This window comes from Trachypithecus francoisi, unplaced genomic scaffold (assembly GCF_009764315.1).
Source record: "Trachypithecus francoisi isolate TF-2019V2 unplaced genomic scaffold, Tfra_2.0 Lachesis_group4, whole genome shotgun sequence".
NCBI lineage: Eukaryota > Metazoa > Chordata > Mammalia > Primates > Cercopithecidae > Trachypithecus > Trachypithecus francoisi.
In genome coordinates, this window is record NW_022681469.1 from 9,997,492 (window position 1) to 10,068,278 (window position 70,787).

At 48.4% G+C, this 70,787-nt stretch overlaps 1 protein-coding gene across 2 annotated transcripts; it reads left to right on the forward strand.

The window, feature by feature from the left end:
* The first annotated feature begins 7,377 nt into the window (after positions 1–7,377).
* On the forward strand, positions 7,378–34,665 carry PDIA4 (protein disulfide isomerase family A member 4). 2 transcript variants are annotated; one of them, XM_033191878.1, is made up of 10 exons: positions 7,378–7,744; positions 15,753–15,927; positions 18,717–18,922; positions 22,783–22,921; positions 25,453–25,589; positions 25,827–25,985; positions 29,479–29,630; positions 31,625–31,781; positions 32,302–32,535; positions 33,508–34,665. In XM_033191878.1, the coding sequence occupies exons 1-10, from the start codon at positions 7,657–7,659 to the stop codon at positions 33,921–33,923; spliced, it is 1,863 nt and encodes a 620-aa protein (XP_033047769.1). In that variant the 5' UTR covers positions 7,378–7,656; the 3' UTR covers positions 33,924–34,665. The 2 variants fall into 2 exon arrangements, with proteins under 2 accessions (XP_033047769.1, XP_033047768.1); XM_033191877.1 differs by having other exon boundaries at positions 25,467–25,672; positions 33,508–34,662.
* The last annotated feature ends 36,122 nt before the right edge of the window (positions 34,666–70,787 follow it).

Here is a 70,787-nt window from a genome sequence, read left to right on the forward strand (position 1 = left end):
TCTTCTCATCTTAGGCCACAGATGTGTGCCACCATGCAAGGCTAATTTTTAAAAGTTTGTTTGTAAAATAGAGTTTATGTAGGGTGGAGGGTAGGGTTGATGTTGCTTTGTTGCTCCATGTGGTCTCAAACTCCTGGCCTCAGGTGATCCTCCCACATCGGCCTCCCATCAGCTTGTCCTCATCACCCAGTGACCCCAAGACTTGCCTTCACTGAAAATGATTGTATCCTCAAATGGGTTTCATTTCCTATCAGTAGATAGTTCCATCAGATATGTCACCATACTTATGAGATTAAGGGCATGGGTCTAATCTCTCAGCTGGACCAATTTAGTATGCCAAGTCTATAGCTAGCTCTGGTTTCTTTATATTGAGTTTTTTTTTTTTTTTTTTTTTGAGACAGAGTCTCACTCTGTCACCTAGGCTGCACTGCAGTGGTGCGATCTCAGTTCACTACAGTCTCTGCCTCCTGGGTTCAAGTGATTCTCCTGCCTCTGCCAGTCGAGTAGCTAGCATTATAGGCGCCCACCACTGCGCCTGGCTAATTTTTGTATTTTTATTTATTTATTATTTTTTTGAGACGGAGTCTCGCTCTGTCACCCAGGCTGGAGTGCAGTGGTGTAATCTCGGCCCACTGCAGCCTCCGCCTCTCGGGTTCAAGCAATTCTCTGCCTCAGCCTCCAGAGTTGCTGGGATTACAGGCGCCCACCACCGTGCCCAGCTACTGTTTTTTTTTTTTTTTTTTTTTTTTTGAGACAGAGTCTCGCTTTGTCACCCAGGCTGGAGTGAAGTGGCGCGATCTTGGCTCACTGCAAGCTCCGCCTCCCAGGTTCACGCCATTCTCCTGCCTCAGCCTCCCAAGTAGCTGGGACTACAGGCGCCCACCACCATGCCTGGCTGATTTTTTTGTATTTTCAGTAAAGACAGGGTTTCACTGTGTTAGCCAGGATGGTCTCGATCTCCTGACCTCGTGATCCACCTGCCTCAGCCTCCCAAAGTGCTGGCATTACAGGCGTGAGCCACCGCATCTGGCTACTTTTTTGTATTTTTAATAGAGTTGGGGTTTCACCATCTTGGCCAGGCTGGTCTTGAACCCCTGACCTTGTGATCCACTCGCCTTGGCCTCCCAAAGTGCTGGGATTACAGGCATGAGCCACCGCGCCCGGCCAATTTTTGTCTTTTCAGTAGAGATGGGGTTTCGCCATGTTGGCCAGGCTGGTCTCAAATTCCTGACCTCAAGTGATCCACCCGCCTCAGCCTCCCAAAGTATTGGGATTATAGGCGTGAGCTACCACACCCAGCCTAAATTGAATTCTTTATGGGTTATGTCATCTATAGAATGTCTATTAGGTTTGAGAACTAAATTGCAAAATTGTAAAAAGTTTCTCCCTGGGTTTATATCCTGGATGAGTCCTGCCCCCCCACTGCCCCATCAAAAAATGTCTTTAATGGACCGTCTTGGTTTTCCACTTTCCTTCAAGAAATGCAGGGTGATGGCACTGTTCCGCTGCGAGGAGTGCCATTCACACCGTATTCTCTGTGGCTGTGATCCAGGGCTGGCCATTCACTGAGATTCCAACGTGAATGGTGCTTCCTGGAGCTGGGCAACACAGTGGCCCTGTTTCTTCATGACATCTTTATACACTTTCAAGAAAAGTAAATAAGGTGTATGTATTTACAAAGTGTCAGAGTTCATAGATTAAAAACAAGCATGCTGGAGTCAGACAGAAGGTTCCTGTCCCAGCTCTGACGATTAACAGCTGCACAACCCAGGACAAGATCATCAGGCTTGCCAAGTCTCCGTCTGATTTCTGTAAAATGAAGGCAGAGGTAATACTCAGGTTATAGGATTACTGTGGGGTTTCAATAGAAAAAAAATTAGGTTTAAATGCTTACCACAACGCCTGTCAAATCATGTTCTGGGGTCACTAATTTCCCAATATTACAAATTTCACAAGCGAAACGACAGTAACTGATGGTCAACACTATGTCCCTGGGCCTAATTCCACCCCTGCCCCTACAGGTGGTATCCAATCAACATTTGTCTTAGTGTGCTTCTCCCCATATCCTCTATCAAGAACATATGTGGCTCTGATACTATCAGTGTCAACTAATGAATTGTACACAACCAGTTACCAGGTTCAAATGGTTCAAATCTAGCTTTGCCAGTGCCTAAGTCTTCATTTCCTTGAAGATGCGTGTGCTCTCATATGGTTTTCCTTTTTGTCCCGTCAGTGACTGCTTAACTCAGCTAGATATTCGCCACAGTAATGAGGATGAAGTGCACCTCTCATTTCTGAGTAAGTGTTACCTTTAAAAGGATTGTTTTTTCTATTTTTCTTTAAAATAGGTTTTCTGTCTTAAAAAAAATCATATTTTGTCCTTATTTTTCCACTATATATAATTACTTAATTTATTTATTTTGAGATGGAGTTTCACTCTTGTTGCCCAGGCTGGAGTCCAGTGGTGCGATCTCAGCTCACTGCAACCTCTGCCTCCCGGGTTCAAGCGATTCTTCTGCCTCAGCCTCCTGAGTAGCTGGGATTACAGGTGTCCACCACCACTCCTGGTTAATTTTTTTTTTTTTTTTTTTTTTTTGTATTTTTAGTAGAGACGGGGTTTCGTCACGTTGGCCAGGCTGGTCTCGAACTCCTGACCTCAGGTGATCCACCTGCTTCAGCCTCCCAAATTGCTGGGATTACAGGCATGAGCCACTGTGCCTGGCCTATATATAATTATTTAAAAATACTCACAAAGTAGGCTGGGTTCAGTGGCTCATGCCTGTAATCCCTGCACTTTGGGAGGCTGAGGCAGGAGCATCACTTGAGCCCAGGAGTTTGAGACCAGCCTGGGCCACATAGCGAGATCTTGTCTCTATTCTCTAAATAAAATGCTTATAAAGTAGAAAAATATTTTTGATATAATGAAAGTGGGAATTAAAAAAAAAAAATACCCAGCACAGCACCAAAGACTGTGTACATAGTATTTCAATTTTGTGAAAGAAAATTGTCTCAGCATATTGCCCATGGGGTAGCCCTGCTGAGCAGGTGCAGTCAAAAAAATAGTAATAATTAATAAAACAGAAAACTGTGGGTTGGGCTTGGTGGCTTATGCCCATAATCTCAGCACTTTGGGAGGCCGAGAGGAGTGGATCGCTTGAGTCCAGGAGTTCAAGACCGGCCTGGGCAACATGGCAAAACCCCGTCTCAAAAAAAAAAAACCACACATACACACACAAAATTAGCCGGATGTGGTAGTGCGCACCTGTGGTCCCAGCTACTTGGGAGGCTGAAGTGGGAGGATCACTTAAGCCTGGGAGGCAGAGGTTGCAGTGAGCTGACATGGTGCCACTGCCCTCTAGCCTGGGAGACAGAACCGGACCCTGTCTCAAAAAATTATGTATGTGAATGTGTGTATTGTGTATGCATGCTGATAAGAATAAAAAAAAGGGCAGAAGGAGAGAAGGCACAACATTCACAGTAGTAATCTTTGGGTAGTGGGACTATAGATTTCTTTCCTTCTTTATCTTTTTCTTCCTCTGTTTGTTTTTTTTTTTGAGACAGAGTCTCGCTGTGTCACCCAGGCTGGAGTGCAGTGGTGCCATGCAGCTCACTGCAACCTCTGCCTCCCAGGATCAAGAGGCTAAGGTAGGAGAATTGCTTGAACCCAGGAAACAGAGATTGCAGTGAGCCAACACGGTGCCACTGCACTCCAGCCTGGGTAACAGAGTGAGACTCCATCTCAAAAAAAAAAAAAAAGATGAGTGTGAGACCACCTTCTATTTGGTCTTTCTGACTCTAGTCACATTGGCTCCCATACGGCCCCCAGAGTGATCTTTATAAAATGCAGATATTATCATGCCACACTCACCTGCTTCACTGACACTTTACTGCCCTCAGGCTAAAGCCTTTTATCACCTGGCTCCTTCTTTCTCCATCTTTATTATCCCATGCTGCACCTCCTTTCACTATATGTCAGCTATGCCAAATAACCTACTTTTCTTCAAATTCTCCTCATTCTAATTCTTTACACAGACTCCCCTATAGCCACCATCTCCACCCACCTAATTTAAGGTCTGAAGCAGTAATCAGGAATAATTTTGTAGCACAAAATGCCCATATTAAAAGAGAAGAAAAGATCACGAATCAATGATGTCAGCTTTCACTTTAAGAAACTCCGGAGAAAAGAGTAAATACAACCTAAAATAAGCAGAAGATAATATAAATTAAAATGGAAACCAGTGAAATAGAAAATAGAAAACAACAAGGAAAATCAGTGAAGCCAAAAGCTGGTTCTTTGAGAAGACCAATATAATTTATAAACCATTAGCCTGACTCATCATTAAAAAAGAGAGAAGACAAAAATTATCGATACCAGTAATTAGAGGTGACCTCACTACTGACTCTAAAGTGATTTAAAGCATGAGAAAAGAATACCCTCTTGGCACATTCTTGCTGCTATAACAACATAGACTGGGTCATTTACAAAGAACAGAAATTTATTTCTTACAGTTCTGGAGACTGGGAAGTCCAAGATTAAGGTGCTGGCATTTAGTGTCTGGTAATGTCCTTCTTGTCATTAATGTATCTCCACATGGTAGAAGATGGAACATGGAAAGGCAGAGGGGGATGAACACTGTGTGCTCACATGCTGGATGAGAATGAACCCATTCCCTCAAGCCCTTTATAAGGGTCCCAGTTCCATCCATAATGGCTCTACCCTTATGACTTTATCACCTCCTAAAAGCCCCATCTCTTATTACTATCACATTGGCAATTAAGTTTCAACATACAAATTTTGGGAGATATATTCAGACCATAGCAAATACCACCAAAAACTGTATGTGAATAAATTTGACAACTTATATGAAATGGACAAATTCCCACCAACTACTGAAACTCACTGAAGAAGAAATAACCTGAATAGCCCTATATGTATTAAAGAGATTGAATTGATAGTTAAGATTGATCTTTGATTTTTTTTTTTTTTGAGAGAAGGTCTCACTTTGTCACCCAGGATGAATGCAGTGATGTGATCACTTCTCTAGGGAGTCTGTGCAGAAGCAGAGGAAAATGCATGTTCAAATTGGTCTGTAAAGCCAGCACAATAATGTTAAATCACAGCTCTGGGGATAAGCCAGGGAGAAGTTCATTTACATGAATAAATTTCCAAACTAGGGTCCATTTCTATGATTCTTTTTTTTTTTTTTTTTGGAGATGGAGTCTCACTCTTGTCGCCTAGGCTGGAGTGCAGTGGCACAATCCCAGCTCACTACAACCTCCTCTTCCTGGGTTTAAGTGATTCTCCAGCCTCCTCAGCCTCCCAAGTGGCTGGGATTACAGGTGGGCACCACCACGCCCAGCTAATTTTGTATTTTTAGTAGAGATGGGATTTCACCATGTTGGTCAGGCCAATCTGGAACTCCCCACCTCAGGTGATCTGCCTGCCTCAGTCTCCCAAAGTGCTGGGATTACAGGAGTGAGCCACTGTGCCCCGCCTCATATCTATGATTTGATAGCCAGCCTATCTACACTTACAACAACCAATTATGGAGATCTTGGATATATTCATGAAAGTATCATCTCTCACCTCTCTCTGTTCTGACCCTCAACACAGTGGTCTCCCAGCCTGTTTGTATCCGTAACACAATTGAGTGAAAAATTTAGGGATAAAGAGAAAGGAGTTTTCCAACTTGATAAAGTTCTGTTTTGTTGAATGAACTTCTCTATAGCTATACCCTAAATACTTTCAAAAAGAACATTGTTATTTTAATTTCACAAGATAATGTGTGTTTATGTTCATATACAGACAGCACTTCAAGAGCCTGCTTCCTATCTTTGTATGGACAAATGGCCAGTGAAATTGTTTCTCCCACCACTGAGCAAATGGGGTCTTCATTCCTCTCAGTTTAACAGAGTCATAGGAAGCAAGAAGAAAGATGAGAACTCTGACTCGTCTTTTTGAATAACATGGTTATCTTTTAAAATGATATTAAGGCTGGGCACGGTGGCTCACACCTGTAATCCCAGGACTTTGGGAGGCCGAGATGGGTGGGTCACTTGAGGTCGGTTATGAGTTTGAGACCAGCCTGGCCAACATGGTGAAACCCTGTCTCTACTAAAAATATAAAAATTAGCAGGGAGTGGTGGCCGGCACCTGTAGTCCCACCTACCTGGGAGGCTGAGACAGGAGAATCACTTGAACCCAGGAGGCAGAGGTTGCAGTGAGTGGAGATGGCGCCACTGCACTCCAGCCTGGGCGAGAGAGCGAGATTCTTGTCTCAAAAAATAACACGATACCAAACTGTCTGGTAGCCAGCATTCATAGCACAATAATAATGTGTGTACTGTAGAGTTAGTTGCATAATGTTCTGCCCTACAAAATTGACCAGGAACCATCAGATTAATAAACATTCAACAAAAAAATTAAATCTTTTTAATTGCTAAGGTCTGTGAGTTACCCTTTTTTCCTTCCTCACGTAATAATCTGCACACACGAGAAAATACTCCTGAACTTCAGTTTAGGTTTTTCTTTTCCCTATTTGCCTTCTAAAACTCCCAGGTGTCAAAAAAAGTCTCAGACTTAATGCACATTACGGGCTTCTTTTCTGACATACAAAAATAGTCATCGTAACCTAGTTTTCTTCTCCAAAGTGGTCAAGAGGGAAAACCTCAAGCTTATATTCAGATCTATGTAAACCACTAGATTGCCTATCTGGTATTTCCTTTTGCAGAAAATCACTAGAGGACTAAATAAGACGAGGCAAAGTTTAGACAAGAATCTGATGGCTTGTTTCCCCGAGATGAAACCTTGGAGAGAGGCTTCCCCAGATTCTAGTCCGGATTCACTTTACTGCATGCTCTTCCCCGCTTTCTAGCTCAATACTCCGGAGAGAAATGAAACTTTGATTTGCTAGAGCAGAAAAATCAAGAAGCCCACGAACATGTAGCGGACTTGGAAACCCCTTTCTCCCCTCTTTCTAGCAACAGACAGGCTCGTGCTCCTCTGCCTGCGTTGGTCTCCAACCTCCCAGAGCCCCGGCGGGTTGCGAGGACCGCCCCGCTCGCCACTGCTCCCCACCGCTCCGGTACCGACACGTGTTCTTATTGCCAAGCTCGGTCACAGAATGCTGAGCCGAATCCCGCCCCGCTCCCTATTTCCCAGGCTCCGCCTCTCCTACCCCGCCCCCGACACCGACGGCCAATAGCGCCCCGAGGCGTAGCCAGGGCCCGCCCTCCCCGTGCCCGGCCCGCCGCCTTTGTTCTCCCCGGCTCCCTCTCTTGGCCTGTGCGCTCCCAGCAAACCGAGTGGCAACCGCTGATTGGTGGTCGTGGTGCAGCCAATCAGAAGGGGGCACCTCACGTTAGGGCTCGGAGTTTTAAACGCGCAGCCGAGGGCCGCGCGCAGGAGTGAGGAGGGCCTAGGGCCGCGGAGCCAACTCTAGTCGGCCGAGGCGCACGCGGTCCGCGCCGGCGTCACTCTGGGATTGGCCGGCCCACGGGTTCCTCCGCCCCCTGCCAATCGCCGCGGCTGACTTCCCGTGGGCTTTTCCGGCTCTCCCGCGTCGCTAAGGAGCGACGGGCGGTCGGCCAGACCCGGAGTTCTCGGTGCGCGCAGCGGCCGCCGACGCGAGGAGGCCGCGCTCCGCCCCCGTTACCATGAGGCCCCGGAAAGCCTACCTGTTCCTGCTGCTCCTTGGGCTGGCGCAGCTGCTGGCCGTGGCGGGTGCCGAGGGCCCGGACGAAGGTGAGCGGCAAGCGCGCCGCGGGTCGGGCCGTGGTTGCGGGGTTGCAGAGATGTGCGGGGGCCCGGGCGCTGCGACCCCGGCGGGCTGGCTTCCGCGCGGTCCGCTCCAGAACTAGCGATGGGCGCCGAGCCCGGATAAACTTGGCGGAGTTGAAGGGGCGGGGGCGGGGGCGGTGGCAGAATCGATTTGGGCCCCCTGGGAGAGGAAGGTGGCCAGGGTCTCTTGGGCTCCGATTCCCTGGAAGCCTCCTGTCACCCGAGGCTTGGAGAGGGCTGCAGAGCGCCTTTTTTGCAGCTGGGTCCTTCGCGCTAATTTGCAGATTTTTCTCAGGTCCAGGCTGACTCCAGGTGAATGCGCCCAGGCAGTGGGAAGGGAGAGGGAGCCCTTGTGGAGAAGGGGCGAGGCGTGAAGAACCAAGTGCCAGTTCTTTGGAACAGCAAGCATTCCTTCTTAAAATGTGTGTGGATTTGGAAATGATTAATCCAAAGATTCCGGTTCAAGGGAGAAAAGGGTGGCTTGGTTTGCAACTTTGAGAAACTAGAGATACCATTGCTTCTGCATTTATTCAGCGTTTACTGTGTGCCAGTCCCTGCACTGGGTTCTGGGAGGAAACCAGTGTGGTCCCTGCCCATGAAGCGCGCACTCCAGTAGGAATACTAACAACTTCTTCATGGTTCCTGCATTTTTCTTCGAAATGAGCTAACTGCAAACATTAAGAACTCTGAAGATTAGGAAGTACTAGTTAAGAAAAGATTGTTATTCCTAGAAAATAAGGCATCCAGGTACTGGTCTTAACTTTCTTCCTCTCTGCCCTTATTTTCAATCACTAGTTTTTTTTTTTTTTTTTTGAGACGGAGTCTCGCTCTGTCACCCAGGCTGGAGTGCAGTGGCCAGATCTCTGCTCACTGCAAGCTCCGCCTCCCGGGTTCACGCCATTCTCCTGCCTCAGCCTCCCAAGTAGCTGGGACTACAGGCGCCCGCCACCACGCCCGGCTAATTTTTTGTATTTTTTAGTAGAGACGGGGTTTCACCAGGTTAGCCAGGATGGTCTCGATCTCCTGACCTCGTGATCCGCCCGTCTCGGCCTCCCAAAGTGCTGGGATTACAGGCTTGAGCCACCGCGCCCGGCTTCAATCACTAGCTTTTTAACCTTCTAAGTTTGTTCCAATATAAATATACACTCTTTTATAACGTTAGTGTGTAGGGAAATTGTGAACTTTATACTGTTTCAAACAGATTGAGTAACTTTGTGTGGGTCACTGATTCAAAGAGTCTTTGCCCAAATAGAAAAGGAAGTAAAAACCCACACTCGGCGAGAAAAACACCTGCGGAAAGGAACCAGCTAGCGGGGCTGCTTACAAATTGTGTCTTGAGACGTTTACCCAAATCACCTGAGTGTTTATTTAAATACAGATGCCCAAAATACACTGAAGCAGAATGCAGAGGTGGGCCCCGGAATCTGCGTTTTAAGTCACTACTCCCTTGAGACGTAGAATTAACTTGTGGAGGCACAGTGAAGTTTGAGGACCAGTGTGGGTGGAAGGTGCTTTTTGGAACATAGCGGAAAAGCACTATAGCACTGCCTTGGTTTTGATCCAGTGATTCTGTTTTTGGGAGGACTCTTGAGAGGCCTGGGAGAGTGGCTTTAGGAGGTATTATAGGACCAGCACGTTTATCCTTTGGATCAGAGGTCTTCAACACAGTCGAGTCCCTGGGAAGCAGTTGCTCCTGGGGTGAGCGTAGGAATCCCAGGGATCATCATGGCCAAGGGCAGGCCTCCTGGGGCTTCTAGCTCCGGTCTTTTTTTTTTTCCGAGACAAGATAACACAGTTGCCCAGGCTTGAGTGCACTGTCGCGATCATGGCTTGCTTAAGCCTCAAACTCCTGGGCTCATGGGATCCTCCTGCCTCAGCCTCCCAAGGATCTGGGACTGTAGGTGCTTGCCACCACGCCTGGCTAATTTTTTTTCTCGTTCTGTCGCCCAGGCTGGAGTGCAGTGGCGTGATCTCAGCTCACCACAACCTCTGCTTCCCGGGTTCAAGTGATTCTTCTGCTTCTGCCTCCAGAGTAGCTGGGACTACAGGCACGTGCTACCATGCCCAGCCAATTTTTTGCATTTTTTGGTAGAGACGGGATTTCACCGTCTTAGCCAGGATGGTCTCAATCTCCTGATTACAAGAGTGAGCCACCACACTCGGCTGCCTGGCTAATTTTTTTTTTTTGGTAGAGATGGGGTCTCACTATGTTGCCCAGGCTGGCCTCAAGCAGTTCTCCACCCTTAAACTCCCAGTGTTTGGGATTACAGGTGTGAGCCCCGATGTGGGCTTACTTTGACCCTTTCTCATCCCTGAGGGCATCCCTCGGCCTTTCGTTGTCAAAACCTGTCATAGATTCACTGATAACTTGTCCAACAGATTTATTTCAAGTCTACACTACCTCACCCCTCAAGTGTTTCAAGTCTCGAGGCTTTTTTTTTCTTTTTGCTTCCGTTACATTTTAGATTTAGACAGCACAGTTGTGTCTAGGAACTTAAATGCCCCAACATGGTTACTAAATACACTGTTAAGCTCTGATGGCTTAAGCCTCGGGTTGCACGACTTTCCAGTCTCAGAAGGTGCCTGCGCTCTACGCATCCTTCCTGCTAAAATAGGGAAGGAAAATACTCTGATCCTGTTTGTTGCCTGCTTTTATGTGGTATTGGTTTGTTTAGATTTAAAAGTAAATGGAAAGTCACTTATGTTTCATGCGAAGGAAGCGTTAAACTGCACTCTTCTTTTGATTCCTGAGACATAGTTATTTTTGGAGCCATAAAAATGTGGAAAATCTAAATGATTCCACCAAAAACTTTGGGCCTATTGGGAAGAAAATCTAAGGTGACAATATAACATAGCAGTTAAGTGGTCAGGACCCTCCACTAAAGTAGCTTTGTGATCCTTGGACAGGTGACTGAAGTTCCTGCATGTCAGTTTCTTCATCTGTAACATGTAATATAACCTGTAATACAATCTCCCTTAAGGGGTGAAGGGGTGTGTTTGAGAACCCAGCACAGTGCCTGGTACATAAATAAATATCAGCTATAATGGTTACATAGCTGATAACACAGTTCTTGCTTCTGTGTTTAATACAAACTCTTCAGTATTGGCTGGATGGTAGAGTTTATGCAGCTGTTTCAGGCACTTCTCTGGTGGAGATGAGAGTGATCAGCTGAGGATGGAGAGTGAGGACATCCTGAAAGGAGCTGCGTGCGTCTGGGCAGGGACCCAGTGTTGTCATCAGGTGTGCCCCGTGGGAGTGGACAGGGACTGCGGGAGCCTGCTTAGGTGAGGGTCCCACGTTTCAGGAGAGGCCTTAGCACATGGACTGAGCAATGTGGAGATGAACGTGGGAATTCATTTGTCTCATGCTGAGGAAGGTTGCATCTTTTCAGAAGGTACTGAAAGGCTCTGGACATATATATGTGTGTGTGTGTGTATATATATATATATATATATATTTTGAGTCGGAGTCTTGCTCTGTCACTGGAGTGCAGTGGCGCGATGTCGGCTCACTGCAAGCTCCACCTCCCGGGTTCACGCCATTCTCCTGCCTCAGTCTCCCGAGTAGCTGGGACTACAGGCGCCCGCCACTGCGTCAGGGTAATATTTTTGTATTTTCTTTTTTTTAAGTAGAGACGGGGTTTCACTGTGTTAACCAGGATGGTCTCAATCTCCTGACGTCGTGATCTGTCCGCCTTGGCCTCCCAAAGTGCTGGGATTGTAGGCGTGAGCCACTGCACCCGGCCATATATTTTTTTTTTTTTTTTTTTTAGACGGAGTTTCACTCTTGTTGCCCAGGCCAGAGTGCAGTGGCGTCATCTGAGTAGCTGAGATTACACCTGGCTAATTTTTTTTTTTAGTAGAGATGGGGTTTCTCCATGTTGGTCAGGCTGATCTCGAACTCCTGACCTCAGGTGATCCGCCTGCCTTGGCCTCCCAAAGCGTTGGGATTACAGGTGTGAGCCACCATGCCTGGCCTTTTTTTTTTTTTTTTTTTTTGGTGACAGAGTCTTGCTTGTTGTCAGGCTGGAGTGCTATGGTGCGATCTCGGCTCACTGCAACCTCCACCTCCCAGGTTCAAGCAATTCCCCTGACTCAGCCTTCTGAGTGTCTGGTATTACAGGTGTGCGCCACCATGCCTGGCTAACTTTTTTTTTGTATTTTAGTAGAGATGGGGTTTCACGATGTTGGCCAGGATGGTCTTGATCTTCTGACCTCATGATCTGCCCGTCTCGGCTTCCCAGAGGAGCACTTGGATTACCGGCGTGAGCCACTGCGCCCACCCTGGATATCTTTTCTATCCTAGAATGTCCACCTTTAAAAATGAAGCCCGGCCGGGCGCGGTGGCTCACGCCTGTAATCCCAGCACTTTGGGAGGCCGAGGCGGGCGGATCACAAGGTCAGGAGATCGAGACCATGGTGAAACCCCGTCTCTACTAAAAATACAAAAAATTAGCCGGGCGCGGTGGCGGGCGCCTGTAGTCCCAGCTACTCAGGAGGCTGAGGCAGGAGAATGGCGTGAACCCGGGAGGCGGAGCTTGCAGTGAGCCGAGATCGCGCCACTGCACTCCTGCCTGGGCGACAGAGCGAGACTCCGTCTCAAAAAAAAAAAAAAAAAAAAATGAAGCCCAGAGAAAAATGTTCTCCCACTAAAACGTGGACTCTCTTGCTTGCAGGGATGTGTGGGTTTCTGGTAGATAGGAATCTAGAGCTAGCACCTTCCCAAATTGCAGAAGAATCAATCCTGGGCTTGTCTGTGAGCTGGGGAGGAATGGAAAGGTAGGGTCCATGCAGTTGAGAGTCCTTAATTACATAGGGAATGTCCTATTTTTTGTTTATCCTTTAAAAAGATAATAGAATTCTTTTTTCTTTTGTTAGTCTCACTCTGTTGCCCAAGCTGGGGTGCAGTGGCATGATCTTGGCTCACTGCATCCTCTGCCTCCTGGGTTCAAGCGATTCTCCTGCCTCAGCCTCCTCAGTAGCTAAGATTACAGGGATGCGCCACCACGCCCAGCTAATTTTTGTATTTTTAGTAGAGATGGGGTTTTGCCATGTTGGCCAGGCTGGTCTCAAACTCCTGACCTCAGGTGATCCGCCCTCCTTGGCCACCCAAAGTGCTGGGATTACAGGCGTGATCCACCGTGTCTCACAAAAATTTATTTTTTAAAAGGGTCAAGAAATGAGTTGCCTCTTAGGAATGCTATGTCCGATGGTGACTAGTCAGCTCCCACTTAATCATGAGAGCTCTATCACACTGTAGTGTTGAGAGCCCATTTCAAGCCGACCATAGGTAAGAACACATCTTTATTTCTTTTTTGTAAAATTCACCCTGGAAAGGAATTGCCTATGTGGTCATGTTTTAGGCCTCTTTACTGCAAACGTCAGTCTTCCGCTGTGCCCTGAGCCAATTATTGAGTTTCCCTTCCTCTCCTAGCTGTGATTCCTCGCTGGAAGAGTCGATTAAGTTCCCCAGTGCATTATTTCCAACCTTCCTCCAATCTTCCCATCTGCTTGCAAGTAACTTTGACTCGTACTGGGCAGAGCAGCTAGGTAGTGAGAGGAGAGTGGATATAGATGGCCCAAAAGCACTACCTAACTGCCAGCCGGGGGGGCCCTGGCGGTCTCCCCTAGGGACCACCCAGGATTTAAAAAAAAAATTGCAAAAATCTCAATTACTTTCACCAACCTAGTATTTCGGCTTGGTCTTAGTTAATGACATCAGAGCAAGATGTGCATTTCAACCTCACACGGTTCTTTCAAAGACACAGGTAAATAGAGTGGGCAAGATTTTCTAAATCGCACAGAGCAGAGGATCTTTTCTTTTTTCTCCCTCTTAGGGGTCTAGAATGATCTGAAAAGGGAGACCAGAAAACCTTGGGAACATTGGATTTCCCTCTTCTCCTTGGGGAGATGTCAGCCTGGCTCCTGCCTGTACTGTCAGACACACACAGTCCCGAGACCCCAGGGGAGGTGGACCTGCACCCAGGCTGTCTTTCTCTGTGCCCTGCCCTCCGTGAACTTCTGACCGTGCCTAGGAAGTTCCCGGTGTGGAGGGAAGGGTGGCAGGCAGGAGGCTCATCTCAGATGGGTGAGTTTGCTTTTGGCGTTTTAGAGCTGTTTCTCCCTCCGCCGACAAAGGAGGAGCCTAGGCCTTAAGTTGGAACAGGAATGTGCAAGTCAGGAAAAGTTGTGGGATGCTTAAAAGGAAAAGGACTGAGTGCGGGTAACCAGTGTGCCGGTGGGCTTTCTTGTTGGCTTTTTTGTAAAGTTTGCAGATCGGTAAATGTTGACGGTAATGAACAAAGCCGCCCCCTTCTCCCTGCTCCGTGCAGACCCAAGGAGTAGGCTGGAGGAGCAGAGGGCAGGCACGGCCATGTGGGGTGGGTGCAGGCTGCCTCCGTGGCCAAACAGCCGCAGAGTCCACGCAGTGTTCCTTCATTAGAGTTGGTGAGCCCCAGGAGTTCTGGGATCCTGGGGGCAGGTTTTCAGATCCTGACCTCACCCACAGCCCCAAACAGTAACTAGCAGTGTTCATTTACCTCCTGGGACACATCTCCAGAAAAGGATATTTGGCCCCTGGAAACATTCTGGCTTTAGCGTTAATGAAATTACCATGCTTACTGTGCCCAGTTCTGTTGGCTGGTGTGACAGTAGCCAGAGAACCTGGTTAATAAAAACGGCAACTCCATGTTCTTTGTATCTGTGGTTTGGCAAAAAAAAAAAAATAATAATAATAATAAATTGAACCTTGAAAATAAAATATACACAATTTCTCGCATTCTAGGAAGAAAACTTAGCTTCCAAATAAAGGTGTGATTTTTGATGCATGTTGACCCTATCAGTTTCTGTATTTGTCATCCTGGAAATTACTCAGGGGTGCCTTTATAAGTGAAATGTGATTTCCCACCCTCTTTCCCTTCACACTTCAGCCTTTTCCTAAAGGATTGTAAAACTCAAAGGGCTATTTTTTATGGGTATAAGGTAAAATGCCACCCCCTTTCAGAAATGGAATTAGTATTCCATCCTCTGCAGTAAAAAGTCAAGATTGAGTACTTGCTTCCTGTTGGTATTCTTTTGGGGCCAGGCAGATAATTTGTTCATGGGAGGTGTTACTGGGGCCCTGCCTGTGGAAACATACAGGGTGAGGAGGAGGCACATCAGTGAGCAATAACCTTGAACACAAACAAGCTAGGGGGAGATCATGAAATGCAGTGCCCCTAAAACGCAGAGTGTGGGATGTGGGTAGGGGAGCCAGAGCTACAGGAGCGAGGCCGGGGAAGACTGCAGAAGGGGGTACAAGGGAGTAGGGAGGAGGTGGCCAATGCAGAGGCGGTCTGGGTTCAGGGCAAGGTTTGCAGAGCAAGGCAGGGGGCCGAAACTCTGAAAGGGTAGCCTGTGCTGCCCTCCAACTTATGCTGTGACATTTGGACTTTATGTTCTAGAGCTGTGGTTTTCAAATATTATTTAGCCATGACCTCCCTCTGAATGACATTTTAAGTAGCAAACTTAGAACATAATTGCTGGCGTGAGGGAGGCCTGATGTCACCAGCCAGTCGCGTGGTGGGCCCCCCAGGGACCACCCAGGACTCGACACTTTGAAGTGTATGAGTTTTAGGAGTTTTTTTTTTTTTTGAGATGGAGTGTCACTCTGTCACCCAGGGTGGAGTGCAGTGGCACAATCTCTGCTCACTGCAACCTCTGCTTCCCGGGTTCAAGCGTTTCTTCTGCCTCAGCCTCCCAAGTAGCTAGACTATAGGCGCGTGCCACCATGCCTGGCTAGTTTTTGTATTTTTAATAGAGATTGGGTTTCACCATATTGGCCAGGCTGGTCTTGAACTCCTGACCTAGTGATCCGCCCACCTCAGCCGCCCAAAGTGCTGGAATTACAGGTGTGAGCCACCACACCCGGCCAGGAAAGTTTTAAGGAGAGTCACCACCAGGTTTGTAACCAGTCTGGGTGTTTTCCACTCAGATTCTTCTAACCGAGAAAATGCCATTGAGGATGAAGAGGAGGAGGAGGAAGATGATGAGGAAGAAGACGACTTGGAAGTTAAGGAAGAAAATGGTGTCTTGGTCCTAAATGATGCAAACTTTGATAATTTTGTGGCTGACAAAGACACAGTGCTGCTGGAGTTTTATGCTCCATGGTAAGGACTGCGTTCTGATTCCTGCGGGTGGACGAGCACTGTGCTCTATGCGCTCAGCCCTTCACCTGGTCATCCAGACCCTGGGGCGGGGTGGGAGTGTCTGGGTGCAGGAACTTGCACTCTAGCTTTAAGAATGCTGGGAGCTCACTCGTTCTACCACTTTGCATTGGAACTGCCAGTGAGCCAGCCCTCATGGAAGGCAATGTCCTCGTCTCAGTCCAGTGGGTTAAAGATGAATAAGTCCTCTGATGGTCACAGCTGGGGGACGGGCATTTAACAAGCAGCAGTGACACAGCCCCGTGTTGGTAACAGACATGTCCTTGTTACAGATTCTGCCCCGACCTGTCTGAGGCCACCCCTCCTTCCTCTTCCCTCAAAGGCTGATGCTCAGGCAGCTGCCCCAAGTGCAGGCTGTTGGCCTGTGTGGTGGATTTTTTACTACACACATCGGCCCTGTGAGGGGAGCAGTCAGGCGTCCCCACTTCTTTTACTGTCTTTACCCCTCCTAATGCAGTCTGTTAGAGCTCTCGGGCCCGTCTCCTCCGTTACTTCTCCTCTACTGTTTTGCATCTCATGACCCCTGCTTTGCTTTTCTATCTCATGCCCTCCCTCTTTCACTTCTGAGACCAAATAGGATACACTCACTTTTGTGCAGTGTCTGAGGGTCAAGCATAGCACAAGTGTTTTATTTAAAACATCTAAATAGGCTGGGCATGGTGGCTCACACCTATAATCTCAGCACTTTGGGAGGCCAAGGCAGGCAGATCACTTGAGATCAGGAGTTTGAGACCAGCCTGGCCAACATGGTGAAACCCCATCTCTACTAAAAATAAAAAAATTAGGTGTGGTGATGTGCACCTGTAGTCCCTGCTGTTCGGGAGGCTGAGGCAGGAGAGTTGCTTGAACCTGGGAGGCGGAGGCTGCAACTATCTGAAATCGTGCCACTGCACTCCAGCCTGGGCAACAGAGCAAGACTCTTTGAGGTTATATTATTCCTCTTACATAAATTATCAAGTTTTCGTACTTTTTAGTTCAAAGAGCCCTTAACATTCTTAAGAAGTGAGAACCTCAGAGGGGGTCATGTTTATCAATATTTACCGTATTTGAAGTTAAAACAGAAATTTAAAAAAAATTTTTTTGGGGACAGATTTTTCACTCTTTTGCCCAGGCTGGAATGCAATGGCATGATCTCTGATCACTGCAACATCCACCTTCTGGGTTCAAGCGATTCTCGTACCTCAGCCTCCCGAGTAACTGGGATTACAGGCGCCTGCCACCACACCCAACTAATTTTTGTATTTTCAGTGCAGACAGGTTTCACTATGTTGGCCAGGCTGGTCTTGAACTCCTGGTCTCAAGTGATCTGCCCGCCTTGGCCTCCCAAAGTACTTTTTGTAACGATGGAGTTTCGTCATATTGCCCAGGCTGGTCTCAAACTCCTGGGCTCAAGTGATTTGCCCACCTCAGACCCCCAAAGTGTTGAGATTACAGGCGTGAGGTACCATGCCCAGCCACAGACTGAGGTTTAGATATTGAAAGTATTTGCCCTAGGGCAGAGCTGGAATTTAAACCTAGACCTGTTTGACTTTGAAGCCCCTTTGGTCTTCGCCTTTATGTTTTGTTGTGTCTCTTCTCTTAAACCACAGGTATTTCCAAAAGGTCCCTTTTTTTTTTTTTTTTTTTTTTTTTTGAGGTGGTGTCTCGCTCTCGCCCAGGCTGGAGTGCAGTGGCGCTATCTCGGCTCACTGCAAGCTCCGCCTCCCGAGTTCACGCCATTTTCCTGCCTCAGCCTCCCGAGTAGCTGGGACTACAGGTGCCTGCCACCACGCCCGGCTACTTTTTGTATTTTTAGTAGAGATGGGGTTTCACCGTGTTAGCCAGGATGGTCTTGATCTCCTGACCTCGTGGTCCACCCACCTTGGCCTCCCAAAGTGCTGGGATTACAGGTTTGAGCCACCGCGCCCGGCTAAAAGTTCCCATTTTTGTGTGTGTGTGTTGGTTTGTTTTGTGTTGCTATAACAGAGTACCTGAGGCTGGGTAATTTATAAAGGAAAGAGATTTATTTCTGTCACAGTTCTGCGGACTGGGAAGTACAAGAGCATGGTGCTGGCATCTGCTCAACTTTTTGGTGAGGGCCTCATGCTGCTTCACTCCTGGCAGGAAGTGGAAGAAGAGTGGGCACGTACAGAGATAACATGGCGAGGAGGAAGCCAAGCTTACTCTTTTCTTTTTGAGATGGAGTTTGGCTCTTGTCGTCCAGGCTGGAATGTAGTGGCTCAAATTTTGGCTCACGGCAACCTCCACCTCCAGGTTCAAGCAATTGTCCTGCCTCAGTCTCCTGAGTAACTGGAATTACAGGCGCCCGCCACCACACCCAGCTAATTTTTTGTATTTTTCATAGAGATGGGGTTTCACCATGTTGACCAGGCTGGTCTCAAACTCCTGACCTCAGGTGATCCACCTACCTCAGCCTCCCAAAGTGCTGGGATTACAGGCTTGAGCCACTGCACCTGGCCACACCAAGCTCTTTTAAACTACATTCCTGAAAGTGCATTTACCTGTTCATGAGGGTTCCACCCTTCAGACGTAAACCCTTCCCACTAGGTCCCACCTCCCAACACTGCCACATTGGGGATCAGATTTCAACATTTTGGTGTGGACAAACCACATCCAGACCATAGCAGTATGTATTACTGGTTTTAAATCTCCATAGATACAGTATGTATTGTTGCATTTAAATCTCCATAGGTACAGTTAATGTTTTTCGCCCTCCCTAATCTGATTGTTAGGTGTGGACATTGCAAGCAGTTTGCTCCAGAATATGAAAAAATTGCCAACGTATTAAAGGATAATGATCCTCCCATTCCTGTTGCCAAGATCGATGCAACCTCAGCATCTATGCTGGCCAGCAGGTTTGATGTGAGTGGCTACCCCACCATCAAGATCCTTAAGAAGGGGCAGGCTGTAGACTACGAAGGCTCCAGAACCCAAGAAGGTGAGCTGGTACCTGAGCTGGTAGAGGAAGAACTCCTTCCTGCAGGAACAGAAAGTTAAGAGAATGGGAATTTGGATAATAGAGGAAGAAAAGCTGAGGGTACCAGGGACTGACTTAGGAGCCTTAGGCCTCTGGAATGTTTACTTGTTCTTGGGGTGGGGGGTGGGGGTGGGGGGGCACGCAGGCTGGGTGGGTTGGGGCATGGCCTCTTTACGTTTCAGGCTCTGAAACTGAAAACATGGGCAGGAGTGTTAGGAAATGGGCCAGACACGGTGGCTCACACCTGTAACCCCAGCACTTTGGGAGGCCAAGGCGACTGGATCACTTCAGGTCAGGAGTTCAAGACCAGCCTGACCAACATGGTGAAACCTTGTCTCTAGTAAAAATACAACAATTAGCTACTTGTAGTGGCTCATGTGTGTAATCCCAGCTACGTGGGAGGCTGAGGCAGGAGAATTGCTTGAACCTAGGAAGCAGAGGTTGTGATGAGCTGAGATTGTGCCACTTCAGTCCAGCCTGGGTGACAGAGTGAGACTCTGTCTCAAAAATAAGTGAATAAATAAAAACAGGAGTGTTAGGAAATGACATCAGAGGTTAGGGGTCTTGGTGGTGGTCTAGAGCAGTGGTTCTTAATGCTTAGCAAGCGTCAGTCACCTGGAGGGCTTGTTCAGATTGCTGGGCCCTAGCCCCACAGTTTCTGATTGAGTACATTTCAGTCTAGATAGATTACAAGTCAGGCCAGATAATTTGCATTTCTTTTTTCTTTTTTTTTGGAGACAGAGTGTCACTCTGTTGCCCAGGCTGGAGTGCAGTGGCGTGATCATGGCTCACTGCAGCCTCTACCTCCTGGGTTCAAGTGATTCTCCTGCCTCAGACTCCCGAGAAGCTAGTACTGCAGGTGTGTGCCACCATGCCTGGCTAATTTTTTGTATTTTTAGTAGAGACGGGGTTTCACCATGTTAGCCAGGATGGTCTTGATCTCCTGACCTCGTGATCCACCTGCCTTGGCCTCCTTTTTTTTTTTTTTTTTTTTTTTTTTAATTTTTGAGACAGAGTCTTGCTCTGTCGCCCAGGCTGGAGTGCAGTGGCATGATCTCACCTCACTGTAAGCTCCGCCTCCCAGGTTCTCACCATTCTCCTGCCTCAGCCTCCCTAGTAGCTGGGACTACAGGCACCCGCCACCACGCCTGGCTAACTTTTTGTATTTTTTTTTAGTAGAGACAGGATTTCACTGTGTTAGCCAGAATGGTCTCGATCTCCTGACCTCGTGATCCGCCTACCTCGGCCTCCTAAAGTGCTGGGATTACAGGCGTGAACCCCAGGCCCAGCTAATAATTTGTATTTCTTACAAGGGTGCAGGGCTCGCCATTGCTGCTAGCTCGAAGCCATGTGCTGAGAACCACAGGTGCAGAGAGCCACATCCAGGGATTCTCTGAGGATGTCTGCAATCTGGCCTGATGGATCCCCTGCCTGGCTCACATTAGGCACTACATACGTTTTATTAAATGAATGAACAAATACATGATTTAATTTTTATTTAATTTTATTTTAATAAAGTTTATTTAATTTTATTAACATTTATTTATTTATTTTTGAGACGGGGTTTTGCTTGTGTGGCCCAAGCTGGAGTACAATGGCACAATCTCAGCTCACTGCAACCTCTGCCTCCTGGGTTCAAGCGATTCTCCTGCCTCAGCCTCCCGAGTAGCTGGGATTACAGGCACACGCCACCACGCCTGGCTAATTTTGTAGTTTTAGTAGAGACAGGGTGTCTCCATGTTGGTCAGGCTGGTCTCGAACTCCCAACTTCAGGTGATCCGCCCACCATGGCCTCCCAAAGTGCTGGGATTATAGGCATGAGTCACTGTGCCTGGCCTCTTAATTTTATTTTAATACAGTTTATTTAATTTTATTAAATGAATGCACGTGGTATCCTTTAGCAAGGGCAAGTCTCTCTTAATCACTGGCGGAAAAGAAAAGAAAAAAAAAAGATGCTGCATTTTCCATTCCCAGTGTGGAGTAGAGGAAAGAGCATTGAATAGGTTTCCAGTCCTTGTAGACATAAGAGAGGCCTGTGTTCTGGACGAGCGCCTCCCCCTCGCCAGGCCTTGGCATCTCATCTGTGGAGTGTGGTGTCAGTTGGATGTGATCGGAGATCACATCTCTGAGATGGTGTAAGAGTCTCTCCTCTACTCTTGAGATCGTATCTCTGAGACGGTGTGAGAGGCTATCCTCTGCTCCTTTAAGCAATGGTACTCATTATGGGATATACAAAGAAAATGGAGTCACTTCTGTTGATATTTAGTGTCACAGTTTGTCTGTTGACTAGGTAATACGTTTATAAACTTAGTAATTCAGAGAGGTAGATTAATGAATAGTCTTTCCTCCCTGAACCTGGGTGATCCAGCTCCCCTCTAAGAAGGTACTAGTGTAACAAATTTCTTCTGTGTTGTTTGGAGATATTTTGTATACATAAAAGCAAGTGTGTGTGTGTGAGATTTTTTCTCATTTTTACAGTTATTAGTATATCTCAAATACTATCCTGTATCTTCATGTTTTTATTTAACAAATATGTCTTAACCATATCAGTACATAAGGAACTTAATCTAAAACAAGTTGAAAGTTGAGTACTTCTTTTTTTTTTTTTTTTTTTTTTTTTTTAAGATGGAGTCTTCCTTTGTCCCCCAGGCTGGAGTGCAGTGGTGCAATCTTGGCTCACTGCAACCTCCGCCTCCAGGGTTCAAGTGGGTTCTCCTGCCTCAGCCTCCTGAGTAGCTGGGGTTATAAGCACGTGCCACCACGCAAGGCTAATTTTTGTATTTTTAGTAGAGGCAGGGTTTCACCATGTCGGCCAGGCTGGTCTTGAACTCCTGACCACCCATGATCCACCCACCTCGGCCTCCCAAAGTTCTGGGATTACAGGCAAGGCACCATTCCTGGCCTGAAAGTTGAGTACTTCTATTGTTGCAAAATAAACAGGCATATGTGTTTGGGGGTCTGCGGCCAACATTTGACTGCGAGAGAGACATGGCCGTTTTGGAAACTTTAGAGCAGCGTATACTGTGTTTTCATAAACAGGCCTCCTACGTGTTAAGTGCCTCAGGACCCCTGGGTGTGGGCTGGGGGGCAGGGGACAGATACTTCATGCTGTGAATGCACAGAGGAGGTGCTTGTGCACCTTTCAGTTTGAAGACTGCAGCTTTGCAGGAGTGGTTCTAAATTTGGCTCGTTGGTAGATTCTACAGTAGGGAAAAAGAGTGACAGTTTGCAACCACTCGTCCTAAGAACTGCCTGGCACATTTTTGTACGAATTTGTTGTTCCCCTCCAGCCCTGGAATCCATTTCTGGGGAATGAGGCTTACAGATGGGCATTTATTAAAAGCTTTCTCAGGTAATGCCACTGCATCTTGAGCAATGGGAGCTCCTCTTGAAAATTTTTCCTTTTTTTTTTTTTTTTTTTGCATACATCTTATGATGTATGTAATACAGTAACATTAGATGGGAACGAGATGCCCCAAAATGATATCCATAAGCATATATAATCAAAAGTTTGCATGAAGTTAGTACCATAGCGTGATGGTAGAGGAAGTCTCAATCATCAGTAAGTCTTAGGCCTCATCTGGAGAAGTCTGCAGGCTGTGGAAATGCGATGGACAATTGTTGGGAAACAGCGAACCTTCTGACTCTTGGCTGTGTCCCCAAAACTGCAGAGATGCAGCCAGGTTTCAGGAAATCAGACCCCTCCGGTTCTTGTGGGCCCCGACGCTTGCTTGCTTCTCCCTCCCCGTCTGCTTCTGGAGGGAGGTGAAGTGCCTGCCAGTTTGGGCCTTGTTTGCTCAGTCTTCCTTGGTTTCTTTCAGAAATTGTTGCCAAGGTCAGAGAAGTCTCCCAGCCCGACTGGACGCCTCCACCAGAAGTCACACTTGTGTTGACCAAAGAGAACTTTGATGAAGTTGTGAATGATGCAGATATCATTCTGGTGGAGTTTTATGCCCCATGGTAAGGTGGTGTCAGGCCCTTCCCATATTCGGAACCGTGCTGTGCACTAGGTGCAGGATGGCGGGCGCAGACGGCAGGCCCCTGCCCGTGAGGCAGGAACAGCAGAGGAGCAAGGTGGGCACAAGTTGTAGGCCAGGGTTGAGGTCCAGGTGTTCTGGAAGAAGCGTGGATATAAGGGAGCTGTCGGGAGTGGATGTGGAAGGAGCTGCCAAGTAGTCCATTCTTGGGTGGGAGAAGGGGCCCAAAGGAAAGAAGATAACAGAAAGAAAGGTGGTTGGAGTAGGAGCAAGTACAGTGGCTGGTCTGAGCTGCCCAGCTTGGGGAACTGAGGTGGCTGCTCCGCGGGGAGGGGAGAGGAGGGATGCACAGCCAGGTGCATGGATAAGCCGGGAGCAGTCAGTACAGAGCAGAGCAGAAGAAAGATGGCTATCAAGGCAGAGGGGAGCCTAGCTCCAGGAGAGACCATCTGCCTTCCCAGGAGACGGCCCAGAGTACCGTCTGTCTTGATGATTTTGTGGTGGGTCAGCTGTGATTCTGATGCTTGAGCAGTGCTGGTATGTCCGACTATCAGGCCAGCAAGAACCGCCTCAGATGGTGTGTTCTGTAGTGAGTCCTGGAGAGTCAATAAGCAGAGGAAGCTTTTGGGCCTAGAACCAGCAAGTGGAGGCCATGGCTGATGCACAGGCAGGGGGCAGGTCACACCTTCTGCACAGTGGGCTCAGGTTTGGGACCAGGACACCCTTGTTCCAGGCAATGCCTGGATAAGCCCAACCCCGAGGCCACGGATTCTGCAGCAGAAACCTGGGAGTTGTTGGATGTGCAGATGAAAAGTGAAGTCAGGTGGGTGGTTAGAGAAGGAAATGATCTGCGAGAGAAGGAGGGAAGCGTCTGGGACACGTGGGGCACCCTCCTAACCCTCCTGCGATGCTGGAGAGACACAGACCCTTATTTTGCTACACATGAGGCCCTGACCAACCTGATGGGTGGGAGGTATAAGAGGGAGAGTGGCAGCTGCCCATGTAACTTGCGGGTTGTTTTGTGGCTCGCTCAGGAGCCAGGTTGAGCCGACTGCTGCACAGCTCACACTCAGCGAGTGTAGTGCGATCTCCCTGATCTGGGTGATGATGCTTCAGAAGATAATTATCCGTTTATTCACAAACAGTTTTTTGGTCTTTTGATGTGTTTTTGTGTTTGTGGTGGGAGGTTGTTTGTTTTTTGTTTTGTTTTCTGAGGTTTCTTTTGGGATAAGGCCTTGCTTTGTCACCCGGGCTGGAGTACAGTGGCGCCATCATAGTTCGCTACAGCCTTGAACTCCTGGGCTCAGTTGTCTTGCCTCAGCCTCCCTAGTAGCTGGGACCACAGGTGCGTGCCACCATGCCTGGCTAATATACAAAATATTTTTAGAGATGAAGTCTCGCTATGTTGCCCCAGCTGGTCTTGAACTCCTGGCCTCAAGCAGCCCTCACGCCTCATCTTCGGAAGCACTGGAATTACAGGAGTGAGCCACTGTGCCGGCCAGCAAATGGTTTTGAAGTTGCAGGATGCACCGTTTAATTCATTTGGGTGTCCTAAGGACTTCGATAGGATAGTGTTTTATCTTAACTCAGGACTGAGAGCCTCCTGAGTGCCAGGCCCCAGCCAGGTGTGGGATGCTGGTTCTTTTTTGAGACGGAGTCTTACTCTGTCGCTCAGGCTGGAGTGCAGTAGTGCGATCTTGGCTCACTGCAACCTCCGCCTCCTGGGTTCAAGTGGTACTCCTATCTCAGCCTCCCGAGTAGCTGGGGTTACAGGTGTCCACCACCACGCCCGGCTAATTTCTGTATTTTTAGTAGCGATGGGGTTTTGCCATGTTGGCCAGGCTGGTCTCGACCTCCTGACTTCAGGTGATCCGCCCGCCTCGGCCTCCCAAAGTGCTGGATTTACAGGAGTGAGCCTCTGTGCCTGGCCAGTTCTTGTGGGCAATGGGCTAGGTGACACAATACTGACTCCAGGGGACTCTCCTTCATCTCCTCCCTGGGTGGTCTGTGTCAGTGAGAGTTTGTGACGCTCTTCTGTCCTCCATGCCTCTGTTCCTGTTACCTGGACCTGCCGACCCTCTCTTTGCCCCACCTCCCGTGGACTCCTGGCTAATTCCTCGCTGTCCCTTGGATCCCAGCTCCACTGCTACTCCTTCTCTGAAGCCATCTGTGACTTACGGCTTTGCTGACACCCAACTCCCCAGCCAAGAAAGTCCTCTTCCTCAGGACAGTGTTACTCTTGGCCTTTCCCATGTTTTCCCCTGTGCCGCAGTTCCTAACATCCTGTCTGAGTGTGTCCTGTGCGTGTGTGTGCGCGTGCCCCACCCCCGTGTGTGAATGCCGTGGGATGAAGTTTGTGTCTGTCTGTCGGTAGCGCCTGAGGGGCCCGAGGGTCTAGGAGGCACTCGGAGGCTTACTGGGTGTGGCCGCTTTACTAGGGAGCACAGAATGGGTTTCTGCAGCTCAGTTAGCTAGAAAGTGAGTCCACACTAGAATGAGCCCCTGACAAACCAGTTTCCTGTTGGTAGGTGTGGACACTGCAAGAAACTTGCTCCTGAATATGAGAAGGCCGCCAAGGAGCTCAACAAGCGTTCTCCTCCAATTCCGCTGGCAAAGGTCGATGCCACCGCCGAAACAGACCTGGCCAAGAGGTTTGATGTCTCTGGATATCCCACTCTGAAAATTTTCCGCAAAGGAAGGCCTTTTGACTACAACGGCCCACGAGAAAAATACGGTATGGCCACTCCCTTCTCTCCCACTACAGTGGGGAAGGGAAACTCCCTAACAGGAAGCTGCCCTTGAAGGTGCTGGGAGCTGGCAGGCATGGGCCATGCATGGGAGGTGGGCAGTTCTGAGGGCCCCTGCTCAGGTGTGTGCCCTGCTCCCAGGAATCATTGACTACATGATCGAGCAGTCCGGGCCTCCCTCCAAGGAGATTCTGACCCTGAAGCAAGTCCAGGAGTTCCTGAAGGATGGAGACGATGTCATCATCATTGGGGTCTTTAAGGGAGAGAGTGACCCAGCCTACCAGCAGTACCAGGATGCTGGTGAGTTGTGGCCCTTTGGGCTGAACAAAATGTGTGTGTCCTGGGTGGTCTGCGGTTGGCCTAATTTTTCAGAAAGCTCCTGGGACATCCGTTAGGGGGTGGTTTGATGAGCCATCTCTGGGAATAAGCTTTCCATTCTGGGGTTGGAGATGGGTGCCCTGTGGCCCTCCTGGCCTCGGTGCAGGGGAGGGGCACAGTCAGACCGGTCCCAGCTCCATGTCTGCCTTCCAGAGCCCGAGCCCTTCTGCTGGAGGGAAGGTCTTTGGGCCATAAAGTGCCAGACTCTGAATCAAACCAGCTTTCAAGGCCTGGCTCTTGCAGTTATTATCACTGTGACCACAGGCTTAGCCTAGTGATCTCTTGGCCAAGGTGGTAGTCTTTTCTGAGAGGTTATTAAATTGAGGTAATGTAGATGAAGTGCTTAGCAACGTGCCTGATAATGCTAAGTGCATAACAAATGCTCGTCTTACTAGCCTGAGGAGTGAAATGCCTGGGAACAGCTGTCGGCAATAGTGTTCTGTGGGGGGGGGGGGGGGGGGTAGGTGGCAGTTGCCCTATCCTGAAATCCATCATCTGCCTTGGTCTGGCTCCTGATGCCTGGGGACAGGTATACTCAGGGTCCTTACCATCCTCATCAGTGTCTTCTGAGTGCCACCCTCTTCCCCCTCCACCAAAACCAGCTTGGCTAAGTGCTAATTATAATTTTTCAAACGCACAGCTTGCTACTCAGTGCTAATTCTGTGCTGCACAATAACAATTGTGCATACGTCAAAGCAGATTAATGTATAAAACCAGTAGAGCTCAATTCCCTTCGTCTGTTAATTAGGTGGCCTTGTTATTCGCGCCTAACTAGTCAGGAAGAAACTTCCAGAAGGAAACCCCAATCCACCCAGGGTGATGGGCAGCAGGGGAGTCCCTAGCCCCAAGTCTGACTGTAAGTTGTATGCATTGATGTGCACTCACATCTCCAGGGAATTTGTTAAAATGCAGGTTCCGGTGCAGTGGGCCCCAGGCGGGCACCACATTCCTAGGAGTCAGCGTCTGTGATTTGGCCTGGGCAGGGTTAGGGCTGCAGATGGGGCAAGAGTCACTGGGCCTGCTATGTCTGCCTGCTTATGAGAGAGAGGGTAGCCCCAGGGACACAAGATGTTCTACAGACAGGTTGGCAGGGCTGGAGCAGTGAGGGGCGGCTATGGGATGAAAGGGTCTGTGGTCCTGGGGTGGGCAGGAAGTGAAGTTCTTGATGCGGGTCTGTGTCTGCCTGAAGCCAACTGACAACAAATCCCTGGGACACCTGGAGGCTTAGAACAGACGCCATCTAGATATTTATTTATTCATTTTGAGACCGGGGTCTGTCTCTGGTTGCCCAGGCTGGACTGCAGTGGTGTGATCTCAGCTCACTGCAGGCTTGACCTCCCCAGGCTCAGGTGATTTTCCCACCTCAGCCTCCCAAGTAGCTGGGACTACTGGTGAGCGCCACCACATCCAGCTAATTTTTTTTTTTTGTGGAGACAAGGTTTTGCCATGTTGCCCAGCTGCTCTCGAACTCCTGGGCTCAAGTGATCCTCCTGCCTTGGCCTCCTACAGTGTTGGGATTACAGATGTGAACCACAGCACCCAGCCCATGTGGCCTTATTTAGTGGATTTTAATGCCCCTGTTTTACAGAGAAGGACCTGTGGCTCAGAAGGCTAATAACTAACAAGCCTAAAGCTACACAGTTCGTAGGTCACAAAACTATCATTATCTAAGTCCATCTGACTCTTGAAAGCCACAAGCTTATCCAGGCTGCTCCCATCCGCTGCCCTCCCAAAAACATGGTTTACCATCTCAGCCACGTGTGTCTTACAACCCAGTTGGGAGTCACAAACCTCTAGAGCAAGAGCTCTTCAAGGGTAGGGTGACACCCAATGTTTAAATCTCAAAATCAGTTCAGGATGAGTTTGGATGCCTTGGGGAGGAGAATGGGGAGGGACTGAAGGTACGTTTACCTGTAGGATCTAGGGTAGGGGTTGACACTGTGGCCCACACACCCATTCTGGCCATGGCCTGTCTTTGCAGGTGACATCTCATTGGAACACTGCTGTGTTCAAACCCTGTCTGGCTGCTTTCAGCGACCAGCAGCGGAGTTAAGCAGTTGGGACAGGCCATGTGGTCCTTAGAGCTGAAACTACTCACTCGAGTCCTTCTCAGAAAGTTTGCCCAGATCTGTGGAAGGGTGCCCTCAGACCGTGGGGTTTCGTCATGCATTTTCACAGATTTAAGTAAAAGTATCTTTAGCCAAAGAACTTCATTCGGAGCTCCAGCCCACAAACAGGCCGCCCACCAACTCGAGGAAGGGAGATTTAAACCTCCATGAAGGGTGCTGGAGGTGAAAACTCAGCATAGGGATATAGGACTGTGTGCTGCTTATGTAGGCTCCAGAACATTCCGCCTGCCAAAGAATCCGTGCTGCTTACGGACATCAGTCAACAGCAGCTCCTGGCAAATTAGCTGTTTTTCAGTGAACTTTACCGGCTTTTGTTGTTGTTGTTATTTTATCTTTATAGAGATGGGGTCTCACCATGTTGCCCAGACTGGTCTTAAACTCTTGGGCTTGGCCGAGCACGGTGGCTCATGCCTATAATCCCAGCAGTTTGGGAGGCCAAGACAGGCGGATCAATTGAGGTCAGGAGTTCGAGATCAGCCTGGCCAACATGGCGAAACCCTGTCTCTACTAAAATTACATAACATAGCCAGGCATGGTGGCATATGACTGTAGTCCCAGCTACCCTGGAGTCTGAGGCAGGAAGGAGAATTGGCTTGAACCTGGGAGACAGAGATTGCAGTGAACTGAAATCACGCCACTTCACTCCAACCTGGGCGACAGAGCAAGACCCTGTCTCAGATTAATAAATGAACTAATTCCTGGGCTTAAGCAGTCCTCCTGCCTCAACCTCACAAAGTGCTGAGATTACAGGCATGAGCCACCGTGCCCAGCCAGGATTTAGACATTATACCTGTACCGAGTTTTTAAAAACAAACCTCCTTTCAAGTGTTTAAGTTATAGGAATCCACACAATTTTTGGTGGTGATTTTTTTTTTCTTTTCTTTTTTTTTTTTTTGAGACAGTCTCGCTCTGTCACCCAGGCTAAAAGTACAGTGGCGTGATCTCAGCTCACTACAACCTCCACCTCACCAGTTCAAGCAATTCTTGTGCCTCAGCCTCCCAAGTAGTTGGGACTACAGGCTTGCATCACCACACCTGGCTAATGTTTGTATTTTTGGTAGAGACAGGGTGTCACCATGTTGGCCAGGCTGGTCTTGAACTGCTAACTTCAAATGGTCCACCTGCCTGGGCCTCCCAAAGTGTGCTAGGATTACAGGTGTGAGCCACCACGCCCAGCCTCCAGTGGTCATTTTCAGAACATTTGCTTTGGCTGACGTGGGTAACGAATTAAAACTCAGACATTTAGGCAATTTTCAAAATTACATCTTACTCTGTTAACGTTTCAGCTAACAACCTGAGAGAAGATTACAAATTTCACCATGCTTTCAGCACAGAAATTGCAAAGTTCTTGAAAGTCTCCCAGGGGCAGTTGGTTGTAATGCAGCCTGAGAAATTCCAGTCCAAGTATGAGCCCCGGAGCCACGTGATGGACGTCCAGGTAAGCAGACCCCTCTACCATGCCAGCCCCAGGCACCCAGCAGGCGTGAGGACTCTGCTTTGAGCCGCCTCTGAGGTTTCAATTGTGGAGGTTTCGCTCTTGTCTGCAGGGTCTGGAACTCCTTTTTCAGCCCCTTCTCCCCACCCCACAGGTTTTCTGCAGGCAGCCTGTGGTCTGCGTTTGCCGGAGGGACAGGGCTGGGGCTCCCGCACACCTGGCAGGTCCTGGGGCCTGGCAGAACTGCTCTTGGTTTTGCCAGAACAGTTGCTGCCACCCTTCGTCCCTCCTGGCAGGCAATCACCAGTCTCCCTCCAGCGCCTGTTCCACTGTGGGTTTGGCCTGGGCCAGCAGGTGGTGCTCTGTTGAGGCCAAGTCGTGTTTTTTGGGGCTGCTCAGGTTGGGGGCTACAAAGGGACAGCAGCCCTTTCTGTTCACCAGAGGGAGCTGTTGAGCTTGGCGGGTGGATTTTGCCTTTTTTTCCCATTACTGCACCCCTGCACTTCAGTGAGTAGATCTCAGATTTGGAAGGATCCTAGATGTCGAGTTTGAAGCTTTTGTTTAAGAGAGATTGGGCTGCAGAGAAGTGAGCTCTGTCCCCCACTCTGGACCTCACAGCTCCTGGTGGGAAGCAGAGCTGAGATTAGGGTACAGGGGCCTTTCCAGGTCCTACTGGCCCATAGTGTCAGGACCCTGGCTGTTTGGGCTGTGGGCTGTCATGGGACCTGGAGGAAGGGGCGTGACAGGACAGGAATCCCAGGGACCTGCACCAGAACCTGGCAGTACCTTGGAGAGAACCACCCTGAATCTTTCTGGTCCCCACATCCTCTGTCTCCTTCTTCAGTCTTTAGTCCTGTCGCTCCTTCTCAAGGTCTATGTGTCCATCCCATCTGTTTCTCTACCAACTTGAAGCTCAGGACAGCTCCTCTTCCCTGGACTCACTGTGGCATCTGTGACCCCTCCCCCCCAGCTTCACTTCCTTCCATCTGGAGATAAGATCCGGGGCCCAAAGAGGGGTCCTGATGAGCTTGTGGGGCCATGGATCCTGAGAATCAGACACAGCTCTGTGTGTGAGTGCATGTTCCAGGAAAGGGGTCTGTGACTTTCAGTAGACGCTTCAAGATCTGTGCCGTCTTGTCTGTCGGGCACGTTGCTGCTGCTCCCAGTTCCTCTGGCGTTTCCCTGCAGAGTGAAGTGCATGCAGCGCAGTGTCAATGGTTAAAGACTCCACGGCCTCCTGCCACTTGGGAGACAGTCGGATTATCTGTGCTTTAGCATGGCGTCCCAGGCCCTCCTTGCCCACCTTTTCAGTACATCCCACCCTCCAGCGTTGTCACGCCAGACCCTCTTTGTGCCTCGTGCCCTGCCTCAGTCTCTGCCGCCTCCTCCCTGGGTGCCTTCTGCTCCCTTCTCACCAGCGGGGCCCTCCTGCCCTTCAGTGCCACACAAGGCCCCCTCCCTGAGTGCCCCATCCCCACGGGAGCCCTTGGGCTCACAGGTCCACCCACCACTTGCTGCCTGTACAGCCTCTGGCGGGTGGCTGACCTTGCTGTGCCCACCCCTGGAGGGCGATGTCTGTGAGGGACTCAAGTCCTCGTGAAGTGTGAGCCCTCAGGACACCCTGCATGAAGATCACACAAGCTGAAGGTGGAAAGTTCCACACAGCCCAGTCTGTGATAACCCTTCCTGTCCACCAAGAGCCAGGCCTGCCTTGAGTGGTCTCTTTTTGGGGTTAGTGAGCCCACACGCCCAAGGAAAGGGCCAAGGTGTTTGCCTTTTCCTAAGAAGCCACCTACTGTTCAGTGGAGGGAAGGGAGCCCCAAAAGACAGTAGGGAATGACTGGGCTGCGCTTGAGTGGGGTCAAGCCTTCTGGTGTTTTGCCTCCTGAGACTCATCCCTTCAAAGTTTCCATTCCCCCAAAGTCACTCAAACTTTATACTCAAGAACAATGGCAGAGAGATGGTGGGCCCTCTCACCTGTTCCCTCTTTGAATCAGGGCTCCACCCAGGACTCGGCCATCAAGGACTTCGTGCTGAAGTACGCCCTGCCCCTGGTTGGCCACCGCAAGGCATCGAACGAGGCTAAGCGCTACACCAGGCGCCCCCTGGTGGTTGTCTACTACAGTGTGGACTTCAGCTTTGATTACAGAGCTGGTGAGGGACCCCAGGACCTGCGGGGCTGGGGGATGGGGGGGGACTCGTTCTTTCAGGCAAGATGGAGTGTTGAGGGAGGTGTGGCTGTATGTACATGGCTCACTCAGAAATCCCAGCCTGGGGCCCTTGCACATTGGTGGCTCAGGAGTATTTTTTAATTGATGGCTTCCCTTTTAAGCAAGATGGGAGCTTAGATTCAGGTCAAGAACCTTCTTAGAGTTGAGGTAGCTGAGACTTGGAGGAGTTCAGAGGCTGCAGAGCTGGGACTAGACCAGCCCCTGACCCAGGCAGGCGTGGCCATGCCACCTGGGCACAGGTCTACGGGCCTGTTGGGCTTGCAGCCGTGGCCCCCCGTTATAAGTGGGGCTCTTCCAGAAATGCGTTTCCCTCCAATTGAGGTAAATCCAGAGCTTGAGCAATGTCAGAATATTAGTGACAGGACCTGAAGCCTGACCTCAGAGTCTGAGCTGAGACTTGATCTGTGTTGGCCGCCTGGCTTACGGCCTTTGGTCCCTTTCAGCAACTCAGTTTTGGCGGAGCAAAGTCCTAGAGGTGGCCAAGGACTTCCCTGAGTACACCTTTGCCATTGCGGACGAGGAGGACTATGCTGGGGAGGTGAAGGACCTGGGGCTCAGCGAGAGCGGGGAGGATGTCAACGCCGCCATCCTGGACGAGAGCGGGAAGAAGTTCGCCATGGAGCCGGAGGAGTTTGACTCCGACACCCTCCGCGAGTTTGTCACTGCTTTCAAAAAAGGTGAGCCTGTGGCTGGGGTCTCCCATCAGCTGCTGTGCTCGTCATATAGAATGCAGACAGGTCATGGGGCGTCTGGTGCTCTGGCCACGGGCATGACATCCCCCTAAGTCAGCCAGCAGCCCCCTCTCACCCCCGAGGGACCCTCTGACTTCTCGTCCAGAGAAAGGTCGACTGTAACCCCAAACTCCAAGGCACCAGAACAGCTTAGAAGAAGGAACATTTGCAAGTATTATTTTCTTCTCGGCAGTTCTCCCAGTGTTTACTTTGAAAGTAAAAGCAAGATTTGGGGTCCATCTCAGGGCTTATCTAGCATCACTCAGCAGCCTTACCACATTTTCGGCGCCAATGTGCTAGAATTCCGGACTAAGGCCGGGGTGTGCAGAGAGGGCATCTGAACATGGAGTCTAGACAGGGCAAAGTCTGGGTGCGCTGAACACCCCTTGTGGCTTCAGAGCCTGACTCAGAGCCTCTTCACCCTCAGCCACCTTGCTGTGCGGCTTTAAATAGAGCCTATTGATCTTGGCTGAGCACATGGCCCCGGGTCCCCAGCGCTGGCCACGTTGTGGGCAGACCGTGCTGGTCCGATGTCTGTGAGTTGTCCTGGCGCTTCTCCACCATGGCTCCTGGGCCCTCAGTGGCAGTGCTCACAGGAACCCTCTGCCTGGGCAGCGACTCTTGTGATGGTCTCCCGACAGGACCCAGTGGCCCATTAGGCCTGGGCTGGAGCCACCTGCAGCCTCTCTGGCCTTTGCAGGGACAGAGAGAGTAGAGGAGTAGAGAGTAGAACGTAGTGGCTCGCCAGAGAAATAAACTGCCCTTTGGGGGATGGGGCATTTGGAGACGAGGCTCTTGTTGTGTGACTGGCCCCTCTGGTGGCCACACGAGCCTCACTTCCGCGTCCAGAGAGAGCCCCCAGAATCTTTGGCCTTTTCAGCACTGACGCCCCCTCCCCGCCTTGCTTTTCCTTGTCAGGAAAACTGAAGCCAGTCATCAAATCCCAGCCAGTGCCCAAGAACAACAAGGGACCCGTCAAGGTTGTTGTGGGAAAGACTTTCGACTCTATTGTGATGGACCCCAAGAAGGACGTCCTCATCGAGTTCTACGCGCCATGGTGCGGGCATTGCAAGCAGCTGGAGCCCGTGTACAGCAGCCTGGCCAAGAAGTACAAGGGCCAGAAGGGCCTGGTCATTGCCAAGATGGACGCCACTGCCAACGACGTCCCCAGCGACCGCTATAAGGTGGAGGGCTTCCCCACCATCTACTTTGCCCCCAGTGGGGACAAAAAGAACCCAGTTAAATTTGAGGGTGGAGACAGAGATCTGGAGCATTTGAGCAAGTTTATAGAAGAACATGCCACAAAACTGAGCAGGACCAAGGAAGAGCTTTGAAGGCCTGAGGTCTGCGGAGGGTGGGAGGAAGCAGGGGCCCTGCGTGGCCCATGGTCAGGGCGCCCACGCCGAGGCTGGCAACAAACGGCAGTATGTCGGATTCCTTTTTTTGTCTTTAGTTTTTTATACTTTGGTATTTCACCTCATGCTCTGAATACTGAATAACCATGAATGACTGAATAGTTTAGTCCAGATTTTTATAGAGGATACATCTATTTTTATCATTATTTGGGGTTTGAAATTTTTTTTTACACCTTCTAATTTCTTTATTTCTCAAAGCAGATAATTCTGTGTGAAAATGTTTTCTTTTTTAATTTAAGGTTTAAAATTCCTTTGTCAAATCATGTTGATTTTGCTCTTTGCTTTTTCGTTGTCTGAGAAATTGTCAGCGTCGGAGATTTGACTTCCGGTATGTGTTTCTGATCGCTTCCTGTTTTGGCACAAAGTGAGAGCTGCCACTGAGCGACCGTGCCAGGGGTGCCATTTCAGGCTGGGCATCGCCAGGTGGCCTCCCTGCAAACCAATTGCCGGGGGCAAAGGGGCATGGTCCAGGGTCCCCCAGGGTGGGCTCAGCTCCAGGGGGGAGGCCTCCCATGTGGCAGCTCCACCTCTTGAGAGCCGCAGTGCCGGAGCAGAAAGGACCCCAGACCCAAACGCAGATACGGTGGCGGGGGTAGAAAGGATAGAGTAGTCTGTCGCAATGGAATAAAACATGATTAAAAATGAACATTAAGAACCACGTAAGAAAACATCTGGTCTCTGCTGGGAGCCTCGGGGTGGGGCACGAGCCGGGTGTAGCTAAAACTGGGCAGAGGCCTGGCAGGTAGGTCCCCGATCCTGCCGGATACAGATGGGTCTGGATTGTCCTGATCGAGGCTGAGGGGCTTCAGAGGCCTCCCTTGAGCACTTCTGCTGGGGTGGGTGCTCCTCTGGACTGGCCCTTGTGTAGAGGTGGCTCTGTGCCGTAAGGGTTGCAGGGCGTTGGACTGAGACCTGAGCTTCATTTCATTGCGGGGGCTTGTTTGAGATTAGCCATCACCGTCCTCACCCCACACCTCCCCCGTCACTCAGCTGCTCCTAATTGTGGCTGAAAAGTGGCAAGGGTGAAAATCCTTGTGCTGATGGCAGCTTCTGTAGCAATGACAAGTGTGTGTTGCTGAGGTTGGTGGGGGCAGGAAGCGTTGGGTCTCCCAGGAAGGGGCAGCCTTGGTGAACTTACCCAATTATCTGCTGTCAAGTTAAGCCTGGCCAGGGTAGGCTGGGAGTTGTGGACGGGCCGTGCTCTAAGTCCTCAGGGTGCTCTGTGTGATGAGAAGTCTGCACGCAGCCCCACCCCGCCCCCATGGCCTCCCTCCCATCAGGAGAACAGGTGGCCCTCAGTCCTGGGGCCTGACGATGGGCTTGCTCTTCAAGGCCCTTCCCTCAACACTGGCAAAAAGCTTGGAGTTGTGACCTGGGGTGGGGCAGCGGTTAGGGCTGTTTCCTGAAGCAGAAGTCCCATTCCTTCAGCGCTGTACCATGAAAACAAAGTGGTTCCTGTGCTGGTAGGGCTCCCAGGGGTTCCAAGCGCCCTGAGAAAGACAGGCCCTCTCCGGGGAGGCGCAGCAGTGTGGCCTCCCTTCTGTGTAGGTGTCAGGGAAGCCCTGCTCTGAAGTGACATCTAAGCCAAGACCCTCAAGAGGAGTTGGCTTGAGCCGGGCAAAGTATAGCAGTGTCCAGGGACCTGCAGCTTTGGTATCACTGGCATGTTTGTCAGAAATGCAGAGTCTTAGGCAGGGCCCCGGTCCTACTAAATTACTCTGTTTAAGCAGATGCCAGGAGGGTCAGGCATATTGAAGTCTGGGAAATACCAGGAGTAAATGTTCCAGGCTTGGGGCCAGCATGTGCAAAGGCCCTGAGGCAGAAATCAAAATGTTTCCTCTTTGGAAATACAGCCTGGAAGTCAGGTAGCCCAAGAGTGTCTTAACTGAGTCAACTCCCTCTATATTGCCTGCAAAAGGCAGGATCTTGGAAGGAATTTACCCTGGACCCGTGAGGGACCTCAGAAAGGAGATGGCAAGCAGGTTGATGACAGCCCAGCATGATCAGTGCCACAGTGAAGGTATGTACGGGGCCTTGGGAACCCAAGAGGGGACACTGTCCCTGGTGCAGACCTGGAGCTGGGAGGAGGAGGAGGTGGCGAACTTCCCTCCTTCCCCTTCACCAGCGACGCAGAGTGCTGTGCAAGGAGGCTGGGTAGCTGAGGTTGGGGAGGCAGGGCCAGGTTGGGGGCCTGCATTCAGGAGCTTGACCTTTATCTTAGTTTACAGGGAACCGTTGATGGTTTTAAGCAGGGAGGTGATGTGATGAGATTGAGATCGATAACAAGTCATAGTTAACATTTATTTCACCTTGAGCAAAAGCCAGAACCTGTGTTGAGCATTGCCAGATTGTGTCATTTAAGTGACCTGTGAGGTAGGTTCTTGCGGTCATTTTACAGCTAGAAAGGAGGGGGTTGTGGGGCTGAGTAGCAAACAGAGCCGGGATGTGAGCGCAGGCCACCCACTGCTGTGGCACCTTCCGCTCAGGAGCAAGGGAGTGAGGGCGGGCTCCGGCGTGGGTGGCCAGTGGGTCTCAGGGATAAGGGGGCAGGATCTCCTGAGATATCTGAGACTGATGAGATGCTGAGGGTGGGTGAGTGCACCTGAGAAGACAGATAAGACACCCAGGTTTCTGAATGAAGGGTTTTGTCACTTACGAAACTTCAGCATATGCAAAAGAGACTTGGATAACACACCCTTTATTCATCACCCACCTAAAAGAAAATGTTGCTGCATATTTAAACATGCTTATCCCACCCCACCCCACCTTTTTTTTTTTTTTGACGACGTAATGGAGGCAGGACAGGTCTTGCCTGCCTAGGTCGTATCACCTCTGCCTCATAGAAAAGGAAGCAGAGGTCAGATATTAAAGAATTTCCCCCAGAGCCACAGGGTGGGTAAACCGGGAAGCCGGAACAGAACTCAACACGGGTGTCCTTCATGGCACCAGCAGCTCCTAGAACATGTTGAAGCCTTCTCAAGGAGGTTAATATGCACTCCACTAAAGTAGAATCTGAGTTACTTGGCTTGGGAAATAATGGAGCTCAAACAAAACTTCCGTGGGGTTCTCGGGTGAAGCAGCTCTCAGAGCCTGTAGCCCTGGCAGGCCGGGCCTCCCTCCAAGAGATGGATAGGACCTTTAACTTCAAGGCCTCTGACTTTGACTACACATCCCACGGATCCACGAGCTCCTGACTGACCAGCTCTCCTAGCACTAAGTCTCATCAGCTGACTCTGTCTTCTGAGCACACACCTGCCCTTGGAAGGACCAAGGCATCCCCTGTCAAGGTGGGCCAGCCCTAGGGTGAGGGCTGTGAGCTAGGAAGGGCTCCAGGAGCCCCACGGACAAATCTGACCCTCGAGGCCACCGGGTGCACAACCTCAGACCCTACCAGGTGCAGCAAAGGGATTGAACCCAGGTGGACATGACTGATTCTTTGATTCTTACTATAATGAACTGAAGAGTTATATTCATGCACTGAGAATGACATTTCTGTCAGTGAGGGACCACATTTATGACAGTGGTCCCATAAAATTGTAGTGGAATTGAAAAATTTCTTTCACTTAGTGGTGATGTAGCCTTCATAATGTCATAGCAAAATTACCGTATTTTATTTAATGTATATTTATTTTTCTTTGAGACGGAGACTCCCTCTGTCCCCTAGGCTGTAGTGCAGTGGTACATTCTCAGCTCACTGCACCTTCTGCCTCCCAGGTTCAAGCAATTATTCTGCCTCAGCCTCCTGAGTAGCTGGGACTACAGGTGCATGCCACCATGCCCGGCTAATTTTTGTTTTTATTAGAGACGGGGTTTCACCAAATTGGCCAGGCTGGTCTTGAACTCTTGACCTCAGGTGATCCTCCCGCTTCAGCCTCCCAAAGTGCTGGGATTACAGGCGTGAACCACCGCACCTGGCCGCTACCATATTTTAAAAATAAATTTAGTGTGGCCTAAGCTTGCGGTGTTTATCAAGTCTACAGTAGTGGATGGTAAAGTCCCGGGCCTTCACATTCACTCACCACTCACTGACTCACCCAGAGCAACTTCCAGTCTTACAAGCTCCATTCATAGAAAGTACTCTTTACAGGCATGCTGTTTTAATCTTTTATACCGTGTTCTTATTGTACATTTTCTATGCATAGATACACAAATGCTTACAGTAGCGCAGGAGCATGCTGTACAGGTTTGTAGCCTAGGAGTGATACACTATACCGTACAGCCAGGGTGTGCAGCGGGCTGTACCATCAGAGTCTGTGGAAGTGCGCTCTGATGTTCACACAATGCCAGAGTCGCCTCACAATGCATTTCTCAGTACATGTTCCTGTTATTAAGTGACATGGCTGTATTTAATATTTATTCAGCATTCAGCATAGTTTTTAGTACTTAGTATTTTTAAATCTTGCAGAAGGCTTGGGAAGCAAAAGTGAGAGGTGGGACTAGTCGTGGTGGTTCATGCCTTTAATCCCAGCACTTTGGGGGGCTGAGGTAGGCGGATCACCTCAGGTCAGTAGTTCGAGACCAGCCTGGCTAACGTGGTGAAACCCTGTCTCTATTAAAAATACAAAAGTTAGCCAGGTGAGGTGACGGGCACCTGTAATCTCAGCTACCCAGGAGGCTGAGGCAGGAGAATCACTGGAACCTGGGAGGCAGAGGCTGCAGTGAGCCAAGATTGACCCATTGCACTCCAGCCTGGGTGATAGAGTGAGGTTCCGTCTCAAAAAAAAAAAAAAAAAAAAAAAAATAGAGGTAGAACTGGGAGGCCGCCCAGGACCAGCGCATAGTAACAGTAACTGAACACCTTTTGAATGAGTAAATGGAGAACTGGAGATTCTTGGGAAACCCAGGCTTAAGGGGCCAGACAGGGAAGGGGCTCTCTTGCCTAAGTCAGAGCCTCCCCTCAGCCACACCACTCGCTCCACACTCTTTTTCACTCGGCTCAGCACAAGGCAAGATGAGCACAGCTCTTGAATTCAACGTGTCCCCATCTTAGATTACAGAGAGACTGTGGAAGAGTGAGGAGGACAAAGGACCTCTAGTTCAAAAGTAAAAACTGAGCAGTTTTTGTTTTGTTTTTTTTTTTGTTTTTTGAGACGGAGTCTAGCTGTGTCGCCCAGGCTGGAGTGCAGTGGCCGGATCTCAGCTCACTGCAAGCTCCGCCTCCCGGGTTCACACCATTCTCCCGCCTCAGCCTCCGAGTAGCTGGGACTACAGGCGCCCGCCACCGCGCCCGGCTAGTTTTTTGTATTTTTAGTAGAGACGGGGTTTCACCGTGTTAGCCAGGATGGTCTCGATCTCCTGACCTCGTGATCCGCCCGTCTCGGCCTCCCAAAGTGCTGGGATTACAGGCTTGAGCCACCGCGCCCGGCCTGAGCAGTTTTTTTTAAGACAGAGTCTCGCTCTGTTATCTAGGCTGGAGTGTAGTGACATGATTTCGGGTCACTGCAACTTCCGTTTTCCCAGGTTAAAGCAATTCTCGTGCCTCAGAGGAGCCGGGATTATAGGCATGTACCACCACGCCTGACCCATTTTTTTTGTATTTTTAGTAGAGAGTGGGTTTCACTATGTTGGCCAGGCTGGTCTCGAACTCCTGACCTCAAATGATCCGCCTGCCTCGGCCTCCCAAAGTGCTGGGGTTACAGGCATGAGCCAGAAGGGGTTTTTTTTAGAAAGCAGCTTGGAGAAGAAATCGTGGGAAAGGAGTTCATTTATTATTATTATTTTTAAATTTCTTGAGACAGGGTCTCACTCCGTCCCCCTGGCTGGAGTGCAGTGGCACAGTCACGGCTCACTGCAGCCTCTGCCTCTCAGGCTCAGGTAATCCTCCCACTTCAGCCTCCCAAGTAAGCTGGGACTACAGGTGTGCACTACCACACCCGGCTAAATTTTTGTGGGTTTTTTGTAGAGATGAAATCTCACTATGTTTCCCAGACTGGTCTCAAACACCTGGGCTCAAGTGATCCGCCTGCCTTGGCCTCCCAAAGTGCTGAGGTTACAAATGGGAGCCACCATGCCCATTCCTGTCTGTCTGTTCTTTCTGGCTTTTCTTATCTATTAACATCAAGTATAGGCTCAGGTCAGGTTGGATTGAAAACATGCCTTTGAATCCTCCCTCCCCAATCTGCTACAAAAGTCTCCTACTTGGAACTCATGGACAGTTGGGTTCGCTGGAGGCCAGAGGTTGAAAACTCCAGTGTTCAAGGGACCTGGCAGGCAAGGTTAAGTGCGGCAAGGAGTGATGGGGAGTGGTGGCGACCAGGGTGCACTTGAGATCCTTTGTCCTGCCTGAAGTGGGTGCTGCCGCTTGGCCCCAGGCACTTGTTGCTGGTGGGATTCTGAGCCTCCTGTTACTCTTCTGGTTTTTCAAGAAAAGCCAGACATTTTTATGTGAAATCACCCATTTTTTAAGTGTCAAATCTAATTCAAACGGTCTTATCAACACTGGATAGGCCAAAGAAAGGCCCTTCAGGGCTGCATTTAGTTAGAAACGTCTGATCTAAGTCAACATCCCCCTTTTTCCCCTCATGGTATTATAACCCCAGGAAACACACCAGCACGCAGGATGCCCCGATTGTAACAACGGTTTAAAAATGGAGTAGTTCCCTTAGAAAGGCTGAAGATTCCAGTCTGGAGCTGCAGTTGAGGCTGCAGTCAGGGTTGTTTGGATTACTGAGTGCACGGCATCAATGCTTCAATCGCACTGGAACACAAGAATGGTCCCTTGCCCAGGGTTCAGGGCTCACGCCATGGGTCGCCTTGACACAGTGCCTGGAGGAGCTGTCCTCAGAAGCCTCCCCATTCTCTGACCTCTTAGTAGCATACCCCATAGAGTGCTTGGTGGCCACTTTTTTTTTTTTTTTTTTAAGATGAAGTCTCACTCTGTCGCCCAGGCTGGAGTACAGTGGTGTGATCTTGGCTCACTGCAACCTCTGCCTCCCAGGTTCAAACGATTCTACTACCTCAGCCTCCTGAGTAGCTGGGATTACAGTGCCCACCACCATGCCCAGCTAATCTTTGTATTTTTAGTAGAGACAGGATTTTGCCATGTTGGCCAGGCTGGTCTCGAACTCCTGACCTCAGGTAATCCACCCATCTTGGCCTTCCAAAGTGCTGGGATGACAGGTGTAAGCCACCACACCCGGCCAGTGGCCACTTTTTAATCACTGCCTTTTGGTCACCCCAAGACTAATTTGGGTCATCGAAGCAGCAGCAGTCCTCTGGTGGCAGGCAGGGCTGGTTAGGCTCAAGCCCACCAGAATCTGCTGTTCCTTCCAAAGCCTTGACATGTCAAACTTCCTCTTTTTTTTTTTTTTTTTTTTTTTTTGAGACAGAGTCTCACTCTGTCTCCTAGATTGGAGTGCACTGGCGCGATCTCAGCTCACTGCAACCTCTGGCTCAAGCAATTCTCGTGCCTCAGCCTCCAGAGTAGCTGGGACTGCAGGCACCGGCCACCACGCCCAGCTAATTTTTGTATTTTTAGTAGAGATGGGGTTTTGCCATGTTGACCAGGCTGGTCTTGAACTCCTGGCCTCAAGTGATCCACCCACCTTGGCCTCCCAAAGTGCTGGGATTAAAGGCATGAGCCACCGCACCTGGCCAAACTCTCTCCTTTTAAGGAAACTGAGAATTGGAGAAGAGATGGCCTTGCCCAAAGCCACAGAGCTGGCCAGGATACTTCCAAGTATTCAAAACTGCATGAGAGGTCAGGTGCAGTGGCTTATGCCTGTAATCCCAGAACTTTGGTTGGCTGAGGCAGGAGGATCACTTGAGCCCAGGAGTTTGAGTCCAGCATGGGCAACATAGCAAGACCCCAGTCTCTAATAATAAAACCAATTAAAAAACCCAAACTGCACAGGGTTGAATGCTTGCCGAGTATGTTCCATTTCGACGCCTTGAGAGTTCAAGGCTCTCTGCTGAGTTAGAACAAGGCGTAGACTCTACCTGTTCCCTTTGCTGCTACCAGCCCAGGTGCCTAAATGCGGTGACCTTGTGGCTGCCAGGCTCCTGCCCCTAGTCATGTGGCCCGGAAACAATCCCTCTACTCTGATCACAGGCCACAGTAGCTCTACCTCCTCAGCCCCTCTTTCCAGATCCCCTCCTCTTTGTGAAAACTAAACCAGCTAAAGCGGGGGCCTGTGCTGCTCTCCAGAGGGGCTGTTTGCAGTACACACTTGTCCCATAAGAGTTCAGGTAAAGAACTGGATCTTCAGAAATGCTATTTAGAAAACTTTCCCAACTGAGGCAAGGTGGCTGGCCCAGGACCAGGCTGGGGGTGAGGGGAATGTCCCTTGGCCCTGCCAAAGGGGACCGAGCTGGCACCTGTGAGCCTTCTCTCTGACCCTAGGAGGCTCTACTTGTAAGGAAGACAGAGACAGGGACAGAGGAGGCAGCCTCCTTTTGAAAAGGATGAAATCTGTAAGGGAAAACCCAGACGCTGAAGCCATGAAAAGGAGGTGGTCAGGCCAGGCCAAGGCTATTCAAATTCCAGAGAAGGCTGAGGATGGATGTTTTTATAGTTTCAGTTACTTGTGACTTAGTGCTGCCTGAGACAAAGTCGTTTCTATAACCAGGGGAACACCTGGGAGTCACCCTGAGGTCTGAGAAGGCCCATCCCCACACCCAGCAACCTGCGGAATGGCAGATGGCAGCACCCGGGGGGGACAGTGGGGAAGGGCACGTGGGCAGACCCTTCGTGTTTTCAGGGATTGAAAGGAAAGGAGCCAAACCATCAACCAAGGTCGTCCGGGAGGGAGGGGCCATGGGCTTCAGCATCTCTTGGGTGCTGATGCGAGACTCCGTGCCCAAGCCTGGCTGTGCTAAGGGGTGTCAGTTACATGACCCACAGGGGCCGAGAGCTGCAATCTCGGGGGCCTGAGCAGGAAGCACCCGAGTGCGCCCATTTTCACTTTGAAGACCACTCCAGCGTGTGCAGTGACCTGGATCAGGAAAAGCAGATCAAGCAGGGACCGGCACCACAGGTCTGACTGCACAGGGCGTAGTTTCGGCACAAGCCTGGTAAAGCCCCGGCTGCAGGGGCCACTCAGACCCCAGGCCCTTTCCAGCTGGGTGTGAAGGTCAGAGGGACCCCAGCCCCCCATGGGACCCTGGAAGCTCTGGGACACTTCTTGTTGTGTTTTTTATTGTTACTTTGTTTTATTTATTTATTTTTGAGACAGTCTCCATCTGTCGCCCAGACTGCAGTGCAGTGGCTCGTTGTTCGCTCACTGCAACCTCTGCCTCCTGGGTTCAAGTGGTTTTCCTGCCTCAGTCTCCCAAGTAGCTGGGACTACAGGCATAAGCCACTACGCCTGGCTAATTTTTGTATTTTTAGTAGAGATGGGGTTTTGCCATGTTGGCTAGGCTGGTCTCGAACTCCTGACCTCAAGTGATTCACCCGTCTTGGCCCCCCAAAGTGCTGGGATTACAGGCATGAGCCACTGCACCTGGCCTATTGTTTGTTTTATTTTCACAAGTTAAAGGCTAGATTACTGTCAGTTAGCACTTAAATAAAAATAAAAAATAAAAATAAAGGCTGGAGGGTCTCAATCAGGGAGACACTCGATTTCCAGCTCACTCTCCAGATGGACATTCACATGGGGCAGAAGGAAAAGCCATGACTTCCTTCCAGGTTTTGGTATTTGGACAGTTTTAAATGTCATTTCCCCAGGTTTTTATTTTTGTCCGCTGTTTATTTCCCTCTGATCCAAGGCAGTAACAGACGAGGAGGCAAAGAGCAGCTCACACATGGGAGAGTCAGAGTGGTGCCAGTCCCATGCCCCACACCCTACGAGTGAGACCACCTTTCTGTGGGTGCCCCGGGAGCCTCACTGGCACAGCCCCATGATGCCAAGGTGCGAGCCACCACACCCAGGTAATTTTCGTATTTTTAGTAGAGATGGTATTTTGCCATGTTGGCCAGGCTGGTCTCAAACTACTGACCTCAGGTGATCTGCCTGCCTTAGCCTCCCAAAGTGTTGGGGTTACAGGCATGAGCCACCGCACCCGGCCAAGATTTTCAACATTACCTCCATTGTCTATTGAAGGTAACATTCAGAAGCAACTCCACATCACCCACACCAGCCTCAGCCTCTGCAGCACGTCCTACCTGGCTCAGCCAGTGGATGTGGCCCTGGCCCTGGCCTGGGAGGAAGCAGCCCCATGTTCTGCACTGCGTGCCTGCTGCAGTTGACCAGGAGAGCAAGTCCAAGGGTCAAGGCAGCATGAACCTCACAGATGGCCCCAAGGCCCCTTCAGGCTCCTCTGCAGGGTGGACCACAAGGGCTGTGGGACCGCACCCTCACCCCACCCTGTGCCCCGGGAAGTATTGTGCCAATGGAGTGGGGTAAAAGGAATGGAGAGGGGAATGGCGGAGACCACACTTGTCCTGGAATCAGAGACTCCTTGAGACCCCATCTGCCATCACTTAGCTTACTAACTGGGCAAACCTCCCAACCTCATTTTTCTCAACCAGAAAACTAGAAAAAATATCACCAGTCCTACTGACTTCACAAGACTGTCAACAGGACCAGATCAAATGGGATACTATTAGTTGAAAGCATTTTAAAAAACTGAGGTGAGGGCTGGGCATAGTAGCTCACGCCTGTAATCCCTGCACTTTGGGAGGCTGAGGCAGATGGATCATTTGAGGTCAGGAGTTCGAGACCAGCCTAACCAACATGGTGAAACCCCATCTCTACTAAAAAGAAAAAAATTAGCTGGGCGTAGTGGCATATGCCTGTAGTCACAGCTACTCAGGAGACTGAGGCAGGAGAATCACTTGAACCCGGGAGGCAGAGGTTGCAGTGAACTGAGATCATGCCGCTGCACTCCAGCCTGGGTGACAGAGCAAGACTCCATCTCAAAAACAAACAAAAACAAAAAACACAAAACTGGGGTGGAATTCACATAACATAAAATTAACCATTTTTAAGGGTACAGTTCAGGGGTGTTTAGTACATTCTCACTGTTGTGCAAAACTAGTTCCAAAACATTAATAGCCCCAAAGGAAATCCTGTATTCATTAAACAGTCGTGCCCTCCAGCTCCTGACCAATCTTCATTCTGTCTCTATGGATTTGCCTCTTCTGAACATTTCATATAAATGGAATCCTACAATATGTGACCTTTTATGTCTGGCTTCTTTCACTTAGAATAATACTTTCAAGGCTCCCCCATGCAGGATGTGTCACAACGTGCTTCCTTTTTGTGGATGGATAACAGTCCATTATATATGCATACCACCATCGTTTATCCATTCTTGCTTCAGCGGACACTCAGGTTGTCTCCACATTTTGGCCATTGTGAATAGTGCTGCTGTGAACATTTGTGCTCAGACTTGTGTGTGGACAAGTTTTCTGCTCTTTGGGGTATATACTTAGGAGTGGAAATTTGGGGTCATGTGGTAGTTCTGTATTTAACTTTTTGAGGAACCGCCCAACTGTTGGTTGAGAGCATTTTTGCAAAGTCAAGAATCACTCACCTGGAGGAAGTGTGTGTCACCATCTTGCTCACCTTGTCCTGGGCAACTCTCCTTTGTTGACATCTTTTTTAAAATATGGGACCCCAAACTGACCCCTGGGCCCTGGGTTCCACCCAGTGAGAACAGACTTCCGGGACAATGACAGCCTTCTGTGAAACTGCACAAGTATTTGCATTTTTACTGTGTGGGATTCTCTTATCTGGTACTTGGTCAGATCTGTTGTTGTTTTTTAACAGAAAAGGAAAACTTCAGCCCTGATAATTTGTGTCTGTTACCTTGTTTGTTTATGTCTGTTAGTTTCTTGTTAGCTTCTATCCTGTCAACCATGAAAAATGATTCTGAACCCTGAGAGCTAACATTCTTTAAAAAAAATTTTTTTTTTTTGAAATGGAGTCTCTGTCTCTCAGGCTGGAGTGCAGTGGCATGATGTTGACTCACTGCAACCTCCACCTCCTGGGTTCAAGTGGTTCTCCTACCTCAGCCTCCCAAGTAGCTGGGATTACAGGCGTGCACCACCACACCCAGCTACTTTTTGTATTTTTAGTAGAGATGGTTTTGCCACTTTGGCCAAGCTGGTCTTGAACTCCTGACCTCAGGTTATCAGCCTGCCTTGAATTCCCAAAGTGCAGAGATTAGAGACCTGAGCCACTGTACCCAGCCTTTAATTTTTTAAAATCTTCTATTTCCATAGGTTTTTGGGGGAACAGATGGTATTTGGTTACATGAGTAAGTTTTTTTTTTTTTTTTTTTTGAGATGGAGTCTTGCTCTGTCACCCAGGCTGGAGTGTAACTGGGACTACAGGCACCCACCACCATGCCCAGCTAATTTTTTTTTTTTTTTTGTATTTTTAGTAGAGACGGGGTTTTGTGCTGTTAGCCAGGATGGTCTCGATCTCCTGACCTCGTGATCTGCCCGCCTCAGCCTCCCAAAGTGTTGAGATTACAGGCGTGAGCCACTGCGCCTGGCCATGAGTAAGTTCTTTAGTGGCGATTTGTGAGATTTTGGTGTGCACCCGTCACCAGAGCAATATACACTGAAATCAATTTTTAGCCTTTTATCCCTCACCCCCTTCCTACCCTTTCCCCAACAAGGTCCCAAAGTCCATTGTATCATTCTTGTACCTTTGCATCCTCAGAACTTAGTTCCCACTATGAGTGAGAACATACAATGTTTGGTTTCCCAATCCTGAGTTGCTTCACTTACAATTATAGTCTTCAATCCCATCCAGGTTGCGGCAAATGCCATTAATTCATTCCTTTTTATGGCTGAGTAGTATTCCATTGTATATATATATGCCACAGTTTCTTTTTTCTCTTTTTTTTTTTTTTTTTTTGAGGCGGAGTCTCGCTCTGTCGCCCGGGCTGGAGTGCAGTGGCCGGATCTCAGCTCACTGCAAGCTCCGCCTCCCGGGTTTACGCCATTCTCCTGCCTCAGCCTCCCGAGTAGCTGGGACTACAGGCGCCCGCCACCTCGCCCGGCTAGTTTTTTGTATTTTTTAGTAGAGACGGGGTTTCACCATGTTAGCCAGGATGGTCTCGATCTCCTGACCTCGTGATCCGCCTGTCTCGGCCTCCCAAAGTGCTGGGATTACAGGCTTGAGCCACCGCGCCCGGCCTCTTTTTTTGTTTTTTGAGACAGAGTCTCGCTCTGTTGCCGGGCTGGAGTGCAGTGATGTGATCTTGGCTCACTGCAACCTCCGCCTCCCAGGTTCAAGTGATTCTCCTGCCTCAGCCTCTTAAGTAGCTGAGACTACAGGCACACGCCACCACACCCAGCTAATTTTTGTATTTTTAGTTGAGACAGGCTTTCACCATGTTGGCCAGGATGGTCTCGAACTCTTGACCTAGTGATCCGCCTGCCTCGGCCTCCCAAAGTGCTGGGATTACAGGCATGAGCCACCACGCCCAGCCCTATGCCACAGTTTCTCTATCCATTCGTTGGTTGATGGGCATATGGGCTGGTTCCGTATTTTTGCAATTGCAAATTGTGCTGCTATAAACATGCATGTGCAAGTATCTTTTCCGTATAATGATTTTTTTTTCCCCTCTGGGTAAAAAAATCCCAGTAGTGGGATTGCTGGATCAAATAGTAGTTCTACTTTTAGTTCTTTAAGGAATCTCCACACTGTTTTCCATAGTGGTTGTACTAGTTTGCATTCCCACCAGCAGTGTAGAAGTGTTCCCTTTTCACCATATCAACACCAACATCTATTATTTTTTGATTTTTTGATTATGGCCATTCTTGCAGGAGTAATGTGGTATCGCACTGTGGTTTTGATTTGCATTTCCCTGATCATTAGTGATGCTGAGCATTTTTTTCATATGTTTGTTGACCATTTGTATATCTTCTTTTGAGAATTGTCTATTCATGTCCTTAGCCCAATTTTTGATGGGATTTTTTTTTTCTTGCTAATTTGAGTTCCTTGTAGATTCTGGATATTAGTCCTTTGTTGGATGTATAAATTGGGAAGATTTTCTCCCACTCTATGGGTTGTCTGTTTACTCTGCTGACTGTTCCTTCTGCTGTGCAAAAGGACAGCTAACATTCTTTTTTTTTTTTTTTTGAGGCGGAGTCTCGCTCTGTCGCCCGGACTGGAGTGCAGTGGCCGGATCTCAGCTCACTGCAAGCTCCGCCTCCCGGGTTCACGCCATTCTCCTGCCTCAGCCTCCCGAGTAGCTGGGACTACAGGCGCCCGCCACCTCGCCCGGCTAGTTTTTTTTGTATTTTTAGTAGAGAGGGGGTTTCACCGTGTTCGCCAGGATGGTCTCGATCTCCTGACCTCATGATCCGCCCGTCTCGGCCTCCCAAAGTGCTGGGATTACAGGCTTGAGCCACCGCGCCCGGCGACAGCTAACATTCTTATAGGGTTTTTGTTTAGTGTTCCAGTAAACTCTATGTGGCTTCTCATTTAATCTTCCCAATACCCTATAAGATAGATACCTTGATTAGGACCATTTTCTAAATAGAGAAACTGAGGCTCAAGCAAGGTCAGCGACTTGACCAGAGATAGCTAGCTAGTAGCTGGTGAAAACTAGGACTCAAGCCAAGATAATGTGGCTGCAGTCCGTGCTGTTCATCTCTATGTGCCTGCCGGATTCTCACTGCATTTGACACCTATTGGGTCATCGGTCAATTTGATTAATCAGCTTCAGTGTCTTCATTTGTGGGGTTGTTGGAAACAGATGAGACGGGATCTGGCCAAGAAACAGCCCCAGAAACCCCGTCTCCTAGAATGGCACCAACCCCCATTCACTGCCTCTGAGCCTGGCCACTGAGTGGACTTCCAGTCCGCATAGCGCATACCCAGGCACAAAGGACTTCCAGTCTCCCCCAGCGCATGTAAAGGCAGAGTGAGAGGTATAAACGACTTAGTCAAATCAAGCTGTACAATGAAAAACAAAAAGAAATAAAACTGTTCTGGTGTACACCTTTCTCTTACTAATTTCAAGTTGACTGCCAATGTATACCTGCTTTGTTCTTAAAATGATCCATTCTAGAATTTTGCTAGACAGCACCATCGTTTAGAGATTGTCATTTATGAAACTCTCACTCTCATTTTCCCCTTTTGAAATTAGGAGAGCATCTACCCATGTCTAGTTTTCTGGGGTTATTCATTCTCCTCAATTGCATTCATTCATTCATTCATTCACTCAACACATTTACGTAGCACCTGCTGTGTCCCAGGTACTGTGCTAGGTACCAGAAGGAGTCAAACGCAGTCAATAATTCTGCTTTTCCATTGGCTTGGGGCATCCAGGGACACATTTACTCAGGCCTTGGAGATGTGAACTCCAATGGGCAGCAGCCTGCTGTTCCCCTCCCCTTGCCTGCACCTTTACAGTAGTGTCTGCTCGTCGCTGCAGGAGGAAGATCCTCTATTAGGAGTAAAACAGAGCTGTGAATTCTGCTGCCCCAGGAACAGCCCGATCCTTGTTATTCCAGACACATCCCTACTGTGTTTTTGCTGTTCTTGGCTTTCGGCATGAGTTTCAGGTCTTTCAGAGCTTTGCCTCTGACACTTTCACAGAAATCTTTCCCGCTCGCCTTTTCTTAGTCATCTTTACTTCGGACTTTCTGCTTCTGCCGTTTGTCCCTGTAGATTCTGAAGTCCTCAGGAGCAATCCAAGATCTTTGGGTGTTTCAGATGCTTCCCTTTCACGTTCCTTAGGTGGTGGTTTCTGTTCTATCAGTTGGGGTTTAGGGAGGAAGCAGGGATCTTGGGCAATGGGGGAAGCATCTCTGTAGGGAGCTGACTCCGCCAAGATGGGAAAACGTCAGCCTCCAGGTAGTGGCGCTTGCTGGGATTTACTGAGGCAGGAAGCACAGACTTTATCTGTAGGGCTCACAGTTTCCTCCAGGTCCCACAGAGCTGTCCTGAGGGTCACACAGCAAACAGAGGAGGCCAGCGCAGATTGGGTGGCTCTCCCGTACCCTGTGGTGGCTGAGCCACTCAAGACAAACCAGAGGAGAGACGCCCTGATGACGAGATGCTAATTTTGCATATCTCTTTCCCAGGATGCTTAGCAACACGTCTGATTCTTGTTGTGCAGTAAGTTTTTCCATCTATTGATAAACAGATGTGCCAGGGAATTCTTGGAGGATGTGTATCATTGATATTGTAAATATAGTTATCAATAAACTGAAACTAAAATGTCACTGTAAGGGAAAAATGAACAAATTTGGGAGCTTTAAATACTTCAGACAGTAGGCAAAGGTATTGGCTGGTCCGAAGGTAGTGAGTTATCTCAATTGATTGTTCACAGTCAGTTACAGATCGAACTCCTTGTTCTACTCTTTCCCCCCTTCTCACTACTGCACTTGACTAGTCTTTTACAGAGTTGCCACCCTCCCAGCATCCCTCGTTTCTTGTTTTCATCTCAATTTTAAAATGTTGAAAGTATCATCGAATAAAGCATGGAATACAGGGGGAAAACAAAGGAAATACTATCCTTTTCTTCCAGAAACGAACAGTAAATTTGAGAAAACCCATCACAGACAAAAAGAAAAAAGAAAACAAAAATCAAATCAATGGTAATACACACTAAGGATCAATTATTGGTAAAGATGGCATAGTATGTGTCCTAAGAGATCAAAGACAGGAAATGGGAGGAGGGTGAATGGGGTTTTTATTTTTCTTGTACTTTTTCTTTTCTTTTCTTTTCTTTCTTTCTTTTTTTTTTTTGAGACAGAGTCTCATTCTGTCACCCAGGCTGGAGTGCAGTGGTGTGATCTCAGCTCACTGCAACCTCCTGGGTCCAAGCAATTATCTTGCCTTAGCCTCCTGAGTAGCTGGGACTATAGCCGCGCGCCACCATGCCTGGCTGATTTTTCTATTTTTGTAAAGACCGAGGTTTTGCCATGTTGGCCAGGGTGGTCTTGAACTCCTGACCTCAACTCCGCCTCAAGCCTCCCAAAGTGCTGGGATTACAGGGTGTGAGCCACCGTGCCCAGCCAGGATTTTTTAATGTTTTAATATCAGTAGGATTAAAGACTGGTATTTGATGATACAACACTCAATGGACAAAATTAAGAAAGAGGCATTTCAAAGTCGACAATCCTGTTAGTTTTGAAGGTAAGAGATGTGAACATTCTCAGAGAGAAAGTGTTTTGGCGGAAGACAAACCACGTCCAAGAATTTGAAAACAGAGACGAAGGCAGAAGAGGGCAGAGTACATTGTGGGATGCCCACCACGTGAGGCACCAAAGCCACTTTCTAATCCTGGTTCAGCCCTTAGGTTCTTGTGTAACCTTTAGAAAGCCACACAGCTGCCTCCTCATCAGAAACAAGGGGTCGTAAGTTACACTGATTTTCCTTCTGCTCTGCTACATGGAAGTATAGCTTCCTAACAGCCTCGAGGCAAAGTGTTGTTTGATAAGATTGTGGTGGTGTTGCAGTACAGTGTGACTGCCACAAATGTGTATATAACAAAAGAATAGTTTGTTCCTACAGCTGCAAGTAACCCAAGGCACCTTGAGGGCACATGTGGGTTTCCCAAGAGCTTCTATGTGTTTTTGTTTGTTTGTTTGTTTTCTTTCTGAGACAGAGTTTCGCTCTTGTTGCCCAGGCTGGAGTGCAATGGCACGATCTTGCCTCACTTGCCTCACGATCTTGCCTGGGAGGCAACCTCCACCTCCCAGGTTCAAGGGATTCTCCTGCTTCAGCCTCTTGAGTAGCAGGGATTGCAGGCATGTGCCACCACGCCCAGCTAATTTTTTTTGTATTTTCATAGAGACGAGTGGTGGGGGGGGGGGGGGGGGGGCGTTCTTCATGCTGGTCAGGCTGGTCTCAAACTCCCGACCTCAGGAGGTCTGCCCACCTCGACCTCCAAAGTGCTGGGAATACAGGCATAAACCACCACACCCGGCCTTGAGTTGTAATTCTCAGGTGTTGAGGGACGAACTTGGTGAGAGGTAATTGAATCGGGAAGTCAAGATAGAGAGACCAAGGGCTCCCTGTGAGTCTCTTCAATCTAAGTCCTGAGACTTTTCCTGTACAGCTAGCTTGCTGCTTCTTTAGTAATAGATATGCCTTAATTACAGTGATTGTTCAAGTCAACTGATGTTGCTATGTGTCACGCACCAGCTGTGAACACAGGACTGTCACTGTATCTCAGGAATAATGGCAATTAAATGATACTGCAAGAGAGTAACAGTCTATTGGCCATAGTCACCATTTTATATTTGCAAAGGAATACATTTGTATTTTATAAGGTACAGGGTATTTTCATATGACTTATTTCATTTAATATTCTTTGCAGTCCAGTTAGGTTAGTATGACAGACATTACCATTTTACAAATGAAGAAACTGAGGTTCTGAGAGAGATCACTTAAGCAGCTGAGAGCCAGCCACTGAGTTCATTGCTTGCAGAGCCAGAATAACCTTTCTTCCCCAAGAGTATTCTCTCTGCTACCCTGCAAAGAAAAACCAGCAATCAAACAATGGCAACAAAGCCATGAAACCAATTGCTGTACTATTCCATTCAGTGTAAACATTGCTAAAAACTAAAAGATAGATGGATAGATAGTTAGGAGGGAGGGAGAGAGAGGGAAAAAAGTACATAATTGATGGTGGAACAACTGTTAATATGGACACTACAAAACTAACACGAGAGCAGAATCAGTTTCTCTGACTTTAGGCAGATTTCATTCCACAGATAGGAGACTGCGCAATTGTATCAGTCTTGATGACATATGTACCCTATCACCAGAAGCTTCCTAACCAGATAATATCTGCAAAACAATAATGAATGCCAAGTGCAACTATAAGGCCAGTTCAGAGTAATATGATAACTTGAGGAAGAAAAGAGTTTGGCATTAGTTCTTTCCTAAGATATATTTGAATAAGATAGGGTTGTCAGGTAAAATACAGGATGCCTGGTCAAATTTGAACAATAGTGTAAATAGATTTTTAGTATAAGTATGTCCCAAATATTACACACTATATCCAGCTATCATTGCACAGACAGTAGTGTGAAGCCAAAATAATTCTGATTTGCAAAAGCACGACATTGCGAAGAGAAAGGGGATATTTTCCAATACCAAAATCTTTATAGGGTTTTACAAGAAAAGCAAAGCTTGGTGGATCCAAGTCTCAGAGACAATACTATGTACCATGGTGTCCGAGGTGAGCAGTTCCCCACCACACAGTAAAGAGGAAAGCTTCGTATCTGCATCATTTCTAGGTTAACAGCTTGAGATTTTCTTCATCTTTGATCTTGCTAATACTGTATTAACACAGACAAGCTTACACATAGATGTGCAGTTTTACTTTTCAGTGTGAAATAGAATCATGCTATGTACATTACTTTGCAACTTGCAAAGCTTGCTGTCTTACTCACTCTGGGGACTTTTGGCCTGTCCTGGATCCCTGTTCTTCATGCCTGACACCGTGGATAAGGAGGTGCATGAGACATGGTTCATTCCTTAGGTCACCAAAACCTATGGTTCTCCTTGTTCTCAAGGTACAATTCAGAGACAAGGGGACCTCCCTTTTCAACATGGAGCATGCCAGGCTCCTGAAAACACTCAATGTGCTCTGTCCACTAGTCATCTTCACCGGCAAGTAGTGGTGTGTTTAAGAAAAACCGTCAGGCAGGATCTTGGCTGTTTCATATTGGGGAACAGAAAATGCTTTCCCCTCCCCAAAGCCGCAGCAAAAGGCTGGTCAAGTGAAGCAGTGGGAGTGGAGAAGGAACAAAGAAATCTGTAACTGGTTGTGATCAATTAGTTGTAAACACCACTGCACTCGGACCAGCCAAAGCTGAAGTCCACGCTGCTCCTTATATAAGCCTCAAAAGTTCCATCTCTTCCTTAGTTATGGTGACTATTTATGGGAGTTTAAAAAAAAGAAAAGTATAAATACACCCCAAATAGAAAGTATATGTTTAAAAAATAAAATTGTTAAACACATTGACTTTGTGAGAAAAAGGTCCTTCTCTCTTCGATGACATTAAAGGAACTCGGGCAACCCTGCTCAAAGCATTGTGGGTGATTTGCATGGAAACCCAGCATCAGCCGCATCCATCAAAGACTCCCACGGTGCACCTGGAGGGGCCTCAGTCTCACAGGGCCAGGGCGTCCTCTTAGGAAGGAAGAAGCAACCCAGCGTGGTGCGGGGAGGGGGGTGGGGGTTGGGGGCCCCTCGGAATCAGTGGCCCCCCGGGATCAGGGGTCCCCGGAGTTCGGTGATCCCAGACCCCCCCGCAGCGCTGGCGCGCCTCCCCCCCAACCACCGCCCGGTTCCCTGTGGAGGGGCGCGCGTGTCCTGCGAGGAGCCCAGTGGCCCGGCATCCCCTCCCCTTTTCCTTCCCAAAGACCCTCTTTATGAATGAATGAATGAATGAAGTCCCCAGATCCTGGTGTCACCCACGATGCTTTTCTTGATCTTTCCAAGCTTTGTTTTGTTTTGTTTTGTTTGACCTCTTTAGGAAGTTTTCCTGGCGGTTTCATCATAGTCCTGCCCTCCTGTTATCAAGTGGTTTTGTTGCAAAGCGCGTTGGGGACCTTGAGCTATTCTGGAAGGAGGTAGGAACCACACTCTCAACAGAAAGGGAAACATTCTGTCCATGGAAGCTAAAATTTTAAAATACGTAATTAGCAATTATCTTTTTTAAAAGCGACGCCGTGGAGGAATGAGGCGCACCGAGCCTCGGAGAGACGCTCGGGGGCTGAACGCGTGCCTGGCTTCTCAGCAGGGGCAGCCCGGGACCCCAGCCCTGGGCCGCACAGCAGGGCCCAGGCGCTGCCGGGTGGGGCCGGACCCGACGTGAAGGACGAGGGGAGCGCAGCCTCGGGGGTCTGCCTTTCCAGGCTCAGCAGTGGGGGCACGAGCCCTTGACCCCCAGAGTGGGTCATTTTGAACAATCCTCTTACGACAAAATTATTTTCAGTAAAACGCATGAAATAATCAGTATGTATCACTGTTTTTTTCGATTAGTCCATTAATTTTAAAAGAAGCAATTAACAATTTAAAAAAGAGGATATGTCCATTTGAAAGATTTTTTTTTTTTTCAAATTTAGGAAAAGATTTCATGTTATGAAATGAACTTTCCACCTACCAAGGATTACATCTTGTGGTGTTCCCTGCGTAAAGGCTGTGTGTTTTCACTTTTACATTAAACACATTTAAATTTTCTTTCCTTTTTTTCTTTTTTTGAGACAGGGTCTCCTCGGTCTGTCGCCCGGGCTGGAGTGCAATGGCGTGATCTCGACTCACTACAACAACCTCCGCCTCCCGGGTTCAAGCAAATCTCCCGTCTCAGCCTCCAGAGTAGCTGGGAATACAGGCATCCGCCACCATGCCCGGCTAATTTTTTGGTAATTTTAGTAGAGACGGGATTTATTCATGTTAGCCAGGCTGGTCTCGAACTCCTGACCTCAGATGATCCACCCGCCTCGACCTCCCAAAGTGCTGAGATTACAGGTGTGAGCCACCATGCCCGGCATTAAATTGATTTTTTAAATAAAATCACTCTCTTTTTTTTTCTCTCTCTCTCTCACACACACACACAACCAATTTAAATCTCATTGTTCCAGAGCCGTTTGTTAATCTGTTCTCTGCTGTGCTGCCATTGCCTCTTTGTGAAACATCAGTTGCCAGACTTATGTGTGCCAGTTTGTGGGTTCCCTATTCTGTGGCATTGACCTATCAGAATCAATACCACACTGTCTTGATTACTGTAGCTTTATACAGTCCATCTTGAGGTTGGCTAGGGTCAGTCCTGTGACTTCATTCCGCTTCAACGTTGTTGGCTATTCTGGGTCTTTCAGCTGGTCCATGGCATCTGTTTCATTTCAGTTCTCTTTCTGATATTAGTGATTTGTGTATTCTCTCTTTTTTGTCTTTGTCAGCCTGGCCAGAGGCTGATCTTCTCTACTGATTTCCTGTTTTTTTAAGTTAATTGATTTCTGCTCTAATTTTTATTAGTTCTTTTCTTCTGCTTACTTTGGATTTGATTTGCTTTTCTTTTTCTAGTTTCCTAAGGTGGGAACCTAGAATACTGACTATAGATCTTTCTTCGTTACTAATGTATGCATTTAATGCTATCAGTTTTCCTCTAAACACTCTTTTTGTTGCACCCCATGAATGGGATGTATTTTCATTTTTTATTTAGTTCTAAATATGTTATTTAGAAGTGTTGGCTGGGCACAGTGGCTCACGCCTGTAATCCCAGCACTTTGGGAGGCTGAGGTGGGTGGATCACGAGGTCAGGGGTTCAAGATCAGCCTGGCCAAGATGGTGAAACCGCATCTATACTAAAAATACAAAAAGCCAGGCGTGGTGGCAGGCGCCTGTAATCTCAGCTACTTAGGAGGCTGAGACAGGAGAATCGCTGGAACTTGGAGGGTGGAGGTTGCAGTGAGCTGATAGCATGCCACTGCACTCCAGCCTGGTGACAGAGTGAGACTTCATATCAAAAAAAAAAAAAAAGAAGAAGAAGAAATGTTAATATGGGCTAGGCTCAGTGACTCACACTTATAATCCCAGCACTCTGGGAGACGGAGGTGGGCAGATCACCTGAGGTCAGGAGTTCGAGACTAGCCTGGCCAACATGGTGAAATCCCATCTCTACTAAAAATACAAAAATTAGCCAGGCGTGGTGGTGGCTGGGAGACTGAGGCACCAGAATCGCTCCAACTGGGAGGTGGAGATTGCAGTGATCCGAGATGGATCCACTGCACTCCAGCCTGGGTGACAGACCAAGACTTTCTCAAAAAAAATAAAAATAAAAATAAAAGCCGGGCACGGTGGCTCAAGCCTGTAATCCCAGCACTTTGGGAGGCCGAGACGGGCGGATCACAAGGTCAGGAGATCGAGACCATCCTGGCTAACACAGTGAAACCCCATCTTGACTAAAAAAATAGAAAAAACTAGCCGGGCGTGGTGGTGGGCGCCTGTAGTCCCAGCTACTCGGGAGGCTGAGGCAGGAGAATGGCGTGAACCCAGGAGGCGGAGCTTGCAGTGAGCTGAGATCCGGCCACTGCACTCCAGCCTGGGCGATAGAGCGAGACTCCGTCTCAAAAAAAAATAAAATAAAAATAAAAATAAAAATAAAAAATAAAAAATAAAGTGTTGATATGGTTTGGCTTTGCGTTCCCACACAAATTTAATCTTGAATTTTTTTTTTTTTTTTTGAGATGGAGTTTTGCTCTTGTTGCCCGGGCTGGAGTGCAATGGTGTGATCCGCAACCTCTGCCTCCCGGGTTCAAGCAATTCTCCTGCCTCAGCCTCCCAAGTAACTAGGATTACAGGCATGCACCACCATGACCAGCTAATTTTTGTATTTTTAGTAGAGATAGGGTTTCACCACGTTGGTCAGGAACTCCTGACCTCCAGTGATCTACCTGTCTCAGCCTCCCAAAGTGCTGGGATTACAGGTGTGAGCCACAGTACCTGGCCTTTTTATTTTTATTTTTTTTTGAGATGGAGTTTTGCTCTTGTTGCCCAAGCTGGAGTGCAATGTCACAGTCTCAGCTCACTGCAACGTCCATCTCCCAGGTTCAAATGATTCTCCTGCCTCAGCCTCCCAAGTAGCTGGGATTACAGGTGCCTGCCACCACACATGGCTAATTTTTTGTAACTTTTAGTAGAAATGGGGTTTCACCGTGTTGGCCAGGTTGGTCTCGAACTCCTGACCTCAGGTAATCCGCCTGCCTCGGCATCCCAAAGTGCTGGGATTACAGGCTTGAGCCACTGCACCTGGTCAGGAAGTTCATTATAGCAGTGTGAGAATGGACTAATACAAGTGTGTTGTTTAATCCTCAAATATTTGGGGATTTTCCAGATATTGTTCTGTTATTGATGTATAGTTTAATTCCATGTGGTCTGAGAGCAGATATTGTATGATTTCTACTTTTTTAGATTTGTTGAGGCATACACATGCCTTTTATGGCCCAGAACATGGCCTGTCTTGGTGAGCGTTCCGTGTGAACCTGAGAAGAAAGTACATTCTGCTGTTGTTGGGTGAAGTAGTCTACAGATGTCAAAGGGTGGTTTATTATTAATCATGTGAGTCCTGGGGAACCTAAAGGAACTCACTGTTCAAACAAATGTTTTAACTGAGTCTGCACGTCGTGTTGGCTTGAGAGTTCTCCAAATTAACTCTCATGTAGTATATGATGCGTAGTAAAGGGAAGACTTAAAATGCGCTCATTCCAATGCTACATGTATATGACTGAAATCCAGGAGCAACTGCAGCAACATTTTTGAATTTAGACCAATAGAGGCTTTGGGGGAGGAGCATTTTCTTATTGGCATTGTTTAAGATTGCCGGGGCATTGCCGTGAAAATCATGAAAAGCCAGCCACCTTCCAGTTGGTTTCTGATTGTTTTAGGTCTTCTCTGACGGCTCCGTGCCCTGCGCGGGGTGATGATAAGCCCGACACCCCAGCAACTTCCCTCCTGGCATGATTATTACTCTCTCTTGGGATGCCCAGGCCCCAGGGAGAGCTGTTTGTTCTGTTGTTTTTCAGTCTGAGCCTGAGGTCTGAATGATGCTGCTCACAGCCGCCTGGGCCCTGTGGGGACAAGTCCCTCTCCCCTCCTCAGGTGGCTGTTAATGGGACACTTCATCTCGTCCCCTTTCTGCTGTCCGATCCCAGTAGTTCCCAAGCAGGTGCAAGGCTGCTCTTCCCCGCCTCTCCACATCCTCTAATCTCCAAATTTTCCTACAAATCCCTGAAGTTCCCCTCCCGCAGAAGCGCAGGTCCTCATTCCTCAGCGGTGCTGTACCCACCTCCTGTAACTCCACTGGTTGTATTTTTAGTAGAAACGGGGTTTCACCATGTCGGCCAGTTTAGTCTCAATCCCTTGACCTCGTGATCTGCCCGCAAAGTGCTGGGATTATAAGCGTGAGCCAGCAGGGGTTTCATTTTTCACCTGGATAAATGCAACTTCCTTTTCTCTGCATCTCAACGCCTGGCCCTCCGCACTGCAGACACTGTTCCTGGAGCCTCTCCACACTGCAGGGCCATGACAAAGGCAGGGGAGCAGTCCCTCTGCTCAAGTACCAGAGGCTGAACCTGTGTGATGGTGAGGCCCACGCTTCTCCAGGACGATGCACTCCAGTTAGAGATGACAGGGTGACCTCCCAGCCTCTAGACCAGGGTTCCTAACCTGGTACTTGGAGGGGCTTAGAAGATCCTGGCACTCCTTGTATTTTACAAACGATCTTCTGTCTGCTCCACATGTGCATGTGTTTTGCTGGAAAGAAGATCCACAGCTGTCATCAGATTCCCAAAGGCGCCTCTGAGTTGGTCATGAACTTCACTCTGGCTAATGTAAGCAGAAGGGATCAGTGCCACCCAAAGCCCGGTGCAGGTCTGGGCCTTGGAGAGAGCTCATGCCTCTGCCCAGCTTCAGGAGATTCTCGGCTGCCAGGAGGCAGTTGTGGCCATGAGTCCCTGCTCTCTGTTCCAGTCTGTCCCAACAAAATGTAAGCCTCATCCTGCCTGCCCCCACCCCATCTGGTTAGAAATTCAAGTCTTGCAGTGAGTTAGTGCACCTAGGAGGCTGAACCTGCATCACCTCCAGACCCAGCTGCAGAGGCTTCTGGGAAATGTGGTTTTTAGCTTTATCTGTCTCTTTGGTACTGGAAACAAAGCTGGATGCTGAAAAGCATAACCATGGCATCTGTCACCTGCTGTCAGTAACAGTTTTTAACCACTTAAAAATTAACCCCAGTCAGGCACCATGGCTCACGCCTGTAATCCCAACACTTTGGGAGGCCGAGGTGGGCAGATCACCTGAGGTCAGGAGTTCAAGACCAGCCTGACCAACATAGTGAAATCCCGTCTCTACTAAAAATACAAAAATTTGCTAGGCGTGATGGCGCATGCCTGGAATCCCAGATACTTGGGAGGCTGAGGCAGGAGAATCGCTTGAACCCAGGAGGCAGAGGTTGCAGTGAGCTGAGATTGCGCCACTGTACTCCAGTCTGGAGTGAGAGTCTGTCTCAAAAAAAAAAAAAAAAGAAAAAGAAAGAAATTACCTCCACTGTTCCCCGGTATCTGTTGCTATCTCTCTCTAATGGTAGAGCTGCTACATCACTGACTTTAAAGTGATTGTTTCACTGACACCTCCATTCAATGATCCTGCAAATCTGGGATGTGGCGTGAAGTATTCCATGGCTGAGCTACGATCACATGCAGGTCTGTCCAATTCCAAAAAGCCTGTGCTAAGCCCACTAGAGCTTCCTTGTGTGCTGCAGAGAATGTGCCCAAAATACCTTCACCACTTCAGCTTGACTGCTCGAATCAGCCATGCCCTGCCACCCCCACTTTGGCATGAAATAAACTCTTTAGCTTGCTACAAATCTATTATTCGAGCAGTAGTTAGCCAGCAAAGACGAGAGGGAGCGCCCATAGCTTCTGCCAGCCTCTTCTCTAGGCACAGAAATTGCCACCTAAGTTGTCCTGAAACAAGAAAGCATTTTAACTAAGTATAAATAATGTATGTAGAGTGAGACTCTGTCTCAAAAAAAAAAAAAAAAAGGTTTTTTCCAGCTTGAATTTTGCATTTGAATCCAAAATGAAACCCATCCACTGTAATTGGTTAATCCTTTTTGTTTGTTTGTTTGAGATGTAGTCTCACTCTGTCACCCAGACTGGAGTGCAGTGGTGCGATCTTGGCTCACTGCAACCTCTGCCTCCTGGGTTCAAGTGATTCTTGTGCCTCAGCCTCCCTAATAGCTGGGATTACAGGTGGGTGCCACCACACCCAGCTAATTTTTGTGTCTTTAGTGGAGACAGAGTTTCACCAAGTTGCCCAGGTTGGTCTTGAACTCCTGGGCTCAAGCGATCCACCCACCTTGGCCTCCCAAAGTTTGGGATTACAGGCGTGAGCCACCATGCCTGGCCTGGTTAATATGTTTCTTAAAACCTTTTTTCAGTTAAGATATATATCACAAACCCTTGATGAGACTATTTTTAAACATACTAGTCTTCTGATAGAAAGCACTATACATCCTATTGTTTCTTTCCAAAATCAGCCTTCTGTCTGTAACAAAAATGTACTTTATAGAGATGGAGGAAAAGGCCTAATACTACATAGCCTTAAGTGTTTCTGTCATTGTTCAAGTGTATTTTCTGTAACAGAAACATATTTGGAATGTTTTTCTTTTCCCCTTATAAATTGTAATTCCTGAAATACTGCTGCTTTAAAAAGTTTCACTGTCAGATTATATTATCTAATAATTGAATATTATAAATATACTTGTCTTACCTCTCAATAAAAGGGTACTTTTCTATTAAAAAAAAAGATATATCTCACAGATAAAAGTCACCCTTAAAAGTACACAATTCAGCCAGGTGCAGTGGCTCACACCTGTAATTCCAGCACATTGGGAGGCCATGGTGGGTGGATCACCTGAGGTTAGGAGTTCGAGACCAGCCTGGCCAACATGGTGAAACCCCATCTTTTTTTTTTTTTTTTTTTTTTTTTGAGACGGAGTCTTGCTCTGTCGCCCGGGCTGGAGTGCAGTGGCCGGATCTCAGCTCACTGCAAGCTCCGCCTCCTGGGTTTACGCCATTCTCCTGCCTCAGCCTCCCGAGTAGCTGGGACTACAGGCGCCAGCCACCTCGCCCGGCTAGCTTTTTGTATTTTTCAGTAGAGACGGGGTTTCACCATGTTAGCCAGGATGGTCTCAAACTCCTGACCTCGTGATCCGCCCGTCTCGGCCTCCCAAAGTGCTGGGATTACAGGCTTGAGCCACCGTGCCCGGCCGAAACCCCATCTTTACTGAAAATACAAACATTATCTGGGCATGGTGGCTCATCCCTGTAATCTCAGCTACTCGGGAGGCTGAGGCAGGAGAATCACTTGAATCCAGGTGGTGGAGGTTGCAGTGAGATCATGCCACTGCACTTATGTTTAGCATATTCAGAGGATTCTGCAACCATCACCCACTATCTAATTCCAGAACGTTTTCATCACCCCAGAATGAAATCTCTGTATTCATTAGCAGTCACTCCTATTTCCCTCTCCTGCCCCCCAACCTCTGGCAACCACTAATCTACTTTCTGACTTTTAATTCTTTTTTAACCTGCAGGTTTCTCCCTCTCTCTTGCAATTTGTTTATTGAGGAAACCTGTGGCGTTTTCACAGGTTAAGCTTCATGACTGCCCTCAGAGGTGGTGGTTAAAGAGCTCCCTTCCTCGGCATCTCCTGTAAGTGGGTGGTTAGGTCTGGAGTCTTGATCAGATTCCGGTTGGATCTTTTTTGGCATTCCTTTATAAATGGCATTTTGAACTTTGATGAAGAGGTACATAATGTCAGATTACCTCTTTTTGTGGTACTAACAGCTGTTAATAATTGTTGCCTAGCTCTGTTAATTCATCAGGGGTTGCAAAATGGTGATGTTTTCATTCTACTATTTCTTCTTCATTTCGTAGGTGACATACTCTATAAAGAGAAACTCTCCTTCAGCGACTGTTAAGTTACTGAGGTGCACACAGTATGTTTAATAAAGGCAGAAAGGTTGGACTCTTTTGGTTTTTTTTACACTTATACAAATAATAAGTTGCTTGGGTCCCAAGCATTCCCTAAAACTGATCTGTGAGGGCTTTTGAGGGGGGTGGAGGGGGATGAATATCAAATTTTTATAAACCACTCATTGTAAAACTCACTATACAAGTAGGAAAGGTAGAATGCGTCCAGATTCTGGGGTCCTTTGCCCCTGGCAGGGCATCTGCATTGCGGCAGTAAGGGAGCCTGATTCATTCCTAATTGAGGCATTGTTTGGTGAAAATGGTATTGAAGGAGGTGTGGAAAAGGCAGGCGAACGGCAGAGCAGATTTGGGTGGGGTCGGGGGTTAATACTCGAGGCTCATGGAGCTCAGCCAGGTCAGGAACTGTCCTGTGATTTCCCTTTTTTTCTCCTTTCATGAGCCATGTGCAGGAATACCTTTTTTTTTGAGATGGGTTTCACCATGTTGGCCAGGCCGGTCTGGAACTCCTGACCTCAAGTGATCCGCCCACCTTAGCCTCCCAAAGTGCTGGGGTTACAGGCGTAAGCCATCGTGCCTGGGCAGGAACACCTTTTTAAAGTTTTATTTATTTATTTATTTGAGACGGAGTCTCACTCTGTCTCCCAGGCTGGAGTGCGGTGGCACGATCTTGGCTGACTGCAACCTCCGCCTCCCAGGTTCAAGCGATTCTCCTACCTCAGCCTCCCAAGTAGCTAGGATTACAGGCATGTGCCACCACAACCAACTAATTTTTAGTATTTTTAGTAAAGGCAGGGTTTTGCCATGTTGGCCAGGCTGGTCTTGAACTCCTGACCTCAGGTGATCTGCCAGCCTTGACCTCCCAAAGTGCTAGGATTACAGTCATGAGCCACTGTGTCTGGCCACCTTTTTCTGTTTTACTTTTTTTTTTTTTTTTTAATGTTGCTGTAATTTACAGATGAGCAGCTGGACAAGAATGGAAATGAAAGTAAAGAATGCAACAGAGGAATCGTTTTGAAGAACAATTCAGACAAAAGCAAATGATGGACAGTCGATGGGGAATCTCGGCGAAGCCTTCTTAAGATTTCCAGCTAGGGGCAGAGGGCATGGTCTTCCGTGAATCAAAACGGGGAAGGTGGGTGAGGGAGGCAGTTCTGAAAAAGAGGAGGAAAGGATGACAAGGTTGGTAGTGAAGAGGCTGCTTGAAGTTCTAGTGAGATATGCACGTGGAACTCGCCGGCTGAAGCCGTGGGGTAGGAGATGTGTCAAGGGACAGACACATTTGCATAGGCCAAGGGCTGGAGAACACAGAGAAAGGGAAGCAGAGTCTGGCAGAAGGGAGGAGCTTCATGTTAGAGTTGGGTTAAGGAGAAGAAGGACTCAGACAGCCACTGGGTTTGTCAAGACAGAAAGAACTGGTGACCCGAGAAAGGAGGGGGATTCAGAGAAACATTTTAGAGGGAACATCTACTGGATGTGCCCAGTGACATTCGGTACCCATTTGTATCCACCTCCTGGATACAGAATAGGAGGCTGGCAGTGAGTGGAAGGGAAAGACAGGGCCACGGTGTTGGGAGGAATCAAAGTTTTTCTTTCTTTTTTTTTTCTTTTCTTTTTTTAAGACGAAATCTTGCTCTGTCACCCAGACTGGAGCACAGTGGCAAGATCTTGGTTCACTGTAGCCTCCGCCTCCTGGGTTCAAGCAATTCTCCTGCCTCAGCCTCCTGAGTAGCTGTGACTACAGGCTTGCACCACTATGCCTGGCTAATTTTTGTATTTTTAGCAGAGACGTGGTTTCACTACGTTGGCCAGGCTGGTCTCAAACTCCTGACCAAGCAATCCACCTGCCTTAGTCTCCCAAAGTGCTGAGATTACAGGCGTGAGTCCTGTGCCCGGCTAGAATCATTGTTTTTCAAGATGGTTAATATGGGTGCATGTTCTCAGATGGTGGGGGAATTGATATAAGAGAGGTGAGGGGTTAAGTATTGGGGGGCCATTGGAGTCAGAGACCACCTACTTACAGAATGCAATCAAAATAAACTTGAGGGCCAGGCGCCTCAAAGTTTATACTAAAGATTCTAGGGCTCACACCTATAATCCTAGCACTTTGGGAGGCCTGAGGCAGGAGAATCACTTGAGCCCAGGAGTCTGAGACCAGCCCAGGCAACATGGCAAGAACTTATCTCCACAAAAACACACAAAAAATTAACTGGGTGTGGAGGCACACGCTTGTTGTCCCAGCTACTTGGGAAGCTGAGGTGGGAGAATTGTTTGAGCCCAAGAGGTCGAGGCTGTAGAGAACCATGATCACACCATCCTCTGCACCCCCAGCCTGGGAGAAAGACACGGTCTCAAAAAAAAAAAAAAAAAAAAAAAAAAGCCCTATGGTTCATGCCTGTAATCCTAGCACTTTCAGAGGCAGAGGCTGGTAGATCACATGGGAGTTGGAGACCAGCCTGGCCAACATGGTGAAACCCCATCTCTACTAAAAATACAAAAATTAGCCAGGTGTGGTGGCACACGCCTGTAGTCTCAGCTACTCGGGAAGCTGAGGCAGAAGAATCGCTTGAACCTGGGAGGCGGAGGTTGCAGAGACCGGAGATCGCACCACTGCCCTCCAGCCTGGGCCACAGAGAGAGACTCAGTCTCGAAAAAATTAAAAAAAAAAAAAAAATTAACTGGGCGCGGTGGTGCGCATGTAATCCCAGGTACCCGGAAGGCTGAGGCAGGAGAATTGCTTGAACCCGTGAGGCGGAGGTTGCAGTGAGTCGAGATCGTGTCACTGCACTCCAGCCTGGGCAGCACAGAGAGACTCTGGTTATATATTACCAACATGACTTATCCCTGGTAATGTAAACCTTGATCCCCTGGCTGAGGTGTGTTTGTCAGCTTTCTCTGCTGTAAAGTGGCTCTTTTCACTTACTCTCCCCTCCCCAGACTGTAATTTTTGGTGGAAGTTTGACCAGGACGGTTTTTCAATGGTATTTATCTTCCACGGGTGTGACTTTTCCTTTGTCACGACAACACTCACATCTGTGCATATACCCACATCCTACGTTTGCCGCCACAAATGCTTCTTTCCTTTATTATCTGATTTTCCTCTATCGTCTTCTTTTCCTTTCCTTGTGTACAGCTTTCTCTTGAGTCTTGCCAGTTGGTCTGCATTAGGTGGTGAATAAATATCCATATGAAGCAAGAACTGGCAAGTGGATGTTTCTGGAACATGGGAGACAAACAGTTCCTGTGACCTCAGGTGATGAGGCTGTGAGCTGCAAAGGGAGTTGTTTTAATTGTAATGCTATCAGCAGTGACACATGTAGCAGTTAATCACCACATCAATCCATCTATAGCATAATTATCATATCAGTTAAAACATCAGAGCCTGCTGGCAAGTATCATTAAGTCTAAATTGGATCCCTGGGCAATGTTCTAATTACAACATTTGAATTTTTAAAGTGAACTCATAGAAAGATTAGCTTCACACTGTAATTATTGATTTCCTCCTATTGGACAGGAATATGCACAATGTACTCTTGAAGTAAATGATCGCTTTCTCCTTGTAGCACTAAGGTGGGCTTATTTATATGATTAATTAAAGTAATTACATCTTGCTTCTTATAATAAAATATATATTAGAATATATTCAATTCTAATTACATCATATATCATATTATCGAAAATATTTTATTTGAGCTCAGGAGTTCAAGACCAGCCTGGACAACAGGGTGAAGCCCTGTCTCTACTAAAAATACAAAAATTAGCTGGGTGTGGTAGTGTGCGTCTGTAATCCCAGCTACTCGGGAGGCTGAGACAGGAGAATTGCTTCAACTCAGTAGGCGGAGTTGCAGTGAGCTGAGATGGCACCACTGCACTCCAGCCTGGGCGACAGAGTGAGACTCAAAAAAAGAAAGAAACTATAGGGAAGTCATCTTTTAATTAAAATAGAAAGTGTAATCCTTGGCATTGGGCCTCTGCTTTTTTAGGCTCCTGCTGTACAGATTTGGGAAGCACTGGCTCTGGTGAACAGGGCAAACCTGCTGAGAATGTGACCTTTTTGACCTCGTATTAGGCCATTCTTGCACTGCTATAAAGAAATACTGGCTGGGCGCGGTGGCTCATGCCTGTAATCCCAGCACTTTGGGAGGCTGAGGCTGAAGGATCACGAAGTCAGGAGATCAAGACCATCCTGGCTAACACGGTGAAACCCCATTTCTACTAAAAATACAAAAATAAAAAAAAAATTAGCCAGGCGTGGTGGTGGATGCCTGTAGTCTCAGCTACTCGGGAAGCTGAGGCAGGAGAATGGTGTGAACCCAGTAAGCGGAGCTTGCAGTGAGCCATAATGGTGCCACTGCACTCCAGCCTGGGTGACAGAGCGAGACTCTGTCTCAGAAAAAAAAAAAAAAAAGAAATACTAGAGACTGGATAATTTATAAAGAAAAGAGGTTTAATTGGTTCACAGTTCTGCAGGCTGTACAGTAAGCGTAGCACTGCATCTGCTTCTGGGGAGGCCTCAGGAAGCTTCCAGTCATGGCAGCAGGTGAAAGGGGAACAGATGTGTCACATGGCAGGAGCGGAAGGAAGAGTGGCAGGGAGGTACCGTACTTTGAAACAACCAGATTTCCAGTACTCACTCACTAACTTGAGGCAGCACCAAGCCACGGGCGATCCGCCTCCATGATCCAATCACTGCCCCACCAGGCCCCACCTCCAACATTGGCGATTACAATTCAACATGAGATTTGTAGGGGACCTCCAAACGATATCAGGCCTCTGTCCTAAGGGCCACAGTGCCACTGTGGATGACCACGTGGGCTGTGCCCTGCATGACTCTCAGAGCCACCATTCCTGTAGAGTCTAGAATGTAGACTGGACTGAGACTCATGCCCTGGAGTTGTACCAGGGGGCTGTGGACCTCCCATAAATTATGCAGGTGAGGGCAGGTGCTGTAGCTCCTCTTTGGGAGGCTGAGGCAGGCGGATCACTTGAGGCCAGAAGTTCTAGCCCAGCCTGGCCGACATGACAAAACCCCATCTCTGCTAAAAAAGACAAAAATTAGCTGGGCGTGGTGGCACATGCCTGTAATCACAGCTATCAGGAGGCTGAGGTATGAGAATCGCTTGAACTCAGGAGGTGGAGGCTGCAGTGAGCCAAGGTCGCACCACTACACTTCAGCCAGGGTGACAGAATTGAGACTCTGTCTCAAAAAAAAAAAAAAAAAAGGCTGGGTATGGTGGCTCACACCTGTAATCTCAGCACTTTGGGAGGCCAAGGTGGGCGGAGCATGAGATCAGGAGATGGAGACCATCCTGGCTAACATGATGAAACCCCGTCTTTACTAAAAATACAAAATATTAGCTGGACGTGGTGGCGGGCGCCTGTAGTCCCAGCTACTTGGGAGGCTGAAGCAGGAGAATGGTGTCAATCCCAGAGGTGGAGCTTGCAGTGAGCCAAGATTGTGCCACTGCACTCCAGCCTGGGTGACAGAGAGAGACTCCGTCTCAAAAGAAAAAAAAAAAAAAACAAAGGTGACAGGGAGGTTTTCTCAACACTTTCCTGATTCCTCTCTTCCTTTGTATTTAGTCCATGGTGTTCATAGGACATTGATATGTAATGATTTAACATCTTGTACATAATCTGTTTGACTCTGCCATTGACACCCAGGGAATGCCATCTGACCATTTGCCATCACTTGATTCTTTTGCAGTATATCTTTTTTTTTTCAATCCCTCAATGAATATGTATCAGTATTTTAGTCGATGCCTCCCTGTGAGCTAGCCTTCTCTTATTTCGAAGAGCAGGCATGAGGGATCATTTATCTCCTTCAATCCACTGACCCACAGTGGCAAAAAACATATCAAGACCTGTCTAAATAAAGAACCACTTAAAATCATACTGGAAACTTGGAGGTTTGTAGCAGCTTTTGTCATAATAGTCAAAAAGTGAAACCCAAATGTCCATCTGCTGCTGAATGCATAAACAAAATATGGTATATCCATTCAATGGAATATTATTCTGTCATGAAAAGAAATGAACTTCTGATACATGCTACAACATAGATGAGTCTTGAAAAGATGCTAAGTGAAAGAAGCCAGACACAAAACCTCACATATGGTGTGATTCCATTGACATGAAACACCCAGAAATGACAAATCTGTAGAGACAGTAGATTAGTGCCTGCCGGGGCCTGGGTGTTAGGAGAATGGGGAGTTGATTCCAAGTATCTATGATGTTTCTTTTTTCTTTTTTTTTTTTTTGAGACGGAGTCTCACTCTGTCTCCCAGGCTGGAGTGCAATGGCATGGTCTCAGCTCACTGCAACCTCCCCTTCCGGGGTTCAATCGATTCTTCTGCCTCAGCCTCCCAAGTAGCTGGGACTACAGGCATGTGCCACCACATCCGGCTAATTTTTGTATTTTTCGTAGAGACAGGGTTTCACTATGTTGGCCAGGTTGGTCTCGAACGCCTGACCTCAGGTGATTCATCTGCCTCGGCCTCCCAAAGTGCTGGGATTACAGGCGTGAACCACCATGCCCAGCTGCTATAAGGTTTCTTTTTGGAGTAATGAAAATGTTCTGGCTGTGTGTGTTGGCTCATGCCTATAATCCCAGCACATTGGGAGGTCAGGCTGGGCAGATCACTTGAGCTCAGGAGTTCAAAACTAGCCTGGGCAACATGGCGAAATACCATCTCTACAAAAAATAGCGGGGTGTGGGGCTGGGCATGGTGGCTCATGCCTGTAATCCCAGCACTTTGGGAGACCAAGGTGGGCAGATCATGAGGTCAGGAGTTCGAGACCAGCCTGGCCAACATGGTGAAACCCCATCTCTACTAAAAATACAAAAATTAGCCAGGTGTGGTGGCAGGCACCTGTAGTCCCAGCTACTTGGGAGGCTGAGGCAGGAGAGTTGCTTGTACCCCAGGAGGCAAAGGTTGCAGTGAGCTGAGATCGTGCCACTGCACTCCAGCCTGGGTGACAGAGCCAGACTCTGTCCCCCCAAAAAAAAAAAAATTCCGGGTGTGGTGGCACATGCCTGTAGTCCCATCCAGCTACTTGGGAGGTTGAGGCTGGAGAATTGCTTGAGCCTGGGAGGTGGAGGTTGCAGTGAGCCGAGATCGTGCCACTGCACTCCAGCCTGGGTGATGCAGTGAAACCCTGTCTCAAAAAGCAAACAAAAAACATTCTAAAATTTCATAACATCCATGGTTGCACAACTCTGTGAATATACAGAAAACCACTGAATTGTGTACTTTAAAAGGATAAATTTAATGGTATGTGAATATTCAATAAAACTGTAAAAAAAGTTTTAAAAACCATGCCAGAATCACTGAACTTTAGAGACGCATTTTTAGAGGTCTCTAGACGAATTCCTCCTTTTGTATTCGAGGAAAATGAGGTTCTAAACAGATACTTGATTGCCTAAATCACAGCAGTCTTTCATTGTAGCAGTGTGACTGGGTGGATAGGGATGCGGTGTTTTTGTTGGGGTACAATTTACAAATATGGGTGGGGCATACCCAGGAGATGGCACTCACAGCAAGTTATGTTTCACAGATTAAATTTCAGTTTTAGCACACTCTTGAAGTTCTATCCCATTTATAGCAATCATATACCCCCATCTCCAGGAAATTAGGATATTAACCTGTCGGAATATTAAGCCAAGTCAACTGGCTCCCTTCTGATGCTGCTTCCAGTAACTATACTGTCTCCCTGGTTAGAGATAAGAGATACCTGGTTTGTAATACCTTCAGTTCGCACTTCAGAAAGAAAAAAACAAAAAACAAAAAAACAAAAAAACCGGCCGGGCGCAGTGGCTCACGCCTGTAATCCCAGCACTTTGGGAGGCCGAGGCGGGCGGATCACAGGGTTAGGAGATCGAGAGCATCCTGGCTAGCACGGTGAAACCCCGTCTCTACTGAAAATACAAAAAATTAGCAGGGCGAGGTTGTGGGCGCCTGTAGTCCCAGCTACTCGGGAGGCTGAGGCAGGAGAATGGCGTGAACCCAGGAGGCGGAGCTTTCAGTGAGCCGAGATTGGGCCACTGCACTCCAGAATGGGTGACAGAGCGAGACTCCATCTCAAAAAAAAAAAAAAAAAGAAAAGAAAAAGAAAACATCCCAGCACTTTGGGAGGCCAAGGTGGGCGGAGCATTTGGGGTCAGAAGTTTGAGACCAGCTTGGCCAACATGGTGAAACCCTGTTTCTACCAAAAAATACAAAACTTAGCCAGGCATGGTGGTGGGCGCCTTTATCCCAGCTACTCAGGAGGCTGCGCAGGAGAATCACTTGAACCCAGGAGGTGGAAGTTGCAGTGAGCAGAGATCACGCCACTGCACTCCAGCCTGGGTGAGAGCCAGACTCCA

What these genes read in the sequence shown, in the direction of transcription:
- PDIA4 (XM_033191877.1), top strand. Translation starts at nt 7,657, where the DNA reads ATGAGGCCCCGGAAAGCCTACCTGTTCCTGCTGCTCCTTGGGCTGGCG. An exon ending in CTGGAGTTTTATGCTCCATG is followed by an intron (nt 15,928 to 18,716) that starts GTAAGGACTGCG and finishes TCTGATTGTTAG; the next exon opens with GTGTGGACATTGCAAGCAGT. An exon ending in CAGCTTTGATTACAGAGCTG is followed by an intron (nt 31,782 to 32,301) that starts GTGAGGGACCCC and finishes GGTCCCTTTCAG; the next exon opens with CAACTCAGTTTTGGCGGAGC.